Source organism: Leptonychotes weddellii, chromosome 1 (genome assembly GCF_054177405.1).
Source record: "Leptonychotes weddellii isolate Sample4059 chromosome 1, ASM5417740v2, whole genome shotgun sequence".
Taxonomy (NCBI): Eukaryota; Metazoa; Chordata; class Mammalia; order Carnivora; family Phocidae; genus Leptonychotes; species Leptonychotes weddellii.
Window position 1 is genome coordinate 1,708,547 of NC_138369.1, and position 58,294 is coordinate 1,766,840.

Sequence of the window (58,294 nt, forward strand, 5' to 3'; positions counted from 1 at the left end):
GTAAGCTCTCCAAAACCACTCAGAAGCTCCATACGCGCTGTTCAAGGATGAGGGCACAAGAGGTAAAAGTAATGACATGACCTGGAAAAATACACAAGCGTAATAAACACTGCATACCCCTGGGAAGGGAGGAAGGGGTTCCAGAGAGAGCTTCAAACACAAACTTTACATTTCTATGCATCAGAAACGCCCGGGTTACATTTTATTAAATCTGGATGGCAAATATAGGGAATTTATTATATTAGCCTCTGAGCTGCCCTTTGTTTGAACTACTTCACACTAAACAAGAAATAACATGCAGATGGAAGTATTTTAAATGCCCTGAACACACAAGATTCAAGAATTAAACTGGCATTTGCAAATAATTTTGTGATGAAAATTCACCACTGATAATGATGAGGATTTGCCATCTGTCGGGATTTGCTCTGTGCCCTTCTGCACGTGCCAGATGACTATAACGATCCCAGCTGCACAGATACAATGCCTACCACGTGCGGAAACTGCCGGAAGTCCTTATGAATTAGCCCCGGTCAATGCCTCCCCAGGCAAAGCCCACCAGGAACACACCTGTGGCTCAGCACAGCGGTTTATCACTCCTGGTGGCCAGAGAAAACACACAACATTGCAAACCGTGGGATGGCGCAGTAAGAGGGTGCTAGAAAGGACTTACCACAGGGTTTAAACTTAGGTTTGGGAATACTGAGGAAGGCTTGAGAGAGCCAGGCTTTGCTTGGGATTTTGGGTGCTGCCCCGAAGCTGGAGTAATTCTGTGATGGCCTATCTCATCTACAAGAAGGGGAGGCTGTGACTGACAAAGCAGCAGCCCTCACTCCCACCAGCGCGGAGAGGGATGGGATGATCTTTGCTGTGATTCCAGCAGTCTGCCTTCTAATAAGGGGTTACAGAATGTTCTGTGTTTGTCCTGATCCATAAGGATCAAAGGGTGGCTTCACCTGATGTTGACAGCCTGTTAGAGTGTTTATGCTCATAAGGAGAACATTTCTGCCCAGCTGTGCCCAGGTGGGTTCCCCAACGTCAGAGGCTCCCTTTCTGCTTCTTACTCATTTAATCACCACCACGACCTAAGAGGCAGGTATTAGTTACTGTGAAGCCCATGGTACAGTTGAAACACGGTCAGAGAGGTCAAGTCGCTTGCCCAAAGTCACACGGCTAACAGGTGGCAGTGGTGGGGTTTGATTTCCATCACCTGGTTCCAAAATCCAGGTCCTCACCCACCCCGACAACCTGCCCATCACTCAGCGTTTCAAGGTTTGGGCCTGACCAGCTCTTCACCACCGCCTGTCTCAGCCTCTGCTTGGTCTTGACCAAGACTTTATTCAGGCTTTTGTCATTCCCACAGGACCCTGCACTTGTCCCCAGCCCTGCGCAAGCACTAAAAAAGTGGACCCTAGCCCCGCTATCAGCTTCCCCTGGGCATCGGCCGAACACGGCCAGACTTCACTGCCCACCGCCCCAGAAAAGGTTCTGCTCATCTCTGCCTCCCCCGCCTGTTTTAAAGCTCTTTCTGTTTAATTCTGAGACGCCTGCAGCTGTCTGAGATTTCTGCAATAATCTCTCTTCCGCATGAGGTCTCTCCCTACGTCCGGACAGGTACCCAACAGCAACAGGGATTCGCGAGGGCCAGCGCCTGCAGCACGCCGGCCCCGCAACGCCTCCGGGCCTCCCCGAGGGAGGGACAGCGACTCACCCGCCCCGGCGGAGGGCGCCCGGGGCCGGCGCGCCCGCGAAGCCCCGTCTGGAGGGAGCGTTGGGGGTCCCGGGCTCCTGGGACAGACCGCGCGGCGCCCCCAACGCGGGTCCCCGCGGCCCACTGGCCTCCGGAGCCTCCTCCGCGGGCTCGCACCGGGGCTCGCCGCCAAAAAGACCCGTCCTGCTGCCCCGAGAGCCCCGCCCCACCCTTCGATCGGCCTCTGCCCGTACCGCCCTGCCGAGCGCCGGGCCGGTGGACACTGGAGCCACCGGCAGTCCCGGCCGCCTCGCGGGCAGGAACTTCCGCTTCCGGCTCCGGGGCCGGAAGAGGTGAGGCTTTCGGGGATCGGGATAGGCGGAACCTCAGAGCTGGGAGGGGCGGGCCGCGTCCTCCAATCACCGGGCGGAAACACGCTAGTCCCCGCCTACCAGAAGCGCCTTTGGGCTCAGGACCGAATCCGACATCTAGGGCGTGTCTGGGGAAACAAAACGGCCCGTGGGCGTGGCTAGAATATGTTCTAAGGGCGTGGCTTGCGACTGGCTCCTCCTCTGGGCGTGGCTGTGGGCGTGGCCTCCTGGTGTTAGGTGACCGGCCTTTAGAATTTTTTTTTTTTTTTTTAAGATTTTATTTATTTATTTGACAGAGAGAGAGGGAGAGAGAGCACAAGCAGGGGGAGCAGCAGAAGGAGAGGGAGAAGCAGGCTCCCCGCTGAGCAGGGATCCCGTCGTGGGGCTCGATCCCAGGACCCTGGGATCATGACCTGAGCGGAAGGCAGATGCTTAACCAACTGAGCCACCCAGGCGCCCCTTAGAATTTTTCCTATGGCCTTTTAATTTTTTTTAAATGAAAGTGGGATCATTTCATACACACTATTTCTGCAATTAACTTTTCTTAATAAATAGTACAATATGATAATCTGTCCAAACCAACACAGAGGTATCACTTTAAAGTTAATGGATTTTTTGTGGCAATCCATTGTCAATAAAAAGTCCCTCTCAATGCAGATACCTGGTCCCCCAGAACCCTTCCTAAAGACACTGTTACCAGCGCTTTGCGTAACCTTCCAAAGATGTTCTGTGTATGCACGAGCAAAAATGAATATACATATTCCCCTAATAAAAACACTTGACCCTTGAGCAACATGGGGGTTAGGGGCTCTGACGTCCCACATAGTTGAAAATTTGTGTGTCACTTTTGACTCCCCAAAAATTTAACTAATAATCGCCCACTGTTGACCAGAAACCCTACTGATAACACAAAGAGATGATTAACACATATTTAGTATGCTATATGTATTATAGACCATATTCTTACAATAAAGTAAGCTAGAGAAAAAAATATTAATATCATAAGGAAAATACATTTACACTTCGGCACTGTGTTTATTTTAAAAATCTACATATGAGTGGACCTGCACAGTTCAAACTCATGTTGTTCAAGGGTCAGCTGTGCTCATCAAGCATCTTCTATTACCCAGACTGTTCTCTGCACTGGGGGATAGAGTAAATGACCACAAAAATCCCTGCCTTCATCCTTCTTAGATTCCAGTGGGGAGCAACAAAAAAAAACCCCATATTAATAAATAGCATATGTAATAAATATAATAATATATCCCAATGTGAACAGGGAGTGACTGTGAGTGCCCGCCCCTTTTGCTGCCTCCCTCAAGCCCTGAAAAGCTGTTAGAGTCCCATCACTCCCAGGAAAGCCCCTACCCTGTCCCCCTGCCCCCTACACACTCCCTACACTCCCCACTTCCCCGTCTGGGGACCAGCCCCAGCCTCTTCCAGGTTCTAGGCAGGATGCTTCTGGTGCCGGGGGCTGACCCAAGGTGCTGAAGGAGAGGCTGGGGCAGGCCTGGGGTTATGCTTACATATTCAAGAAAGTGAAGACAATCCACAGCCTAGGAGCAAATATTTGCAAATTACATACCTGACAAGGGAATTATACCTAGAATACATAAAGAACTTCCACAACTCAATAAAAGGATAAGTCATCCAATAAAAGGAGGCAAAGGATGTGAATAACATTTCTCCCAGGAAGATATCCAGAGGGCCAATTAGCACATGAAAAGATGCTGAACATCATCAGCCACCAGGAAAATGCAAATCAAAACCACAAGGAGGGGGCACCTGGGTGGCTCAGTTGGTTGGGCCTCTGCCTTTGGCTCAGGTCATGATCTCCGGGTCCTGGGATCGAGCCCCAAGTCAGGTTCCCTGCTCAAAGGGGAGTTGACTTCTCCCTCTCCCTCTGTGATCTCTCTCACTCTCTCTCAAGTAAATAAAATATTTTTTAAAAATCCACAAGGAGATATCACTTTGCACTTGCTAGGATGGTTACAATCAAAAAGACAGACAGTAACAAGTGTCTACAATCATGTGGAAAATCAGAATCTTCACTCACTGCTAGTGGGAATGTTAAATTGCATAGCTACTGTGGGAAAGTCTGGCAGCTCCTCACATGACGGAACATAGTCTCCATATGACCCAGCCATTCTACCCCTAGGATTGTTGGAAAACACAGTTTATGAGTAAGTTTTAAAGATCTTATTGGCTTTATTTAATGACTCATGAATGGGGCAACATGTCACCTTAGCAAACAGAAAGGAGCTCCGGAGAGCTGTACAAAATGGAAGGTTTTCATAGACAGAGGGAGAGAGACACAAGGAGGTATTAGCAGAGTGGACTGGTTTCAGGCGAGGTCACCTTTCAGGGACACAAGGGGTCCATCAGCTGCCTGGCGGAGCTTATGTTCCTGGGAGAGGCTGAACTGCAGTTTGGTCAGCTGTTACTCCTCTGTTTGGTGACATGGGCTTGGCACAAGTGACTCCGTTTTGGTCCTGCTGTCTCTTTAACAGCATCTAACAAAAGAACTGAAACAGTTTCAAAAGGATACTTGTACACAAATGTTCACAGTAGCATTACTCACAATGGCCCAAATGTCCACGGGCAGCTGAATGTATGAACAAAATATGGCCCAACCACGCCCTGGAATATCATCCAGGCTTTTTTTTTTTTTTTTTTTAAGATTTTATTTGAGAGAGAGAGACAGCAAGAGAGAGAGCATGAGCAGGGAGGGGGAGCACAAGAAGGGAGCGGCAGAGGGAAAGGGAGAAGCAGGCTCCCCGCTGAGCAGGGAGCCCAGATGCAGGACTCGATCCCAGGACCCCGGGATCGTGACCTGAGCCGAAGGCAGACGCTTAACCAACTGAGCCACCCAGGTGCCCGTCATTCAGTCTTAGAAAGATATAAAGCACTGATACACGCTACAATGTGGATGAACCTTGAAAACTTTATGAAAGAAGGCCGTCACAAGAGACCACATATTGTATGACTCTATTCATATGAAATATCCCAAAGAGGGAAATCTCTAGACACAAAATAGATGAGTGGTTGCTTAGGGCTGGGGGTGGGGGACAGGGAGACAGTATGGTGGTAGCTAAAGGGTACAGAGCTTCTTTTGGAAGTGATGAAAATATTCTAAAATTGTATTCATGATTGTGCAATTCTGTGGATGCTAAAAGCCACTGGATTTTACACTTTTTATTTCAGTAAAGCCATTTAAAAAAAAAACACATACACTGAACTCTAAAATACAATTTTTTGAAATGGCCTCATGTTGCTACCACGCAGGACAGCACACACTGCTGAAAGAAACACCACAAAAATCACAGCTTGCGGGGAACAGAGAATTGCAAGAATGAATTCTGAGAAATAACTGGAAAAAAATAAATGTGCATAAAAATGACAGAAGAATCAAATCTTCTTGACAAGGGAGTTCTGCAAAACCCGGCCAGGGAATCTTGCCGTAGAAGGCAGCTTCAAAAGAGACCGGGGTTTCGGTGAATAATTTGAACAGCCACACCAGTGACAACTGAGTCAACCCTTGCAGGTGACCATGAACTCCAGAGTGATGGTACTTCCACGTCTTGGCCAACATTGGGTAAAAACAGCTCTTCTCAGGCCCTGCAGGCTGCTCCAAGGACAATCTTATTGCAATGAAATTTAAATTTCATTGCAATTTAAAATACACACTAATTGTCTCCCTGGGCTTAAAGGACATAGGATTGTACGTGCGGAGCTCTGAAAATCCATAAAAGCAACTGGAGGTTTTGGTGGCTTTTTAGGGGCTTGACTAAGTGACTAGGGACTGGTGTGGAAGGAGCCTTGCTTTTCACAAGCACCATCTGGGACCGTACTTTGCCCCATTGTTCTCAGGGAGAATATGCTCACACAGCTGCACAAGTCATATAAGTGTTCCGGAGAAATCGGGATTTGTAAACATTCAGCTCCCAAATACACAGAGCAGCCAAACTGTGCAGTTTCTCCCCTGGACCCCTCCCACAGCTGCCCGCAGGATTCCGGAGCAAGGATGGGCGGTATGTGCAAAAGTAAAACACTGACAAAACAGACTAAAACACCACCACCAAGAAAACGGTTAAATAAGTCACGGTATGCACAGGGCAGCGGTAAGGACCTAATCACACCTCCGTGTATAGCTGGTACTCGACCAAGTCTGAGTTTGCCCTCCAGGGACATTGGCAAGGTCTGGAGACGTTTCTGGTTGTCACCAGTGGGATTGCTCCTAGCATCTGGGCCAGGGAGGCAGTGAGTTTGAGAAACCCTGATGTATAATCAACACTAAATCTGATGGACATTAAGGAGGGAGCCCGACGCAGGGCTTGATCCCAGGACCCTGGGACCAGGACCTGAGCCGAAGGCAGACTTCTAGCGACTGAGCCTCCCAGGCGCCCCTATCAGTACTGTTTTTATTTTTTATGTACTGTTTTGTGTACTGTTTATCTGTACAAACATTTGTAGCAAATATGGGTACATGTTAAAATTATTTATCACCTCTGTACTTTTGCTTGGAAATTGAAAATTCGTGAAAAAGAAACTAATAGTCTAGCTGCCTCGTTGAGATTAAGGAAATAACCTGGATCTGGAAAACCACTTCTCCATGAAAATTCATCAATAATAGAATAATATTAATAACAATGATATATGCCTGGTGAATGTCTGTCTACTCCACGCAAACAGGGCATCTCAGGGTGGGCACATTAAACACTGGGGGCGCCGTCCTGCTCACCGGAGGGTGCTGAGCTGCATCTCCAGCTTCCGACCACCCAACGCGAGCAGCAACACCCCACTAACCCACGCGTCACCACCACTGCATCTTCCAACATTGTCAAATGTCACCTGGGGATAAAAGCGTCCTCAGGGTGGGAATCCCTGGTCCCATTTGACCCTTTATTTGGGTCAAAGCCCACGGTCATAACCACTTGTCATTCTGCTACGTGAAGTCAGGGGTCTACGACTTGAATATGAGGATGCCCATGATGATGAGCTGACATTATTAACAATAACCAACACTTTACACAGCACTCGTTAACCTGCCCAGTGCAGGTACCGTCATGTACTTTCATTTCACAGATGTGGAATCTGAGGCTCTGAAGGGCTCGACAAATTGCGTGGTATCATCGGAGAACCCATTAAGGCTTGGGGCCAGGACTGGAGCCCAAGGCTGGCGCCCAGCGAGCACAACGTCTCAGTGCCCTGGATACGAGCGGTAGGAAAAATCAACCGAGAAAAATAAGTCCCTGCCCCGACATTCAGAGGCCGGAGAGGACAGAGGCAGTAAAGCCAACTGCAAAATTAGCAGGAAACCTTTCTCCGGCTGGAGCCATCCCCCCCTTTCTAACTCGCCGGACACTCTGCCCGTTAAGAAGGAAGCGTCCCTCTCTCGCCTGGACGATCTGATTCCCTTGGACACCCGGGAAGCGGGCTGCATTTCCCACCAGGTGCGGAGGCGCAGATAAGGGGTCTCCGGACACAACCACCCACGTCTCTCCCGTCTTTGTGGTTCCTAAGGAAACGGGACCTGGCTCCACCTCGCAACCCATTCGCGACGCTGCCCCTCCGCACGCGGCCCTGCTCCGCTCCGAGCCCACGGAAGCCAGGCTGCATTCACGCCGCACCCACACCGGCCCTTTCCCCAGCCTGGGCTCCGCCGGGCCCCAGCGTTCCGGGGGTCGGGGGCGCCCCGCCCTGCCCCAGGGGCCTCCACCCAGGCTGGACCCCGCCCTTGGACCCAGCCCCGGCCGTCCAGCAGAGACGGGGCCGGGTCCCGCAGTGGACACAGAAATGTCCACCCCCAGGAAAGGCGAACGTGCGCAGAGAAGTACCACCGCCACCGCCGGCCGAGGCCGGATCGGCGCTTCCGCTTCCGGTGCCGGGGCTGCCGGGAGCGGAAAAGAAGGCAAGCCTCGGTCTCTGGATTGGTGGAGCCTCAACGATGGGAGGGGCGAGCTGCGTCCTCCAATCGTCGAGCAGATAGATGCTAGTTCCCCCCGCCCTCTGGAGCGCGATTGGGTCCAGTCCCCGGATCCACCGCCTTAGGGCCTGTCTGAAGCCAGAATGACACTATGGGCGTGGTTGAGACTGGAGCCGCCCCTAGGGCGTGGCTAGAGGCCGAACGAGACCCAGGGGTGCGGTTGGGGGCGTGGCCACTGAGCAATCCCTGAGCCCCCCGTTACTTTGGCAATAAATGCTTATTTCCCCCACACTTCCCGCCTGCCAACAGAGTCCCGTGAAAACATATTCACATCATCGGAATGTTTCTCCCTGGAATGTCTTTTATTTCTTCCAGAAATGGGGTCTTTGTGCGGTTCTCTCTACATGCTGTTTTTCCTCCTAGTGGGTGTGGTATCCTGTCCTGGCCACTGGATGGCGACCTGGTTCACATTTTCACGTTTGTGCGTCTTCGGTTGCACCGGGTAGATCAGGAAAAATGCCTGTGGGTTCCTCCAATACGTACTCGGGAGGCATCTTCTACCCCAGGCTCGGTTCTCTGCACTGGGGTATATGGCAGTAAACGAACACAGTAATTGCCCTCATCCTTCTTAGATTGCAGTTGAGAGGGCCAAAATCGTTAACCATGTTAATAAATGGCTTATATAATAAATATAATATATCCCAGTGTGGACGGGGGAGTGACTGCTCCCTACCCCAGGCCCTGCACAGCTGTTTGAGTCCCATCACTCCCAGGGAAGCCCCCACCCTAGCCCACACACTCCCCACACCCCCCACTTCCCCGTCTGGGGACCGGCCCCAGCCTTTTCCAGGTTCCAGGCTGGATGCTTCTGCTGGGGGTGGGGGGCTGGCCCAGGGTGCCTGGGGACTCTGTGGGAAGCTCCTGGCTATGAGCTGCCATCTCAGGCACCTGCAGAAGCTCAGATGTGTTACGGATGGTGGCTGGGATGTGCGGGGACAGCTGGTTACAATTACGTTAAATCAACAGGCTCAGTTGAAGGCCAACTGAAAATTCTTACAGATCTTCTTTTTAAGAACATGCCTGTCTATTCACAACCAGCGAGTTCATCACAATATAGTGTACGCAAATCAGTTTTGAGCCAGTCGTAGACCTGAGAGTAGGAGCTGAAACTCTACACATCTCTAAGAAAACCCAGGAGAAATATCTTCGTGAACTTGGGCCAGGCAAATATTTCTTAGTACGCAAAATGTGACAAATACAAAGAAAAGATCAAGTGGGTCATTAAATATTATTTAAATATTTGCTCTTTGAAAGCTACTTTGACGCAAACAAGGAGACAAGCGACAACAAGGAGAAAATATTTGCGAATATTGCGAAACATATCCTGACGAAGTGTTTCTAGAATATGGAAGAATTATTTCAAGGGAGAAAAAGCGTGACCACAAGAGGGCGCCCCTCATTCTCAAAAACCAGTTCGCTGAAGTATTTCAGGATAAAGGGGCACAGAATGCAATTTACTCTGAGTTAAGAGAAGGAATACCCATAATTTGTATATGTGCATACACACACACATGCACACACACATACATGAGGTCTTAGTACTATTCTTGCATAAGTTTGAAATGATATCAAAATAAAAAGCTACCCAAAACTAGTCTCCTTGTTTGTACTATCAAATATGTAGATAGCCAGCGAATGATCAAAGAATAACGGGTGAGCGATTCTAATTGTCTGCAACCATTTCCTTTCATTCTTTTGCCTGTGTCTGGCTTTATTGCTGTTTTTCAAGAACATAGCAGGTAAGATCATTCCTTCCAAGAATTTTAGAATGGCTTCTTTGCAGTTGAAAACAGTGGGTCCCAAACGAAGCCATTTCCCTGAGTCACCTGGACCTGTTCCTTTTTGTTTTTCATCCTGAATTTTATCCTTACCTTTATTTCTGTAAAGCTGATTGGACGATAACAGGGAAAGATCATTCCACAAGGTCACCGCTTGGAAGCTGCAGCCCACAGATTCTTCCGTTTAGCCTCTCGTGGTATTGGCACGTCCACTGTGATGCTATTTTCCTATGTCTCTTTTTTTAATTGAAATTTTTACTGGGAGAATGGCGATTCACCTGCAGTTGTAAGAAATAGTGCAGAGAGATCCCGGCTACATTTTGCTCACTTTTTCTCTAGTGGTAACATTTTGCAAAAGTAGAGTTCAACGTCACAACCACAAGGATCTCCCATAATACCCTTTTATATTCACGCCCACCTCCCTCCTGTCTCTCAGGCCACCCTATCCCACCAGGAAGCTTTCTAAAAAGATGCTCACTCTCTGAAGAATCCCTGATCTCTGCTCCCCCACCTGCTGGGCTGGGGCTCAGAAATCTGCATGTTTACAAAGAAGATCCCAGGGCTGGGACAGGAGAGGAACAGGAGCCTGGACCATCCAGTCCTGCCTGCAAGCCAGGAGGCACTCGGAAGAATGCTGCGGCGTGTCAGAAAAGCAGAGAAGTCAGCTTGAAATCCGGCCAAACCTAGACAATGGGACCATCCAAATAATGGAGAATGATGAATTATAAGCCATTTTAAAAAATGGGACTCTATGGGTCCACACCAATAATAACTAGATTCACAGGAGAAAAAGGAAGGCTCTCACATACAGCCAAATACCAAGGGCCCAGTGGCAAATGTGGGGGCGTGCTCGGGGTACAAAGACTGCTTCAGGCAAGAAGCATCCACCGTAATAGCTTCTGGAATGGTTTCCAACGATTCTTGCCTCCGAGTGTCTAAATTAATATACTGTTGTCCAACAGTGAAATTGGTGTGAAAACAAGATAAGGGGATTAGAAGGTGCCTCCTCAGGCTGAGGTAGGGTGCAGTTTCATGTGGGTGGGGGTCAGGGAAGGCCACTCTGAGGAGGTGACATTGAGCTAAAATAGGAAGTACTTGAGGGAGTGAGTCACAATGCAGTCAAGGAGAAGAGTGTTCCAGATGGGCAGACAGCCCATGCAAAGGTCCTGTGGTAGCCTGTGAGGAAAAGCAGAAGGTCCGTGTAAATGGAGTGAAGGGACTGTAACCCGGGATTAATCAGCAGGGTGGTAAAGACTGCAGGGCTTTCAAAAGCCCTCTGAAGACTTTGGTTCTGAGTCCAAGGGAGAGCCGTGGGAGGAGATTGGGCAGGGGAGGGACAGGATTCCACTCAATGTTTAAAGGATTGTCCAGCTCTTTATTAGAAATATATTGTAAGGAGGGGCGCCTGGGTGGCTCAGTCAGTTGGGCGACTGCCTTCGGCTCAGGTCATGATCCCAGGGTCCTAGATCAAGTCCCATGTCGGGCTCCCTGCTCAGTGGGGAGTCTGCTTCTCCCTCTGTCTGCCGCTCTCCTTGCTTGTGTTCTCTCTCTCTCTCTCTATTTGACAGCCAGATGCGGGACTCGATCCCAGGACCCCAAGATCATGACCTGAGCCGAAGTCAGTTGCCCAATCGACTGAGCCACCCAGGTGCCCAATAAATAAAATCTTAAAAAAAAAAAACAGGGCGCCTGGGTGGCTCAGTTGGTTAAGCAACTGCCTTCGGCTCAGGTCATGATCCTGGAGTCCCGGGATCGAGTCCCGCATTGGGCTCCCTGCTCAGCGAGGGGCCTGCTTCTCCCTCTGACCCTCCCCCCTCTCATGTACTCTCTCTCATTCTTGCTCTCTCAAATAAATAAATAAAATCTTTAAAAAAAAAACATATTGTAAAAATGTGGATTCCTGGGCCCCACTGCTGATCTCTTGTGTCAGAAACTCGGGGGGGGGTTGGGGCTCAGTGATCTGTGTTTCAACAAATCCCCCCACCCCCGAGCTATCCTGGTGCCCACCAGTCTGAGAACCACTGACTTAGAGATGAGTGGCTGAGGCCAAGGAACCCCACTGAGGACCCAGTGGTGACAGCAATTTTCCATTTGAAATCTTTGGGGTCTGTTTTGTGTTTAGAAGCAATGCATCAGTGTAGTTCTTTGGAGGGACGTTTTTAAAAAGTGTCAATAGAGGGGGTGGCTGGGTGGCTCAGTTGTTAAGCCTCTGCCTTCAGCTCTGGTCATGCTCCCAGGGTCCTGGGATCGAGCCCCGCATCAGGCTCCCTGCTCCGCGGGAAGCCTGCTTCTCCCTCTCCCACTCCCCCTGCTTGTGTTCCCTCTCTTACTGTGTCTCTCTCTGGCAAATAAATAAATAAAATATTTTTTTAAGTGTCAATAGAGAGTAATAATGGAAAGATGGATAAACAGAGAGACCCCCTGAAGGGAGAGGTCCTCACCCATCACAAGGACCCACAGGGCTGGGGCATCCCAGACCCATCGGACTCTGAGCCTGGCATCCAATCTGAGGATGGGCAGAAATGAAGCTCAAACTCAGGCTTGGAGCAGGAGAGCCTGGAGCTGGATGAGGGCCAGCTGGCCACCAGAAGACCCTTCTGAGAAGGAAGACGTTCCTGCCACCGGGAATCCCCTCATTTAGAAGTTTTCCCACTGAGAGCATGTGGAGCAACTCTGGGCCTCAGACACAGCTGGTGGGAATGCAAGACAGTGTCCCCACTTTGGGAAAAAGCCTGGAAGCTCCAGAAAAAGGTAGACACATTCTCATATCTACCCAGGAGGAATGAGAGCACATGCCAACACACACACCTGTTCATGGATGTTCACCGCAGCTGTGTTCACGACCACCCAAACTGCAAACAGCCAAACCTCCACCAAGGGCCCAAGAGAAACAAAGTGGGGGCCACTCACCCAAATGAAATACTCAGCTGCAGCAAACAGGAACCGAGCACCGATACACGCAAAAAACACAGGTGAACCTCAAAAGATGACGTTTGGTGAAAGAAGCCAGACACAAAAGACATGTATTTATTATAAGCCCATGTATATGATGTTTCTAGAAAAGGAGATACTCCCAGGGAGAGAAAGCTAGGGATGGGAGGGAGGGGTCGATTCACAACGGACCAGAGGGACACTTCCCGGGTGATGCAAATGTTCCAATATTCGGCTGTGGCGATGGTTGTGCAACTGGACAAATTTACTAAAGATCCTGGAACTGCGTGGGGTTTTGAAAGGGGTGACCTCACGGTAGGGAAAGGACACCGTGACGGCGCTGTAATAAAACATTTCGCCAGCAGAGGGCGCCAGAGACCATAAGTTCAACTCTGAACGGGCCTCGGGGTCGGGTCTAATGGGGACCCACATTCCCCTCTTTCCACCTCCTGGAGGCGATGAACTGGACCCTCAGGGGGACGTCTGTGGCCTCGCCCTGCCTTGGGGGTCTCATTGGGATGACTTCACTGGAAATAAGAATGGGCCACCCGGGAGTGTGCTGGGAAGCCCGCGGCAACCCAATGCACCCAATGAATCAACCGTGGTCACTTTCGGCCCTAAATGTAGATGAGCTGGCTGGTTGGGCAAGTCTCTTAACTCCGCGTCGGGAAGCGTTGATGCTGGGACCTGATCCAGGTCACATCTCCTCCCCAAGTCCTGGAGGAAGGCTCCTTTTGAGGCGAAGTGTAAATTGGGACGAACGTGTACTTTGGGATGGACGTGACAAAGGGCTACTTTGGACCCCACAACTAAAACACAGACACCTGGGGAAAATAAGCACGAAAAAAGGCCCATGGATGGACGCATGTGTTACCCACTCAGCCATCCTGCTATCCACGCCTGCGCGCATACACACACACACACACACACGCACACACACGACAAAGAAGAATTAAGTCAAACAACAACAAAGCACCGGGTGGTGAGTAGGATTAGGGTCACGGGAGACAGAGTGACAAGATGGGGCCTTGCTGAGGTTTTCAAATCGACTTCTGGATGGCACAACGCATTCCCCGGGAAGGGAGACAGAGAAGCTGAAAGGTGGACAGCTGCTCATCAGCTCCCCCAAAAGTGATCCAGCAAAGCTACCTCCAGATTCCTGACCACCAGAGCCTGTGTGAGATGATAAATGCTTATCGTCTAAGCCACTAACTTTGGGAACAACTTGTTACGCAGCAGTAGCTAACTAATACATCTGGGTTTCTTCAGAAGCGAGAGCCAGGTCCAGGAGCTCCAAAAGGCCACTTCTGGAATGGATGCACGTTCCTCCAAGCTCGGGTCCACAGGGGGTCCCACCTAATGCTGCAACGTGGGCAGTTCAATGGCAGGAACCTAATTTAGATCTGGGCATTACGGTGTCAGGGTTACAAGGGTATATCCCACAGCAAGATGACCGGGGTTCAAACATTAGCTTAGCCACTCAGTTGCTCTGTGACCCTGGGGACGAGAGTTAACCTCTCTGGATTCATGGCAGATCGAGTTGAGGTCATACTGGAGTAGGGTGGCCCTAAATCCAATGACTGGGGTCCTATAAGAAGAGGGGAATTTGGACACAGACACACACCAGGAGAAGCCCATGTGAGGACTGACACAAAGATTGGAGGGATGTGTCTAGAGGCCAAGGGACACCAAGGAATGGTGCCCCCCCCCCAACAGGAAGGACAGGAGGGATCCTTCCCTGGAGCCTCCAGAGGGAGCACAGCCCTGCCTACACCTGGGTTTTGGACTTCTGGCCTCCAGAACACGATGGAATAGATTTCTGTTGTTTGAAGCCACGGGGCATGGGGTCATTTGTGACAGCAGCCCCGGAAATGAATACGAGCCTCTCTCCACCAGATGGCAGAAGGCAGACTTCGATCAATTCCGGGTAATTCAATAAATTCACTTTTCCTGAGACTAGGTCTAAGCTCAAGGGCATTCCAGTGCCCTCTGAGGGTGGGGCAGCTGAGGGGCATCCTACCCTTGAGCATCTATCACCCAGCGCAGCCACAGTCTTTGGAGGGTCCCTGTCCTTTCGCCTCTTGGTCATTCATCCACTGACTGGACACCAGGGTCCTTCTACCTACAGGCTTTCTGCAGCCGCTCCTTCCCCTCCGTCACTCCCCCACAGGGCCACTGGCATGTCCTGGGGCGGGGGGAGAGAATGGGAGCAGGGGACTGAAAGTGGTCACCCCCTCCCTGCTGCCACTTCCCCGTGGTCACTCCACAGCCCCTTCTGCACCCCAGGCTTTCCCTTGAGCCTTCTGCCTGGCCTACACCCAAGCCAAGTAACCCTGGGCCTGTGGGGGCCTGGGTCTGAGGTCACCAGGGCCTGCCAGGGAATTCCAAAGCTTTGGAAATGCAAACCCCTTCTTCCAGACCTGGGGCTTCCAAGTCAACCACAACAACTTAAAAGCCAAGAAGGAAATCTTTGCTGCCTCCCCTCCTCTCTGCTGTGCCCTCAGCCCTTCCAGAGGGCTCAGGGACGGCTGCGTCCCTGCGGGCCAGACTGGAGGACATGGGGGACAGCGAAAGGAAGGGCAGGGCCCACCATCCCGGCTCGAACCCCACCCGCCTGCAGGCTTCCAAAGGAGAGAGTAGAATGGTTCCTTGTGAAATGCTTCTGACCTCTGCGTGGACCTAGACCTCAGACCTGTCCTGTCCACTGGAACTTCCCGCCAGGATGGGAATGTTCTTGGTTTGCACTGTCCCGTGGTGATGGTCCTCCCCAGACACGTGTGGCTGCAGAGCGATTGACATGAGGACAGTGAGCCTGAGGAACTGAGTTTTTAATTCTATTTCATTTTCATGTGTTTTAATTTAAATAGCCACAGGTACCCAGTGGGTACCGTGTGAGACAGACAGCCTTGGGTAAACTGGTGTGCCCAGCAACCACGAAAGGAAGAGAGCCAAGCTCACAGAGGGAGGCAAATTAGCAGGCTGGCCCATAAATAAAATACGCTTCAATTAAGGGCCAGTGGAGGGATCGTGGGTGAAAACCTGTTTTGTTTTTTTTTTTGCAGTGCACACGTGGCAGTCCTCACTTTCCCCTCCATACACCAGCCACAAAGCCCAAGTTGTGTGTTTACATTATAACCTCAGGGGACTGTGCATCCCAAGATCTGAACCCCCAAGTGTGCCCCTCCCCATACAAAACACAGCAAGGGCCAGCAGAGTGTCCTCTCCCTTCTGTGGATGCCAAGCCAGCATACCTACCAGGGTAGGCCCTGTGGCCGGTACAAGAATGTCTGAGAACCCCATCAGCAGTACGTGAATTTTGAACACAGCAGGACTTAGAGCCACTGAGCTTACAACAAGATTAGTGCCAATTCAAACCATGTTTGGAGAAAAATTAAATAAGGAAGGGAGAAGGGGGGGGGTGGTGCTGGAAGTTCATTTTTAAAAGGGATGAGGGGAGGCCTGCGGAAGTGGGGAGCTCTGAGCAGACCACGGAAGGAGGGAACAAGCCAGTGGCTGTCAGGGGGAGACTATTCCTGGTAGAGGAGGGAATGGTTAGTGCAAAGGTCCTGGGGTGGGCAGGACCATGGCACACCCCCACCGCACACCTCCAGTAGGCCTTGCAAACTGGGCCAGAGCACAACTCTAGAATCCTACAACTCCTACAACCCCCACCCCTTATCCTTCTATCATCCCAGGCCTGCAATACCCACCACTCCTTCCTACCCTGGCCTTGAACCTGGACAAATTGTACCAGCTTCAAGGCCTCTGCAGTCCCTGCTTTTGGTTCTCAGATCCTGGGCTTAGGGGACAGTTGGGAAAATTCATCGACATAAATACAGAGCCCAGGGCTTGGTGCTGGATGAAAAGGAGCTGTTAAGTTTTCCCCATTAAAGGGGCTTAAAGCTTCGTTTGAACTGCGTTATTAATATTGAGGAAAATGTTATTAGCCCCTATCTAAGGATTGGAATGAGTGCTAAGGAGTCTGCCTTCATTCCCAGCCCCACCCCTAGCCCCATGCCACGCTGGGGCACGGCTTAAAATGATCATGCTTTTCATTAAACAATGCAACTACAGGCCATCCAGCCCCTTCCCAGGTTGCACCCTCTGACCCCAAGCCCTTCTAAATATCCTCGCCCCACTCTGGACCCCAAACTGCCTGCGGCTCTGCACGCTGCCTTTCCCCAGAGCGGTACCGCAAGGGTTAAGCGAAGGCGCCGGGCGCGCTGATTGACAGCCCGGCCGGCGGCTGGGGCGAGCTGGCCAATCAGCGATAGCGGCCGCGGCCCACGTGGGAAAGCGGCCTCGCGATTGGCCAGTGCCTGCAGCGGCCGCCCGCGGAGAACGAGCCCACGTGCAGCTGCTGCTCGTTCATTGATCGTCCTCGTGGTGCAGGTGGCGGCGGGGCGGGGCGGGGCCGGGGCGGGCGGGGGCGTGGTCGGGGCGGGCAGGGGCGGGGCCCGACGGGTCAAAGGGCCCCGGGAGGAGGGGAGATGTGGAGGGGTGTTCGTTCAGGGCCTGAACTTGGTTGACCCTCCGCAGTTTCCTCCTTGCTGTCCTGGGCCTCCATCCTAAGGGAGGTGAGTAGGCAGGCGGGTCTCCTGGAGGACCCCAGCGTCCCCCCGGGCTGGAGAGGAGGCTGGAAGGCCGTTGAGGGGCAGAAGCGAAGCAAAGAAGGGGCTTAGTGCCGCAGGAGGGACTGGGGTGGAGAGAGGTCCCTTTCCTCCGGTCTGAAAAATTCTGCTAATTCACCTGGCCAACTCTTACTCATCCTTCAAAACCCCTTCCCAGTGATCTTCACCCATGCTTTAGGAAATTATCTCAAAACTAAGGCTGAATTTTACCGTCCTTCCCTGGGGTCCCCCAGCGGTGACAGCTCCTGGCAGGGAGTGTAAATATTGGCACCATCTCCCCTCTACCTCGTGGCATGATGTCCCTGGGTGGAGCCCACTATTAGTTGGGGCAGCCGGAGGCACTGGAGTTTGACAAATGAAGAGGGTATAGGGCATGCATTGGGGTGCTGGAAGTCGGGGAGGGGGCTGGGGATCCAGGACTGGGTCCTGGAGGGGAGGCGGGGAGTGGGGTGGGGTTGGCTCTGTCCCTGGCTGCCAGGCCTTCTGCCCTCTCTCCTTATTATTTTAGCATCCCTGGATAAAGTCCTTGGGCCTCCTGCCTGAAGATGACCTCTTGGGGCCATCTCAGCCCCCAGAAGCGCCCTCCAAGGATGAGGAGGGTCCCAGGAACTTTGGTGAGGAGGGCATTAATCCCTGTGGGTAGAGGGAAGAGCCTGGAAGCTGGGATGAAACCTCACTGTGCTGCTCCTGATGGAGGGACACGGGCAGGTGGCCAGGCCTTTTGGCCGGGGGCTCCAACCCATCATACCTACTGACAGGTGCGAAGGCACTTTCTTTTTAAATTAAACTTGCTTCTCATCACCCAGGTGATAAAACACATGACTGCATCATCCCTGGTTAACATTTTACAGGCGGAAGCCCCCCTCCTCCAGAGTCGACCCTTTTCAGTAGTTGAGGCCGGGGTGGGCAAACTTTCTCTCTCAAGGGCTCTCCAGAGAGTCCATATTTGAGACCTTAGGCCAGGAGGCAAATTGGAAGATACTCTGTGGGGACTTAAGTAATCAGAGAGAGCAAATTCCCTTCAGGTTTCAGGAGGTCCCAGCCCACCCCCTGGGGGGCTGATTGGAGATAAGGCCTGAGGGTGGGAGAACGGGAGGCTGGGGTTGTCTACAGTCTCCTGTGACCTTCCCAGGCTCCTTCTGAACTGAACTATCGCGGTGTCCTGGATCAGCTCCGGCAAGAGTTCCCCAGGTGAGGGCGACTCTCAGGGGCTGGAGGTCCCGCTGTGGCCCACAGAGGGAGGGAGAGCGTCCCCTCTGGTCTCTTGGGGGGCCCAGAAACCCCTGGCCCAGAAGACAGAACTAGGAATGAGGGAGCCCGAAGCAAAACGAAAACCACTGGTACCAATCCTGGCCTTCATTTTAAATTTTCGAGTTGTCCTTGTTTTAGTGTGAATTTACTTGCATTGATTATATGTTTAAAAACACTGCACTAAAATGGCATCTCTGACGCCGCCTTGGGGTGGCTCCTTGGGGGGGGGGGGCCCTGGCCAGGCGGGGGCGGGGCTGGTTCCGGGGAGGGGTCTTGAGGGCTCTGTGCGCTTTCCTTCCCCTCAGGTTCCCCCCTCACCTGACGGCGCAGGTGGAGAGCGTGTGCTCGGCGGTGAGCCACACCGGGCAGCCCTGGGCAGCCCCCAGACAGCCTGGAGGGGCTGTTGCCTTTGGCCTCGGGAGCCGGGTTTGGGGACACCTTCTCCTCCACTTGTTTCTGCTTCCTTTGGGCGAGCGAGGTCACCCGTGCAGGCCGGCTGCTTCAAGAGCGTTCTTCCTCATGAGTACTAACCTTGCTGCAAAAGTTAGAAATTCCGTATTTACAGGAAGCGTTTCTGTGGCTGACAGCTCATCGTTGAGGGATGGGTAACAGGAGTCCCTGCTTGTGAGGAGCGTAGGTGCTATGTGGTGCTGTCTTCTAGAACTTTCTGCAGTGATGGGAATGTTCTATAGCAACATTGCCCAATATGGCACCCACCGGCCACATGTGGCTATTGAGAACTTGTGAGGAACTGAATTTTTAACTTAATTAAATTTAAATAGCCACACCTGACTAGCGGCTAGCTCCATGGACAGGGCACCCCTAGGGGGAAGAGCGAGACGAGTAAGTAGAGAAACGGGATTCACAAAATGTAGACACTATAAAGAAGACAGACAATGGTGGGGTGGACATGAGTAAAGATTTTGCACTAAGATAGTCAGGAAAAGCTTCTTGGAAGAAGTGATATTCATGGGGAGATAGGGAAGATACGGAGGTTCTACCTTCCCTGAGAGAGCAAGGAAGGGCATTCCGGGCAGAGGGCACAGCCTGTGCAAAGGCCCTGGGGCAGGACTGGGCTTGGTGTGTTGGAGGAATGAGTGAGGAGGCCCTGTGGTTGTAGCAGAGGGAGGAGAGGAGGGAAGGGATGGGGGCGGGTGTGCAGTGGTTATGGGGAGTCTTTGAACTCCACATCGAGAATGAAATCCAAGGGCCTCCCTAATTAGCTTCCACTCTGTGTGGTAGGTAGTATCACCTTTGATGAGTGTAGTGACCAGAGAGGTCGAGCAGCTTGTCTGGGGCCACACAGTTGGGGAGAAGCATGCACAGCACTCGACTCCTCACTCTTGTCCACCTCTGTCGGCCACCTCCCACCACCTCCCAGTGTGATCCCTGCTGTTCTCTTGCAGCTCCAGAAGATCCGGCAGGGTCTCCAGGAGCATCACAAGCAGGTGAGTGAGTAACCAGGAGCTGGGGTATGGCTGCCCCTCCTTGAAAGGCAGGAAAATATAGGGAGAGAGGCCATGACAGGGCCAGGTGGTGGGGCCCCGTGGGGATGGGTGGGGAGGGCTTTTATCCGAAGGAGGTGGGAGCTCTGGAGGGCTGTGGGCAGAGGGGGGCAGGACCTGACCTGGGATTTCCCAGGGATCAGTGGATCCGGCCCCCCCCAAACACACACACACAAACACACACACCTTCCGGGTGTGTCTCCCACCCTCTTGGAGGCTCGTCCTTCCTGGCCCACTCCCGGTCCCTGCGTGGCTCACAGGAGGCCAGGGGCCTTTCCAGCACGTTGCAGGTCAGTTGCTTCTGCTACGAAGGGCCTGTTATGTGCCAGGCGCACCCGGGTTCCGGCCTTCCATGTGTCTGAGCGTTCTCGGGGGCCTGGATCACACGTGAGCGGGGGGGGGGGGGGCGCGGGGGGGGCAGGTCTGCACAGGGGGCCCAGGCTCCCAACACAGGGCGCCTTGCCCAAGCTGAAGCACGTCTTCCACTCCCGCCTGTCCTCCCGCCACCTGGCCCCTTTCTCCTGGGTGCTGGCAGGATTCTCTGCCTGTACCAGATGTGAGTGGCAGAAGGCCAGGGCCGTGTCTGCAACTCAGCAGGGCCCCGGGGTGGGCAGTGCGGGGAACCGGGAGAGACGGATCCAGAGTGAGGGGGGCCAGGAAGCAGCCAGAACACGGTTATTCATTCAACAGATATTTATCCATCACCTTCTTGCCCATGCTCTTGTAGGCGCCAGGGAAATTGGAGAGAAGGACACAGACAAACCTCTGCCCTCGGGGTGACGGGAGCTTGGTAAACAGAAGTGTCCGATGGTGAGGGCTGGGCAAGGTGCAGGGATGGATTAGAGCAGCCCGAGGGGACACGCGGGAAGGGGTGGGAGTGGCAAGGCTTGCTGAGAAGGTGACATTTGGGCAAACTCTTGAAGGAGATCAGAGAGGGAGTGCAGCTGTCTGGGATGGGAGGAACAGAGGGTACAGCCCATGCAAAGGTCCTGGGGCAAGACAGTGCCTGGTGTGTTGGAGGGACAGAGAGGAGACCCCTGTGGTTGGAGCAGTGAGGTGGGGAGGGCAAGGAGGGGACAGGGTAGGTCCTGTGGCATCTTGGGGGCCCTGGAGAGGACTTGGGCTGAAGTGGGAGCCCTGGAGGGCTGTGGGCAGAGGGAGGGGGAACCTGAGTCGTGCTCATGGGCGCCCTCTGGAGGAGAGGCTCTGGGCGCAGAGCAGGAGAACAGGACCATCTGGGTGAGGTGTGGTGGGGAGGACTGATCAGATTGTGGATTCAGGGGTGATCCCAACATAAGGATGTGAGGGGGTCTTGCCCAAGAGAGTTGCTGTTCAACCCACGAGCCTTGCTGGCCCTGGAGTCCTGCCAAGACTCCCCGCTGTCCTCTCCCCTCCGTCTGGGCTCCCGGTTTTCCCAGCCTCCCTGCTGTGCATTGAAAATCCCCCAGCGGCCGCCGCCTAGCCTGCGCTGCGCTCTCCCCAGGGAGGGCCAGCTAGCAGGCAGGAGGGAGCAGCGCTTTTCATGCTGAGTGCATTCAAGTGCCAGTAAATTGCGCATTAACGAGCCGGGCGAATTGGGGAAGGCTCCCCTGGGTCTGTGCTGCTGGGAGGCCCAGCTGGGAAACCCATCACCGGCTGCCGCAGGAGGTGTGGGCTCAGAGAGGGGGTCCCCGCTGCCCGGCCCCTCCCTCGCCATTCTGCCTGCCTGTCAATGGAAGCAGGTAAACACTGCCTGGCCCCTGTTCCTCCTGACTTGGGGAAATTGGCTTTGCTTCTCTGGGCCTCTGTTTTCCCATCTGCAAAATGGGAATGCCAGGAGCTCCTGGGAGCTAGGACTGGCCGCAGTTGGCACGGACGCTGCATTGCTTTATTCCTTCTTTCTTTGTGAATCAGGATGTTTTCCCAGGACTGGGGAGTTTGCCTTGGGCCAGAGCACTCTGGGGAGCTTCTTGGGGTCCACCACGGAGGGGCGTGCATCGATGAGGCCCAAGGGCGCTGCTTGGGGCGCGCAGACCAAAGACCAGACCTGGGCTGTCTTCTCTGGTGGCCACGGGACACGTGTGCCACCTTACAACAAGTGGCACGAGCCGTGTTTCAAGGGCTCAGCAGCCACGTGAAGCCAGCAGCTACTGCATTAGACAGGCAGGCCTAGAACATTCCTGCTGTCACTAAATATCGCTGCACACATGCATGTTCCCGTGGAGCTCCCCATCAGCCCCAGAAGCTGGGTCTCCCCATTCTGAATTTCTGGGGACACTGGCCAGGAGGCTCCCATCTCGCCGGGTCTGCCCTCAGCCTGGACGCCGGGCCCGCGCTAGGGACCCCTGTTCTTGGCGCCTGTGACATCCACGTTGGTGGCCACTGGCCCGACGTGGCTGTTGAGCACCTGAGTGGGACTGGAGAGATCGCATTTTTCACTGGACTTCGCTTTATATTTAATAGCCGTCTGTGGCTGGCTGTTGGTCTCGAGGACGGAGTATGTCTCCTAAAAGGACAGGCAGATGCCTGTTGGTCAGGTGGAAGAAGGGAACTTAGATCTCTCAGGCCCTTCCAGGCCCGTCGAAACTGTTCACTTCGATTTGGAATTGCTGGTAGTCACGTGCCGTGGTTTTTAAGTATAAAATAAAGGACCGTGACCCTCCCACGGGGGTCCCCTATTGTCCTGCTGCCCGCCCTCCTCCCTAAGAGGTGATCACTGGTTTCTGAGCATCCTCCCAACACTTAAGCAAATTCAGGTGTCCCCACACAGAGGAACGTAGCTACCCACGAATTTGCTTCTTGAGGCCGTTTTAAGCAGAGTGGTGTTGAGGCTTTAGTTTTCTTTCTTCCTTATTTTAATTTTTTTTAAGATTTTATTTATTTATTTGAGAGAGAACACGAGCAGAGGGGAGGGGCAGAAGGAGAGGGAGAAGCAGACTCCCCACTAAGCAGGGAGCCAGATGTGGGGCTCGATCCCAGGACCCTGAGATCATGACCTGAGCCGAAGGCAGATGCTTAACCAACTGAGCCCCCCAGGTGCCTTGTGGCTTTAGTTTTCAAACCTCCTAAGAAAAGCAACTGGGAGGGGAACCCAGATTGGACCCTGCTTTCTACCACTTGATGCTGATGATCAGCCTTCAGGGTTGGGCTGTGGAGTTCTGGGTACGAAGAACTTGCTTTACGCTCTGTGTATTGGGGGGGGGGGGGCTCTGCATTATCACGAATCCACCCCAAAACCTTCAAAGCAGGCTGTGTATCCCCATTTCACACGCTGGGAAGCCGGCTTGCAGGAGGAGGTCTGCACTCAGGCTGTCGGATGACAAAGGCTGAGCTGGGATGTGTCCTCTCCCCACCGCCCGCCCTCCCCGTCTAGGCAGAGAACTTCCTGCGGACCATGGAGACCTGGAGCCGACCGCTGGGCTTCCAGCCTGGGGAGGTGGGTGCCTGGGCCCTGGAGGAGGGAGGGGACCAGCTCAGAGCTGCCCCTCACACCCCTGGGCTTTGCAATACAGGCGAGCCTGGGCACCTCTGGGGAGCAGGCCGACCCGGACTCCTGGGGGCCGACCAGCCCGGAGGCTTCCCCGCACCCAGTGGCCGAGACCCCACAGCCCTCCAGGCTCCAGGGGCCACCCTTCGAAGACGTCCTGGCTGCAAGGTCCTCAGACTGGCTCCGGCAGCCCTCTGGAGCCGACGCCGCCCCCGTCTCCCAGCCGGACACGCAGCCCCCCTGGGACCCTGAGCCCCGGTTTTGGCAGGATGTTCTGACCGAGCAACTCTGGCAGATCTTCGCGGGGACCCACAAGAAGGACCAGCTGCGACGCAGGAGTGAGTCTCCCTGCAGGTGGGGGATGGGGGTGGCCTGGGGCTGTGTCTAGCGACAGCACCGTTGAATCCTGTTGTTCTACTGGCTCCCCGTCTGTTGTATCAGCGACGACGGAGCAGGCGCCAGGCCTGGTGAGTCACTCTGCGGCACCTGGAGGGGTGGGCCCCTCAGGTCGGGTTGTCCGGCTTCCTGTGGGGTCAGTCCACGGCTTCCACCCCGGCTTCCCTTAGAGGACTCAGGCCTGGGGACTTGGGGCTGTTGACGAGTTTGTCTACACTGCCTGGGCCTCCCCAAGGTTTTCTGGGTCTAAGACCGACCCTGGGCAGGTCCTTTGGTCTGACCTGATTGCCCCGATTCCTGTGGGCAGGAGAGCCAGGACCCAGGACCACACGACTTGGGACTGGAACCAAGCGAAAACACTTTGGGTAATCCCGGTGAGGGGGCGGGGGGGCAGGGAGCCTGCTCCCAGGAGCCCACACCTGCCACTCATCTCTCTCTTCTCCAACCAGTGCCCAGCCCACCTGCGCCCTCCCCCAGCTCCCCCGAGGGCTCCCGAGAAGGGAGCGCAGAGCCAGGCCTGGACGCAGAGGGGATGCTCTCCCCCCGTGTGGCCCAGGTGAGGCCCCATCCTCAGTGTCAGCCTCCATGAAGGCTGAGAGGGCTGGGGCAGAGGGAGCTGACATGGCTCTGCGTGATCTTGGTCCTACCGCAGGAACCTGCTGGGAGAGCCTATCCGTTCCTGAAGCCCATGTAAGTCTCTATGTTGTCCCTCTTGTCTGTACTTCTGTCCCTGTCAGAGAAGGGACTGGAGGTGCGGGTGTGTCTTCCCCTCCCCCACCACCCTGCTACTGTGCTCGATACCCAGAGCTGAGGGGACTGGGTAGTTACCATCAGGCTAGCATCACTGTCCCTCCCCACATAACTAGCTCTGGGTTCCAGGGATTTGGGGAAAGAACTCCCATGGAAAGGTGTTAGAGCTAGATACACACAGTCCCAGGCTTGTGGTCGGAGGCTGGGGGAGCCCAGAGGGGGACGAGAAGGCTTTCCTGGAGGGAAGGGGCATAATGGTTAGGATTTTGATGGATGAGTAGGAGTTTGCTAGGATGGGACAAAGCATTCCAGGTGGAGGAGAGTGATGTTTGGTTCTAGGAGAGGGAGAATACTGGAAAGGACGTGGGCAGCCCCTGGGGGGAAGCCCGTGTAGTAGGGAAACCAGGCCTGAGCGAGAACCCCCACATCTGAAGAAGAATGAAGCTCCTCAGGCTTGAGGGGGGCCCCCTGTGGGCAGAGAGGCTCCCAGGTAGGCCGGTGACCCCGAGGCCTCCCCTCCCAAGATGCTGGGACCCTGAGGACTTCGAGGACATGTGCAAGAGACCAGACGCCTTGCCGGGGCAATCCAAGAAGGCGGCCATCCCACACGGAGCAGAGAAGATGCGGACGCTAAAGCATGGGGAGCCAGTGCTGGCCACAGCCGTCAGCAGCTTCACGCGACATGCGTTCACCTGCGGCCGGGGCGGCGTCAAAGTGTGGAGCCTGGTGGGCCAGGGGCTAGAGGACCAGTATCCTGAGAGCCACCTGCGCGTACAGGTCGGGGAGGGGCTGGCCCTGGGGGCGGGGCTCTTGGGAGCAGAGCTCCCGCAGCAGAGGACATTCAGCTGCATCCACGCCCGCCCCAGACCCACCAGGCCTACCTGCGCACCTGCCTGCTGGCCCCGACCAGCACGACCCTGCTGACGGGCGGCCACAACCTGGCCAGCGTGAGCGTGTGGGACCTGACCGCGCCCTCCCTGCGTGTGAGCAACGAGCTGCCCTGTGCAGGCCTCACCTGCCAGGCCCTGGCCTTCGGCCCCGAGGACACCCTGGCCTTCGCTGGCTTCACGGACGGCACAGTCAGGATCTGGGACCTGCGGGACCAGAGCATTGTCAGGTGAGGCCTAGGGCTGGTGGGCTCATCCTGAAAGCCCCTTCCCACCGCAGGCCCTGAGCAGGGATCCAGCAGTCCCAAGGCTAAAAGCCCCTTGACTGCTTAAATTTGCATTTGAGAGTGTTGGGGGCCTGAGTTCAGATTCTGACTGGGTTTCTTCAAAGCCCAGTCATGGTACTTGTTGTCAGCCTCAGTTTCCCCATCTGTCACCTGGGTGTGATTGCGTAGGTGGTATTCCTGGGGCTTGGCTCAGAGTCTCAGCCCTGACCCCTTCCGCACACCCCTTCTGGTCAGGGACCTGCAGGGCCCCCCGAATGGAGCCAAGAGCATTGCTATCAAAGACCAGAACATCTGGACGGGGGGGCTGGACACCTGCCTGCGGTGCTGGGACCTGAGGACCCCCGGGGAGCCCCTGGAATACCAATTCGAGTCTCAGGTGTGTGGCCTGGGATGGGCCTTGGGCTAGAGAAGGAGGTGGATATTGCGGGGCGGGGGGGGAAGGGGGTAGTAGGACCCCACGTCTGATCGGTGCTGGCAGGAATAGGGTCATGAGAAATGTCCTCTCCCCCCACCCCCCCCCACCTGGCCCCGATAACATTGGACACTTACATACTCTGTATCGGGTGCCCATGCCCCATTTAGTCCCTTAAGGTAAAGAGGACCAACCCACTTTACAGATGAGCAGACTGAGGTCCAGAGGTGTGAGGTTGCTTGTCAGGGCCTCGAAGCCAGGAAGCTGGAAGGAGCTCAGCCCCCAGGGTGGGTCCCTGTGCCCCTGACCACCTCTCAGGCCGGGCTGGGACCTGACCGGCCTCTTCCTTGCTGCCCATTCCCCAGATAATGAGCCTGTCCCCCAGTCCCCAGGAGGATTGGGTTCTGGTGGGCACAGCCAATGGGCAACAGTGGCTGCAGCCCACCCGAGGGGGCCAGAAGCACATGGTGGGGTGTAAGGACAGCACCATCCTGGGTCTCAAGTTCTCTCCGCTCGGTGAGTGGCCAGGAGGGGGCGGGGGAGTCCCCTGTGGCCCCCAGCCTCCCACAGGGTCCTGTCCCACCCTTCCTGACCACCCCCCCCCATCGCCCTTCATCAGCAGAAATTCTCAGTGATGCTGTCCATGGGGGTATAAGGGAGGAGGGGGGCTACCTCTGTGCCCCAGGTCCCCAGGGGCCCTGCCCTCAGCTGCCAGATTTCCCACCACCCAGTCTCCTTCTCCCCATCCCAGGCCAGTGGTGGGTGAGCGTTGGGATGGACGACCTGGTCAGCATCTACGGCATGCCCGCGGGGACCATGGTGTTCCAGGTACCACTGCGGGCCAGGCGCAGGGCGGGGCGGGGGGGCAGCGCTCGGCTCCGGGTGCTGAGTGCAGGGGTCCTGAGAGGGACCAGGCTTGAACTGACGGGCAGAGGGAAGGGGTAGGGGTGGGTGAGCCCCCTCAGCTCATACTGGCCTTCCACCTTCCAACAGGTACCTGAGACCTCCTCCATCCTGTGCTGTGATGTGTCCCCCAACAACCGCCTGATCATCACCGGGTCCAAGGACCACGCCTCGGTGTACCAGATCACCTACTGAGGGGCTTGGCATGGTCATCCTGACTCAGGATCATTTTTTGTTTTTGGTTTTTTTTTTGTTCTTTTCCTCAAGGTGGAGGCTTTGTGGTGGAGGGGTGTGGTGGGTGGGCCGGGTTTCCTTCCCATTGCACATGTAGTAAAGCAATTGGAAAAAAGCAGAGTGAATCTGTCCTTTTCTGTCCCCCGCCTGTCTTGTAGAAGTTTGGAAGGACTTTGACCACCTGGGTCTCCCAGCCTCGAGTCCACAAGCACTGAGAATCTCCTCAAAGCCACTGACCCCCTGTTGGGAGTGGGGGTGGATATGGACCCCTTCCTCCTGTTCCCTCATCTCCCAGAGAGGGGGTTTCCCATCCAGGGATGGGTTCCCCCACCCTTCCCAAGACACCCTGGTGCATCTCACCTGAGGATGAACCCAACCCCCAGGGGGGCACATGGCAACATCTGTGGACATTAGTGGACATCATGACTTTGGGGGGGTATGCCTGGCATCAAGCGAGTGGGGGCCAGGGATGCCACTCGGCCCTCCACTGCCCAGGACGCCCCCACAGAGAGTGACGGGTCCCAGTGTCAGCAGTGCCGGGCAGGGAGAGGGTAGTCGACAGCAATCGCCCGTTGGCTGGCTTCTCATCCACCCTCTTCGTGCCTGGGGGCTCTCACGACAGCTTTGCTCACCCTGTCCCTCCAGGATAAGCGTCCCAGAAGGTGCCGACGTGTCTGCTTTCCTTACCCAAAGAATTATCCTCGCCCCAAAAAGTGCCTCCAAAACTCCAGCTGGGTCTGACTTGTTTTCCCCGAGGGGCCCGGCCATCTCCGTCCAGGAGATTCCCAGCAGCACCCCGGCTCCACCCCCAGTCCCTCCACAGCTGCCCACGGGAGCTTCCAGAACGTCGACCTGATTATACGGCCCCGCCCCAGGCTGGCCCCCCCACCCCCAGGCTGACTCCCCTCCCACCCTGCCCCCAGGCTGGCCCCGCCCCTGTCTGGCCCCGCCCCCGGGCTGGCCCACCTCCCGTAGGCTCTCTCTGCTTCAGCCTGGGCTGGAGGCCTTGTTCTCCCTGGAGCTGAGGAGGAGCAGAGGAGGAGTACCCTGCCCGCCTGGTTTCCACCTGGCCTCGCTCCTCACCTCCAAGCCTTTGCACATGCTGTTCCCTCTGTACCCACACAGTCTTGCATCACACACCCACACACACACCCACGAAATGGCTGTTTCTCCTTGTCGGCTCTCAGTTTACCGTCCCCTCCTCTGGGACTGCGGTGTTTGCTCAGCACCTTAGGGTGGGCAATGCGTCCTCGTGCACCAGGCTCTCAGGAATTATCCGTGGGTCAAAGGCAAGCACCCCAAAGAGCTATGTGCGCCACTGTATTCCCCAAGCCATTGTACGTGGGCAGCGTCTTGGGATGATTCTGTCCAAAGGGCTGGCGGTAAAAGCGACCCAGGCAGCTCTGGGGCCAGAGCACTGAAGGCCTGTGTGACTTCCTCACCCCTGCGACGTTGGACCCCGAAGCTACATGTTGTGATGGCAGAAACTCCACCATCCTGGAGCCCCGAGTGTCTGCCGGGAGCCGAGCCCCACCAGCCAGGGGCACACAGGTGAGCGAGCGATCAGTGCCTGTTGTGTTCAGTCACTGAGGTCCGCGGGCGGCTGGTGACGTAGGTCACTTAAGCCGTGCTCCCCGGTCCCACCCCTGCCGCCCGCAGCCGACCCGGCGCTAGTTCATGCAGGACGAACTCCTTCATCGTCCAGAAAAGGCACAGGAGGCTGAGAAAAGGAAAGCCACGTACCCGCGGCTACACAGCCCTCCCGCAGGAACGGTGCCCAAGAAAAGCAACAGTCCTGGTTCTCCAGCCCAGTACAGAAAGGCAGTTGCGATAAATACATTTATTTCCCCGAAGTCCACCTGCCCGTCCAGCCCCACGTCCAGCAAGGGAAGATGGGAGGGAGTCAGCCAGAGGGCAGACGAGACTTAGCACTCACAGGTATGAATGGAGAGGGGGTGGGTCGGGGTCTCTGTCCGGGATGCCCCTCCCCTAGGAGCCGGGCCAAGGGTGCAGGAAGATGGGGGGTCTCAGTAGACCACCTCGTACACGGTGGCCTTCTTGTCCCCTGAGCCTGTCACAATGTACTTATTATTTCCGGAGATGTCACAGCTCAGCACGGAGGATGATTCCTTGGACTATGGACAGGGACGGGGGGAGGGAGAAAAGGGGGAGGTGAGACGGGGCCTTGCACAACGTTCAGAGGGAAGAGGCAGGGCAACTGGGGAGTGCCTGCCCCGAAGGATGAGCCTGTGGTCAAGGCTGGGGCTGAGACAGGACTCGGGATAGGGGAGCCCGCAGTGGGGGGCCAGGACTCTCCCAGTCGGGGGGCAGATGATGGGGGAAGGAGGGTGACACATTTTTCCAGAGGAAGGTCCGCTGGAATCGAGCCTCTGGACAGTGACAGTGCTCCTGGGAAGGGCAGGACCTCTGTGCTCCTGACACCAAGAGGGACGGAACTGAAGCCCTGCCCTTTCGTAGGCAGCTCAGAGAGAGTGTGCGGTAGGCATGAGGCCGCACAGCACGGCGGAGGGCTAGCTAAGCCTACTGCACAACGACCTACAGCAGCAAATCTTTCCTGTAAAGGGCCCAGCGAGTTCTCCGGCTTTGCCAAAGGCCCAGATAAGTCTCTAGCCAATAAGTCCAGAAGCCAAATAAATCTATGTCACATGATTCTCCTTTTGTTTTCCTGCCCTTAAAAAATGTAGACATCCCCCCATACCCATTAGGATGGCTATGACCAAAAAAGACACAGTAAGAAGTGTCGGTGAGGATGGGGAGAATTTTGAACCCGCGTGCGCTGCTGGTGGGGTGGAGAATTGGAAAAACAGTCTGGTAGTTTGTCCCAAGGTTACACAGTTATCAGCAATTCCACTCCAAGACATCTGCCCGAGAGAGATGAACACGTGCCCACAGCAGCAGGATTCACAACGGCCAAAACGTGGAAGCAACCCACGTTTCCATCAACAGGTAGATGGGTAAGCACAATGCAGCCCATCTATACCAGAGGATATGATCCAGCCTTAGGAAGGAAGGGACCCCGACACCTGCCACGATGCGGAGGGACCCCCAGGACACCGGGCTCAGTGAGAGGAGCCAGACCCCAAAGGACACATCCCGCAGGACCCCACTCCCAGGAGGTCCCCAGAGGAGTCCCGTCCACAGAGACAGAGGAGAGGGTGGGAGCCAGGGCTGGGGCAGGGGGTGGGGAGTCCGTGCTTCGTGGGGACAGAGTCTCCATGTGGGGAGATGGAAAGTTCTGGAGACAGAGGGTGGGGGTGGTCTCAGGACAGGGTGAGTGTGCCTCATGCCGCTGAACGGTATACTTAAAAATGGCTAAGATGGTAAGTTTTATATGTCTTTAAAAAATTAAATACACACACACACACACACACACGAAGAACCCAGGCTGCAGGCAGGTACGGCCTTAGGGCCACAGTGTGCAGACCCTGCTTTAGTAGCTTGCTGGCTGAGGTTGGGGGGGGCACTTGGAGGACCCTGGGGAAGTTCCACGGTTTACCCACCAGTGCAGCCACCCTGGGGCCCCTGTTCGCACGGCGTCCTGCCCTGCCCTGCCCTGCCCTGCCCTGCCCTACGGTACCTGGAAAATGCTGGCTCCATACGGTGTCCTCCAGGCGTTGAGCAGGTTGTCTTTCCCAGTGCTCACAAACCAGCGCCCTGGGGAAGGGGGGGTGGGGGAGTTCTAGGAGGGAGGAACTGAAGATGGGGGGGCGCTGGCCTCTCCCTTCCTGGCACCTCTGCTCTCACAAGGGAAACACTGGGCCCGAGGGGGCTCCGTCTGGACTTTGAGAAGGGGGAGTCCCCAGGAGAGGGCTGCCAGATAAAATCTGGGATGTCCGGTTACCTTCGAATCTCAGAAAAACCACAAATCACTTTTAGTACAGATGCACCATGAGTGTTTCATGATTTATTATTAATTTTTAGTATATGGGTGTGTCCCGTGCAATACTTGGGACGTACTTATACTAAAAATCGTTTGGGTCTTTTTTTTTTAAGTGTAAGTATATCTCATGCACTAGTTAGGATATATTTGCATGAACAAACGAGTGGCTTTTAGTGTAAGTATGTCCCAATGCAATACTTGGGAAAAACTTACACTAACAAAGGATCTGCTAAGATTCAAATTCCACCGGGCATCCCGTGTTTTGTCGTGTGGGTTGTTTGTGGTGTGCTGTGTTTTGGCAGCCCCATCCCAGCGCCCTGGAGCCCTGCCCAGCCCGAAGACCCACCGCAGGAGGCGAATTTGAGGGCGAGCACACAGCTCTCGTGAAGGTGCAGCTGGTACTTCTCGGGCTTGCGGACATGTAGAACCTCCACGTTGCTGCTCTCCATGCCGACCGCCAGCCAGTCCTGGTTGGGGCAGTGGCCCAGGGAGAAGATCTGGGGGGTGCAGAGGGAAGATGGGAGATCAGAACCCCCTTCAGATGGTGGAGGATGCCCGGGGGGCGGGAGGAAGAGGAGAGGCCCAGCGCTCTCCCCGTGGCAGCCCCGCACGAAGAGGCAGCTGGCCCAGGGCCTGGAACACAGCAGGCAACTGCATGTCGAATCATTAATATTAATCAGAATTACACGGAACCCTGGGGCCTCACATCCATTATCCGGTCTGAACGCACAACAGCTCTGGGAGGGAGGGAAGAGGGAAGAGCGTGAAGCCGGGTGAGGACAGTCGCCTCCCCCCGCCGTGAGCAGATGGTGGAAGGCAAGCTGAGACCCCGGCTCGCTCAAGGTCACAGATCCGTGAAGGATCGGGCCTTCGGACTCCCAGCTTGGAGCTCTCCCCGCTTGCCAACACCTCCTCTGACTTTGATCTGAAAGGGCTCGGTGGCCTCACCGTGCCATGCCCCAGCCCGAGGGAGGCATAGTTCCACCCGAAACATCTCAAAGTCTTACTGCCAGGACACGTGTGGAAAGAACCATAAATTGAGAGCAGAGAGAAGACTGGGAGGTTTTACATGTTCTCTCCTTGGCCATACAGAAGTGTTCCTGTATACAGACAGGAGGCCCAGCAGGATGGGAGACACTCACCATGGGATCCCCAGAGAACAACCCATCTAAGTTTCAGGGACAAGGGACAGACAACTATATCCACCTGCACCCCTGACTTCCTTATCAAAGAAATTTTAAGCTAAAGAGAAGGTAGAATAGAAAGAGTTTGGGAGTTAGCTACCCACAGGCTTCAAGGAAGGGGGCAAAATGGAGATGGGTTTTGAAGGATGAGCAGGTAGGAGTTCACCAATTTGTCAAAAGGAAGGGAAAAGCATGTCAGCTGGAGGGAACCATCAGTGGAGAGATCTAGAGGTGTGGCAGGGCATGGTGTGTGTGAGAATAGAGCGTGGGGGTCTTAAATGTCAGGCCAAAGAGCTCACACCCTGCCCCCAAAGCAGAGGGAAAGAGGATCTAGGTGACGCTGCTCAGCCCTGAGGAGCCCTCTGGTTCTGTTCAGCCCCTTCACTACATCCTTCAGTCTGGACTCGCACAATGCCCTCAACAGAGACCTCTGTCCAACTCCCAAGTCAACCTCTACCTGTCCCCCCAGATCACTGGCTCCCCCATGGTGAGTCCGAGGGGGTGGTCAGGAACTCTCAGTAGGGTCAAGAGATTGAAGGTCCGGAGGAGAAACGAAGGAATGGGAGAGTGGCTCCGCACAAGCATCTGGAAAGGCGATCTGAGGGTCTTAGTAGGCCCACAGCTTACTATGAATCAGTTCCTTTATGCGTCCCTATATCTGTCCCTGGAGAATTAAGGGGGAAGCCTGCGGATGCGTCCGAAGGACAAAAACGACGGGCAGACAGCAGGTACTTGGTCCCACTCAGCCCATGGAAGGGAGTGCCTTGGGTGGAGAGGAGGGGTCTCCGGATGCCCGAACCTTCTAGGGCCCTCCCAGCAGACGCAGTGCCGCACCTGGGAGCTGAAGTCGTGCTGCTGCAGCTGGCGGCCCTCCCGCAGGTCCCAGCAGCGCACCGTGTTGTCCAGGCCCCCGGTCCAGAGCCGAGTGCCGTAGTCGGAAATGTCGATGCAGCTGGCACCGTCCGTGTGGCCCTGGAACTGCCTGCGGGGAGAAGGGCCCAGGCGACCGTCGTGGGGCGGGACCCCCCCACGCCACTCCTCCGCCCCCCACAGCCTACGGGCCAAGGGGGCGGCGGCCGCCCACCTGACCATGGTCTGGTTCTGCAGGTCCCAGACCACGATGTTGCCGTCGCTGCAGCAGGAAAAGCAGACCTTGGCGTCGGGGCTGACGGCCAGAGCGTAGCAGGCGGGGGCCGAGGAGGTCAGCTCCGCCTTGATGCGCGGGGTGGGCGCCGCCAGGTCCCAGATGGACAAGGTGCTGGCCTCGCCGCCCACGATTAGACTCCGGCCGTCGGGCAGCAGCTTGCAGGAACGAATGTAGTTGTCCCGGTTCTGGGACGGAAGAGAAGCAAGGGTGTAGGGCCGGCCCTCCGGACCCGGCCTCCCAGCGCCCGGCGCCAGGTCCCGGCTCCGAGGCTGCGAGCCCCGCCCCCGCCGTCGGACAAGCCCCGCCCCCGCCGCCGGACAAGCCCCGCCCCCGCCCTCACCAGGCAGTCGAGCTGCGCCACCGGCGTCTTGGCGCCCGGCTGCCCCACGTCCCACACTTTCACGCAGCCCTTGCCGCCCGTGTACACGTGCTGCGTGGAGCCGCTGATGGTGACGGCGCAGACCACCTCGCCGTGCGCCAGCGTGTGCAGCTGCCGCGCGTGCCGCGGGATGCCGGCGCCCACGAGCGCGTCCGAGGGGAAGGGCACCGGCTGCATCTGCCCGTCGGCAGACACGTGGAAGGAGTAGGCCCTGCGCCGGAGGAGCAGGAGGAGGGCCGTGACGCGCGGGGAGGGGACCGCCGCGCCCTCTCCCCCTGCCCCCGGGGCAGGGAGGTGCCTTCCCCGGCCCGGTGCCCCCATGCGTTTGGGGAAGGAACCCCATGATCACAGGTGACCCGGCAGTCAGCGTGGTACAAAAGAGGAGGGGGTCCTAGCCCTAGCCCGGCGCCCCGCCCGGTGCCTGGTAAGCAAGCCCCGAGTAAATGCTGAGTGGGGAGGATCCATCCAGGGAGATGCCATGCCGGGAGAGCTCCAGAGAATGGGACCCAGTAGTAACACCAGCCACATGTGGCCGATTATATTTAAATACATTTACAACTTCAGTTCCTCAGTGGCAAAAGCCACAGGCGGCCGATGGCGATGGCAATCACTGGACAGCTGTAGGTCCAGAACATTCCCCATCGCGGCAGAAAGTTCCTGGGTTCTTGAGGCTGGGTCCATCTCTGGGTCCACGCACTGCAGGGTGTGCAGCAGTATCCCTAGCCCCCACCCACTGGGGGCCAGATGTGGGTGTGACAACTAAAAATATCACCAGACATGCCAAATGTCCTGGGGTGGGGGTGGGGAAGGCAAAATACCCCTCCCCCCTCGTTGAGAAACAGTGGTCTACATTTTGCTTGTTACACACCGCTCTCTCCAGAGAGCTCCTCCAGGAGAACTTCTGGAAATGCAGCAGGGAACCCCAGCCCCCACCCCACAACGTAAGCACCTGACAGGAGGCAGGGAGCCCCGAGCCAATACGCACGGCTTTCCGCCAGGAAGAGTGGGCAGGGAGGAGGAGAGGGATGACCCTCGGAGATGAGGATGACACTCGAATGCCATCTGTCAAAAATGCCAGAGGGGGTGTCACAGGGCAGGTGACTCAAGCCCACCTGTGCCTTCCCCCAGGCTCATCTGCCATATTTCTCTGTTTCTCAGAGGATCCCCCATCTGTCCATCAGCCCCTCCCCAAGAGGCCGGAGATGCCTGGTCCTCCACCCACACTGCAGCTAGGAGAGCAGAGGTTTTCACTTGCGGGACCCCAAAGCCTCTGCCCAGGGAATCCCAGAATCCCAGAGTCGGAAGGACCCTGAAGAGTCTTTCTGACCTGCTCTAGAGCGAGAGTTGGCAAACTATGGCCCCCTGCTCGTTTTTGTAAATAAAGTTTTATTAGTACACAGCCACACCGGTTCATTTATATGTTGTCTATGCTGGCTTGGAGCTATGAAGGCAGAGGTCCAACTGGTCCAAAGCCAAAAGTAGTTACTGCCTGGGCTCCTGCAGAAAATATTTGCTGACCTCTTTTCTACAACGTCCCTCACAAGTGCCCACCCCGCCTGGGGTCTGGCATGTCCCCAGTGACAGCATTTCCTTCCCTCTGGAGGCACCCTGGTCCACTTCAGGGCGGCTCACTCTATCAGCCATCTGTCCCCGCACTGCCCTCTGGGGCCCACACAGCCCCTGTCTGCTCCCTCTGCCCCAGCTCAGGGGTCTCTTGCCCCACTCCTTCAACTCCTTCTCATGAGACCTCACTTCCAGTCCTCTCCCCAGGCTAGTCCTTCGTCTGCAGTCTACTACAATCGTTGCAGTCTCTTAAAACTCAGGGCTACCAACTGGACGCCCTCTGCCAGGAGGCTGAATGGGACTCTCAGCCCCATGGCTGGGGCTCTCTGCTCCTTACAATGCAACATACTCACTGTTGCTTCTTCCAGTTATAGGTGCTTATTTGCATTACGCTTGTGGGCTACTGAGACCCTCAGATCACCTTCCCACAGGCACATGCACTTGCCAAGCCGGGTTCCCAACCCTTTCCCTTGTCTCTCCTTATGTAAGTGGTTTCTCCTCCCGGCCCCCAGCCCCTGTGCCCTGCTGGTGCCCCCACGCCGAGGACTCACCATGGGGGACCGTCCATACACTACAGAGCCGCTGACTTGGGGGGACAGGTGGAGGCTAACGTAGGAGCTGGGCACAGAGAGGTCCCCATTAAGGGCGCTGTGGGAGCTCAGGCTGAAGGATGTGGTGAAGGGACTGGACAGTGTCAGGGGGCTCCTCAGGGCTGAGTGAGAAGAGACAAAGATAGGTCTTCAGACACCTTGGACCCAGATCCAGCCTTCCACGGCCCTGGCTGGTCACTGGGGCTGCTGTGGTCTGGTCCAGCATCCACCACACCCTTTCAAGTTTCCAGATGTTTGAGAATAGTTCCCTCTGGCTGACATGGGTTCCCTTTCCTTCCTCAGCCGCTGAACTCCTACTCACCCTTCAAAACCTAGACCCAATGTCCAGCAATATCTCAGGAACATCCCTGAGCCTCCTCACCACACCCCTAGCCTCTAACCTTGCCCATTTTGGTTCCCTCCCTCTACCCTAGCCACGATCACACAGGGCTAGGAGTTTTGGGGTCTGGGTCTCCTTCCCCACCATCTGGGAGCTCCTCGAGGGCAGGTTCCAGGGCTGATTTCTTTTTGGGACCCCAGGACCAGCACAGGGGCCATAAGACAGAAAAGGAGAACATGTCATCCCCACATTAATGATGGGGAACCTGAAGCTCAGAAAGGTTGAGTCACTTGCCCAAGGTCACACAGCTGATGAGTATCCAAGGCTGGCCTCAACCCCAAGGCTGTCTGACTCCACAGCCTGTCTGCTTTAGTGCCTGTCCGAGTGCACTAGGCTAAAGCTCTTGAGTAAATCATTTCCCCTCTGGGCCTCAGTTTCCCCACCTGTCAAGCCAAGACAGCGAGGAGACCGAAGCCCAGGGTGAGTCAGCACTGGGCTCAGAGTCCTGGAAAGGCCAAGGCCATGCCAGACCTGGATTCAAACCTCCTGCTTTCCCCACTCCCTACCATTTTCTAGAACCCGCCCCTCCAAGAGAGCTGTTCTGACAGGCCCCAGCAGACGCTCACCAACACTGTCCGTGCAAGGTGCTGGCTTGGCAGCAAGCTGGCGGAGGTGACCGGCTGAGCTGGGCCCGGGGGTGGACGCATCCTGGGGCGGGGAGGAGTCGCAGGACTTGGGGGCAGGAGTGCTGGCGGGAAGGTCGTTCTGGGGAGAAAGGTCAGGACTGATCACCCCCTGGCACCTGGCACCTGGCAGCCCACGAACTGGTGAGAAACTAGGTGGGAGAAGGGAGCAGGTACATCCACGCTAGGCCAGGGCTCGGGGGAGGTGCCCGCACGCCAAGCAGCGCCGCTCTGCGGTTTCGGGGGCGTGCCCCCCCGCCCCCCCCACCACTGATCCCCTGAGCATGGGGACAGGCGAGCGTCTGCACACGGGGAGCGCCAGGCGGGTGCCTGAGCATGAGGGAGCACAGCAGGGCAGGAGCCTGCGCGAGTATTGTAAGGCACGCGATGCGATACACGGTCAGGAGTGCGGTGTAGACTGGCCTTGAGCAGGAGCACGCCTGCAGGGAGTGGGCTTGCAAGAGAAGGCCGCAGGAAGTCGGGAGGCTGTCCTGTCCTTTGGGGCCGAGGAATGGGAAACTCGTGGGGAGGGAGAGCACGCGGTGCCCGCCACACGCGCACGCCCACGAGGGGGAGTGGGAGGCGACCACGTGGGACAGGGAGGCCTCGGGGCCGCTTCTCTGGGAGAACAGAGCTGCCCCTCCCCCTCTGGTCTCCTGAAGTGGAGGAGGTCACCGAAGATGCCTTGGGAGCCCCAGCCTCTGCGGTCGCCATGGCAACCTGCTGGGAGGGGAGGCCTGGAAACCGACGCACTCTCTGGGTAAGTGCAGGGGAGGGGTCTGGGGAAGGTTTGGGGAGGGCGGGGCGGGACAAATGGCGCCCAACTGTGAACGTCCAGGGGGGAGAAGCTCTTCGGGGGTTCCTACACCTGGCACTGAGAAAGTTGTTCCCATAGTAATCCTCTTGCCTTTCGGGGACAGGGATGACAGCTCAGGTGGGGCTGGTGCATCCCCAGCGCCTCTCAAAGGCTTTAACACTTGAGGGGCTGGAGTCGGAGTCGGCCTCGGCCTCGGCCTCGAGAGCCTGCATCCTCCAGCTCACTGTGTTCATCTCCAAGGGGCTTCCTATTTCTTGCAAGAGATGCTTGGCTTCTCCACAAGATGGTGAGTGGTCTTTTCTTATGTATTTAGGTTCCCCAGAGCCAGTCCACTTGGGAAAAATGCTTGGGTAGAGTAGAGGCGGTGTTCAGGAAGGTGGCAAAGAATCAGAGCCTGGCTGGTTTCTCCCCACTCCACACCTAATGTGGTTGCACCTGTTTCCAGGTCCCCAGGATGAATAAAGTGAGTTTCAAGGCCTCCCCTACTCCTTACCAGGACAAGCTCCTTGGCTCTGGGGAGTGGGGAGCCGAGGCTGGAGGCCAAGGAGGCCGGGCTGTCCACAAGGTCCCGACGGGCAGGGACGCAGATGGGTGCCTTTCCACACGGGGTGGTAGCTGGGCTGGGGGGCTCCGAGGGTTGGTCCTGGGTTTGAGGAGGTGACGTTAAGTGGAGATGAAGTGGGCAAAGAAGGAGAGCCTCTCTCTATACCCCTCCCAAGCCCCATCCCACACTCCAGACCGGGCACCTACGATCCACCTGGGGAGGATTATGAAGCCCCTGCCGCCATGCCTTACTTTACTCATCTGTACAATGGGACCGACAGTACCCACTCCTTAAGCACACACAGTGACTACTATGTAAGGGCTTTTGTTGTCCCCCACTGAACAGATGGGGAAAAGTGAGACCAGGGAAGGCAGCACAGTCCCCCAGTCACACAGTGAGCCAGGGCTTGAAGCCACTTCTGCTGCCCATCCCGTGTCCTCTGGGCCTCAGTTTCCCCACCTGCGCTACAGAGAGGAGGTTGGCTTGAGGTGTCCCCCTATCCCCTACTCCCATGCCACCCTCATCCCAGCCTTCAACAGAGAGGGGGCCAGGACCCCCCCTTCCCTCTGGGCCCCCCAACACTCTGGAAAACCTACCGCTCGCTGTGCCCAGACCTCTGAGTCCCGGAAGTCAGAGGCTGGACCCCGACTCACCTCGTCCACCACCAGGTTGTAATCGCTCTTGTCTTCGTCACTCTCCTGGGGGGACACGGGGGAGAGAGCTTACCCTGGCCATGCCCCTGCCTCCACGTCCCCTTACTCATCCTCAGGAGGTGGGGCATACACGGGGCCAGCCCCAGTCTGATCAGGATTCTGGGGCTCCAGAGGCCCCTTTGCTTGGTTCAGAAAGAAGGTTGCCATTTGCTCAGGTGCAAAGGGGGATTTGGGAGGGTGGGTGGGTCCCTCATGGAGGAAAATGAGGGGGATGGAGCTGAGTACCCAAGACTTGCAGTGGGGCCCTGAGTGCCTCCCAGCCCTCCCTGGGTCTGTTTCCTGCTCTGTGCAGTGAGGGGACAGCCAGAGACCAGGAGTCATCCAGACCTCCCTCCTGGCTCTTACTCCACAGAGTCAATCAACCTCTCAGGATTGTCCGTCTCATCTACCCATCTGCCCACCCCCATCCCCATGGCCTAGCAGAGACCTCATCCCCGCCTTAGCCTCCTGGACTTCAGCCTTGCCCCCTCCAAGTAGTCCTCCAAGCTTGCCCCAGAGGGATTTTCTTAACACCTGTCCCCACATCTGTTCTACCTCCTTCTGTGGCTCCCCATCACCCTTGGGAGAAACAATGTTGTCTGGGGCCGCCCTCTGGTCTAGCTGAAAAGCAAGGGAAGACCAAAGCCTGCAGCCCGAAGGCCACATCTTCCCAGCAGGGGGGCATTTCTTTGACCCCCCCATCCCCAATTTTCTTCTTTAAAACAAAATGAGTTGCCGACACGTATAGAACAGCTGTTATGATTGTTGAAGACTAAAGGCATCTCTGAGAAACAGAAGGATTGGCCAATACTGGGCCTGCCAGGAGGCTGGGACCAGGTTAAGGCTGTTCCTGTGGATGAGACAGGTGCTTCCCCACCAGCCACAGTCCCAGCCCCCACTTTCAGCCTGGCCCCTGCGGTGCCAGAGGCAGAAACTACAGGTACAGTGCTCCTCCAGTGAGGAAGGGGGTCCCGGCCCTGGAGAAGGGGAAATTCTAGATGGCTGAGCCATAGCCAGGAGGTAGGAAAACAGATGCCTGGTCCAGAAGCTACAGAGACAGAGCAACTAGAGCTGGGCCTGGCCCCATAGGGGCTCTTCTGGTTGCTCAGTGCTCCCTGGGCAATGGGGAGCTACGGAAGGCTGTAGAATGAGAGTCATGGCCAGAGCTGGGCTCTGGAAGGCTCTGAGGAGCACGGCTGGGGGCCCACTCCAGTCTTCTGCTTGCCCCCCACTTACATAAGGTCCTGACAGATCCTTGTCCTCAGCTCGCTGCTTCCCACTGCTCCCCAGGCCACCCGGTCGCTCCTCTTCCACCACACTCTCAGGGGGTGAGGGGGATGCGCTCTGCAGAGAGACAAGGGCCGGGTGGGACAAAGGGTCAGGGTCCTGGGGCCCCAGACTCCATCCTGGCCCAGCCAAGACTGAGGGTCCCCAACACAGTTATTAGGATCTATGCCTCAAGCTTCCCATCTGGGAAATGGGACCTTCCAAGGGCAGACTCGATGCTAAGTCCTTGGCCTCACAGCAAGCTTGTGGGCAAATGATGGTTAATCCCATTGTACAGACAGGGAAACTGAGCCTAAGGGAAGACAGGGCTGTACAGTGAATTAGGGGCCGAGACAGGACTCAAAACCAGCCCACACATGCCAACAATATAACCTCTGAAGGTCAAAGCTTGGGTGAGCAGGCACAAAGAACCCCCCTGCCCCCCAGCATCAACCTGCCTGTGGGCCCTTAAACAGTTTGCTCCTTCCCTGGGACTCAGTCTCCCATCCGTACAGAGAGGCTGCCCCACACAGTGATTTCTCAAGCACTTCTGTTGTGGGATCAATTCTTCAACTGAGATTTTATCTCGAAGCCCAGTGTGATGGGCAGATAAGAAATCCAGCCTGGAGAGCTGCCTGGCTATATGCAAACACACAAAGGAGGAAGCGAAGTCCCGTTGGGACGATGGGGCAGCTGGGAAAGAAAGCATGCTGCAGAAAGCGCAACCACAGAAGCGAAAACCACGCAGCCACTTAAAAAAGAAAGTAGAAATCTTTAAAAAAAAAAAGTGGGAGGTGGGGTGGGACGCCTGGCCGGCTCAGTCAGCAGAGCGTGCGACTCCTGACCTCAGGATGCTAAGTTCGAGCCCCACATTCGGTGTAGAGATTACTTAAAAAAAAAGAAAGATGGGGCGCCTGGGTGGCTCAGATGGTTGAGCGTCTGCCTTCGGCTCAGGTCATGATCCCAGGGTCCTGGGATCGAGCCCCGCGTCGGGCTCCCTGCTCGGCGGAAAGCCTGCTTCTCCCTCTGCCTCTACCGTTCCCCCTGCTTATGCTCTGTCAAATAAATAAATAAAATCTTCAAAAAAAAAAAAAAAAAAAAGGAAAGAAAGTTGAGATGTGACAGCATGGAAAGATGGCCACAATGTATCACCAAAGTAAAAAAGCAAGCAGGGAGAGAGGCAGATGCCTTGCCATTTCTCTGAGACCTTGGGCAAGTCGCCTCACCTGTCTGCATCTGTGTTCTCATCTGTAAAATGGGGATGGGAACAGCACCCACCTCAATGGCTGCTGGGAAGACCCAGTGAGCCGTGGAACGCTTGGCCTAAGCCAGCGCCCGGGCCGCGGTGAGTGCTCACTGTTCTCTCTGGAGTAACCAGCCCATGTGTGTGCAGATACAGAAACCCACGTGATATACCAGGGTCTCTCCCCTCAGCACTGTGGGCCCACCACGGGAATGCTGGGGGGCTGAGCATCATCCCGGGCCCCACCCCCTCGATGCCAGGCGCTCCGCCAGCCACAGATGTCCCCACACATGGCCTGGTGTCCCCCCGGGGGTAGAATCTCTCATATGACCACCACTCTTTCCTCGTATCAAGTGCGTTCCCACCACAGAGCAGCTCCTGTGTAGAATCTGTCTCTGTGGGGGGGGGGGGGGCATGCCAGACACCGGGGAGAAGTTTGGAAGGAGGCGCTTCAAACTGACGACAGGAGTCATTTTAGGAAAGGGGACTTGGATGGGGGGTGGGCAGTGGCTCAGGGCAAGAGCCAGGAGAGCCATGGTCCCTTTACTGGGTCAAACAGGGTCCCTCAAAGTTACGTGTCCAGCCAGAAGCTCAGAATGGGACCTTATCTGAAAATAGGGTCTTTGCAGAAGTAATTTGTTTCGGCGAGTGCATACTGGATCGGGGTGGGACCTAGTGCAATAGGACTTAAAAAGGGTGGGACACACAAGACACACAGGGGAGAAGCCACGTGAGGATGGAAGTAGAGACGGAGTGATGCAGCCACGAGCCAAGGAGCCCCGAGGATGGCCAGACGCCACTAGAAGCTGAAAGAGCCAAGGAAGCATCCTTCCCTAGAAACGCTGGAGGGAGCAGCCCCGCTCACACCTCCATTTCAGATTTCTAGCCTCCAGAACCGGGAGAGAATAAATGTGTGTTGTTATAAGCCATGCAGGGTGCACTAATTTGTTCTAGCAACCCCAGGAAACAAACACGGTCCGTTTTCTACAGGAAAACCATCTACAGGGATCGTTCTCTGTAGGAATTGTCTCGTATTAAACAAGTAAACAAACAGGGCCAGTCGGCAACTGGCAACGTTTATCAAAAATGTAATCTCTGCCTCAAAAGAGGCATTTACAGGAGTGTATGCTATGGACATTCTCTTATCCGACCCAAAGGTGTTCCTGTGAAGATGTCCACCAGGGCGTTGTTTATCGCAGTGAGAAAGGGAGAAATGGTCTCCGACACATACTGTTAAACGAGCAAGACACAGAGCGGGGACATAAACTGCTGCCACTGGTCCACTTGGCCTTGAACGTATGCGAACATACAGACGCGCGCGCGCATGCGCACACCCAGAACAGCGCCGGCCGGTAGAACGCAGGGAAGCTGAGTCCCCTCTGGGGGTTGCACCGTGTGCGGTTTCCTGCATTCGATACTCTATTTTACACAAGCCTTTACCGTTGGGGGAGTCTGGTATAAGGGTGCCCGGGGCTTCCCTGTACTTTTCTTTGCAACCTCCAGTGCATTTATAATTGTCCCAAAACTAAACAATTTTTAAAGAAATTACACACGGGGATTTCTTGGATGGATGATGGATACATTAATGAATGGAGGGCTGGGTGGAATGCCTTTATTTATTCAATCGCAAAAAAAAAGCTCAAGCTGGAAAACTCTCGACAAATCTCTAGCCTGATGGGCATCTCCCACAACCAGGCGACCCAGCTGAAAAACCAGATATGGGTCTTGTTCTGAGGACCCTATCAGCTCAGAACCACCAGCTTCAGCCACATGCGAATAGCAAGCAAATATCACACAAGTTCCTGGATGCCCTTCAACTTACCCTGCTCGGGGCTCTCTCCACTGGAGGTTGGGAGTGAGGCAAAGGGAGAGAGAAGAAAAGATGAGGGTTTCGTAGCCCATGGTGCCAGAGGGCGCACCCCTCCAGAGTTTCTAGAGCCCTGTCCCCAGCTCAGAACCTCTCTTCTCCTTCCAACACCCTTGCAAAGGAATGGGTTGTTCCTCCCCTGAACCATTCAGATAGATGCCCAGAGACGGGCAGTAACTCGCCCAAGGACACACAGCCAGTGGGGGAGTAAAGTTGACCCCCAGGGCCCTGCAGTCCCCATCATTCACTCCCTCACACTTCAGTGAGTTTGGTGCTCTGGACAGGGTGGCCTGCCAGTCCCCCCTCCCCACCGTCCCCCTGGCCAGTGCCACCCTGTGCTGCCCGCTCACCTCTGGGTCCCTCGGCCTCCCCACCTGCCCGGTCTTCCTTGGCGGCCGCAGCCAGCTGAGCCTGGGCGGCCAGTGCTCCGGACAGGGCCAGCAGCCCCGTGGCACCGCTGCCCACCAGGCCAGCAGGGCGAGGGGTGAGGGGCACAGGGGGGGCATGGTGGGACAGCGGCTGGAGCTGCTGCTGCTGGAGAGAGGAGAGGTGGGCCAGGGCCAGGCCGCAGCCCAGCGGTGCCCCTGGCCCACGAGGCCGCCCAGAGCCAGCACAGGCTCTGGGCAGAGGGGGCACCCCAGAGTCTGCGGGGAGGCCAGAGCCCAGGCCAGCTGCCCACCCGGCACCCCCAGCCAGCTTTAGCACCTACTGGGTGCCAGGGCCCCGGGGGTGGGGTCTCCCCAGGGCAGGGGAGCGGCAGGGGGGACTCACCCCGATGAGGCTGTTCAGCTCCCCCACGGTCACCTGCTTGGCCCGCTCCATGGCCTGTAGCACCTGCTGTTGATGCTGGGAGGTGGGGGTACGGGGAAGGGGGTGCTTGGGCTCCCTGTCTGCTGGCCGTCCCCATCTGCCCAGGCAGTGCCCTCTGAGGCCCCAGCTCCCCCTCCCCCCTCATCCTTGTCCCCAGCACTTGCTATTTCTCTTCTCTCTCTCCCTTTCCATTTTAAATGTGAGGCAAACACAAAGACAAAGAAACAAAGCATATACGGGGCAGTGAAAACTAGTAATTATAAATCGGGGTTCGATCGATCAGGATCTCCCTGGGCACTGTGGACATCGGGGCGGGTCATTCTCTGGGGGGCGTCCTGGGTGCTGTGGGGGGCTGAGCGGCATCCCTGGCCCCCACCCACTCCATGCCAGGAGCACCGCCAGGCCTGATGACCACAGACGTCCCAAACATTGCCAAGCGTGCCCTGGGGACACCTTCGCCCCCAGCAAAGAACCACGGTCTAAATCAGCACCCAGCTAAACACCCCCGGGGTCAAAAAGTAGAAATTGGCAGCTTGGAGAAGCCTCAGTGCCTCTGCCCATCTATGGTCCTTCTTCCTGCCTCTCTCTGCCTCAAGCAATGAGAAAACCTCCTCTCCGCACTTCGTTGGATAAGGATGCCACCGGCCACACGTGGCCACTGAGCTCTTGAAATGTGGCCGGTGCAAGTGAAGAACGAAAGGTTTCATTTAATTTAAGACAAATGTCGGTAGAAAGTTAATGTAATATATTTACATCGAAATATAGATGAATGTATATTTAAGGGACCACACGTGGCTAGTGGCTCCCGTGGGAACAGACGATATGCGGCTGTTTATCCACACTCCCGAGCTCGGGAATTTGGGCTGCATTCCCACCGAGGACGTGTCAGATGCTACTGGGAAGCTCTGTGTGTGGCACACGCGTGTGTAAGTGTGTCAAGGCCGAGGGTTGGTAAATGTTCTCTGTAAAGGGTCACACAGTGAATATTTTCAGAGTTGCAGGCCTGAAGTTCCCTGTGGCAGCTTTTCTATCTGCCCTTTGATCAGGAATGCTGCCATAGAGATCCGTACATGAATGGGCATGACGGCATACCAATAAAACTTTATTTACAAAACAGGCAGAGGGTGGGATTTGGCCCTCCGGCTATAGTTTGCTGACTCCTGGCCTAGAATGGAGTCACTGGGGCACAGGTGTGTGTCTTTATTCACTTCCTAGTCTTTTCATCCTCCTTTCTTCCCATGTTGCCCTTCTCACCACGGCCACCTTGTCCTCACCCTCGGCTTCAGACACGATCTCTACAATCTCAGTCCAGCCAGGACATCCCTCCATCCCAAGCTTCCAGAAAATCTCAGATTCAGTGGGGTCCAATGCAAGATGAGCATCTCTCCTGGTTTTGTTCCCCAACACAACTAGGGCCCCCCATTTATCCACCCTGCAATGGAACCTGTCCTCATGTCTCTTACGGACAGAATGCTCCAGACAGAAGCAGGGACAGCTGATGTCAAGGTCCTGAGGCTGGCAGGTACTTGGAGAATTCTTATAAGAGTTAACTTTTTTTTTTTTAAGATTCAGGGAGGTGTTCATATTGCTTTATTATGTCATCTGTCCTGGTTCTACTTTTTTAAAATTATTATTGTGGTTACAGATACGTAAGAGTTGCCATCATAACCATTTCTAAGTGCACAGCTCAGCGGCATGAAGCACACTCACACTGTCATGCAACCACCCCCATCATCCATCTCCAGAACTTTCCATCTCCCCAAACTGAGGCCCTGTCCCCACAAAACACTGACTCCCCATCTCCTCCCTCAGCTCCTGGCTCCCACCCTCTGTTCTCTGTCTGTGTGGATGATGGGTCTCCTCTAGGGACCTCCTGGGAGAGGAACGGACAGTATTTGTCCTTTGGTGACTAGCTTATTTCACTGAGCACACAGAAGAGCTAACTTTTACTGGGTGCTTACTGAGCACCCAGTATCACCCTGGCATGTGTCCGCTTGTCTAAACATCACCACAAAGGCACAGACAAGGCAAGCAGCCAAGGGCACGTGGCCAGGATTCGGACCCAGGCAACCTGGTGGAGCCCCCACTCCTCACCCTCAGCCACCCCCTCCTTCCATCCCTGAAGCCCCTGCTCCAGCCCGGTGCCCCCCAGGCCACCCAGCGGAACCAGTGCCCGCCACACTGAGCCGGCCCCCCTCCCCCCAGCCCTCCAGCTCCCCTCTGCCCCAGCAGGCCCACTCACCTCCTGCGTCAGGAAGGGGATAATCTGAGCACAGATACCACTGAGGCGCTTCACAATCTCGGCCTGGCAGGAAACAAGGGGGAGGAAGCTTGGAGGGGGGACCCTCCGTCCAGACCCTCAACTTCAGACGTAATAAGCCTTGGCAAAGCCCGGGAGGTAGGGGGCTGTCACCAGCAGGTGCAAATGGGGGACGCTGCAGCCAGCGAGGCAGAGGCTCGGGGCAGACCGATGGGCTGCCGAGGAAGCGGTCTGCTGAGCGGATGCCCAGGGCAGCCGTGAGCCGGAAGGCGAGGACGGATCCACCAGCCGCCAGACACAATCAACAGATTCCCAGGAAGCAGCCACACAGACGCCCCACTCAGATGGGCTACTCAGAAGCTTGGGGGTCATCATAAACAAAGGAGTGGCCCTCACAGGCTGTCTCTCCTGGGCACAGGCTCTCTCTGGGTCCCCTCTGCAACCTGGACCACTGCCAGGCAGAGACCCCAGTGCACCACACTCCGGGGAAGGGCTTTGTGGTGGTGGGCTCATAAAAAGAAATATTTTGCTCTTTGTCCCCAGTTCCTGGCACAGAGCCCCTAAAACTCTTGGGATTTCTCAGTGATGGGTAAGGGATGGGAGGGGGTGGCTTTTGCTGCTCTCAGTAAGCCCCTTTCAGCCATACCTGCATTTGTTAGAGGGATGGAGGTCGAGTTAATCACCAATGGCCGATGATTTTGATGATTTAATCAATCAGGCCTATGCAATGAAAGCTCCATAAAAACCCCTTAGAGAGTTGGTGGAGAGCTTTGGGTGGGTCAAAGTATGGAGGTGCTGGGAGGGTGGTGCACCCAGGGAGGCCACGGATGCTCTGCGCCCCCACCCATGCCTTCCCCTCCACCCCTCTTCCGTCTGGCTGTTCCTGAGCTCCATCCTTTCTAATAAGGAGGTAACCTAATAAGTCAACAGTTTTCCTGAGTTTTGGGGACTGTTTGGGCAAATTATCAAACCCGAGGTGGGGATTATGGGAACCCTCAATTTATATATAGTTGGGTGGTCAGAAGTTTGGGCCGGAGACCCAGACTTTTGTTTGGTATCTGAAACAGGGGTAGTCCAGTGGGGCTGAGCCCTGAAGCTGGGGTCTGCACTGACTCCAGGAAGACAGTGTCAGAATCAGGCTGAACTGCAGAACGTTTGCTGGTGTCGGGGTTGGAGAATCGGTCGGTGTTCAGAAACCCACATGTTTGGTGTCAGAAGAATGGGGAGTGGAGTGGAGACAATGTGGTTTTACTTGCAGGTTTCACTGGGGACAGGGTCTGGGCCAGGGGTGCCCCACAGAGGCCGAACAGAGGGAAGCGGGGTGGGGAAGGGGGCAGGTATGGCATATGCAGCTGTGTGTGGGGTCAGCCTATGCTCTGCTTCTACCTGGGTTAGAGGGGTGCTAGACAGGGTTCCCACTGGGAGGGTGGAGGCTGAGCCCTAGCACCTGCCTGCCACCCTGTTAGATGGTCTATTTCATGCACTCACGGGACCACGCCCTACTCCAGGCAGATCAGCCCCCTCCAGCCCACACCAGAGCCAGCAGAGCCCACACATACCCAGAAAGGCAACCCCAGGCGGCCCACACTCTCAGCCCACCCCCCTCCTCTTCCCACCCACCAGGAAGCCCCCCCCGCTTGTTTTAGGCTCCACCCATTGTTTTGATATTCTGAGGGACAGAATCTAAGAGTCCATCAACCTCACAATCTCACAATCTTTCAGGGCCCCTCTTATCTATCAGAGAACCTTGAGGTCAGTGTCAGGTTCTCGGGGTTAATCTTTTCTTTTAAGGAGGTTCTGTGCCCAGCATGGAGCCCAACGTGGGGTTGAACTCATGACCCTGAGATCAAGACCTGAGCTGAGAATCAAGAGTCAGATGCTTAACCGACTGAGCCATTGGGGCGCCCCATCTCGGGGCTGCTCTTGAACAACTGGAGTCAATTTCAGAACCTTCTGGTCTAACTTAGAACCTTGAATCCCACGCAGAAGCTGACAAGAGTCTCAGAACCTCAGAGCATTAGGGCCCATCTCACATCCTTCAAAGCATCAACAGAAGCTTGAGGTCCATCTCAGACCATCAGGATCCATCTCCAAACATCAGACTCTCTGGGCTGAAAGGGACCTCCAGGACTGTCTGGCTGGCCCCCTCCCAGGGACAGGAGTTGCCCCCACGGCCTCCTGTCCTGGCTGCCAGCCTCTGGGACAAGCCCTCCTTGACAGAGACACCTGGCTCCTGCCCACTTCTTGCCTCTCTGCTGGACCATGTCTCTGGAAGTACAGAATTGTTTTCCTGTTGTGAGGCTGCAATCTGGCCCCCTGGTCCCAGAGATTTCGGGATGAGACCCCTGCTCCCTGGGTCTGCTTTGCCCCAGACTGCTTGAGTGCTGGGTCTCTCTCACAGCCTCCAGACCCTCACCCTTCCTAGTGGACACTCTGACCCCCAACACACAGTTACCTGCTTGTGCATTTCAATGTTGAGCCCGTAGGACATCTCATAGTACTGCAAAGGAAAAGCCAATTGGGAACGTCTACTGGGCCAGTGGATGCTGGGTCTTCCAGGAGCCCCCAGGCTGGGGGAATCACAGCAGGGCACAGAGCCTCACAGCCCCAGGGGAGCCCAGAGGGGAAAACCAGAGGAGGAAGCAGGGAGGGGGGCAGGAGGAGGTGCCCAGAGACCACGGCCCCTCAAAGATGCCCATGCGGAGAGGGGACATCCTTGTCTCATTGTTTGCAAGAGTTGGGAGGGCCCTCATAAAGACAGCCTGGAATCCCAACCAGCCCAATTTACAGATAGGGAAAATGAGGCCCAGAGTGGCAGGGTGAGTGGGGTTTCACACCCCTAGCGCTTTTACTCACAGCTGAGTCCTCCTCCCCACTGCCCAGTCCTGGCAATAATGAGCCCCTCACCATGACATAATGTCGTTGCATTTCTGTCTTCTCACTGGCCAGCTTCTCACATTCCAGCTTGAGGCTGGGAAGGAGACGGGGCATGCGGATCCCACTCAGCCCTGCCTCTACCACCACCCCATCCCCACCGCACCCCCCACCCCGAAAGACGAAAGACGCAGGGACACCCCATCTGAGCCACTTTCCAAAGTGATGGGTTTGGCTCTTTCCCCTCTCCCCACTTCCTTATCCTCACCCCACCTCCTGGTCCCAGTCCCTTCCTACCCCTTCTCAGGCTCAAAGTGTCCCAGTACTGGGTGTCCCCATCCACCTCACCTGCCTTCCACCTGGAAGCCCTCCCTCTCCCCTGGAGTGGGGGGCAGGCTCCCTCCTCCCGGCACCCTGGAGGCCCCGCCCCCGCCTGGCTGCGCCCCGCGGCCCCCAGCGGCCAGCCCCTCTCCCCGGGGCTCCCAGGTGAGCTCCCAGGTGAGCTCCCGGGTCCCCCGGGGCTGGGCGCCTCCGCCCCCCCTCACCTGTGGTACTGAGCCTGAAGAAACTGGAATTCCTCTTTGATGCGGTCGCAGATCTCCAAGATCGAGAACTTGAAGGGCTGGCCGGACTGAAGCGGGGTCTGGGGGGGACGGCGGGGTCTGAGCTCCCGGACGCCCGCGCCCCCACCCCGCGCAGCCCGGGCCCCCCACTCACCGGGTGCCTCCCCTGGGGGTACATCCTGCCGATCCGGAAGCCCCCCGCGCCGCCGGAGCCCGACGATCCCGAGGGGGGGCGGTGGGGGGGGTGGCGAGGCGGCGACGGGGCTGGGGGTGGGGGGAGAGCCGGGGGTGGGCGCCACCCGGAGAAAGGAAGAGGGGGCGCGGCGGCGCGGGGCCGGGACCCCGGAGCGCCCGCGCCCCCCCGAGCGCGCGCGGGGGGCGGGGACGCGAGGGGCGCGGGCCGGGCGGGGGGCGCGCGGGGCCGGCGCGGAAGGTCGCGCGAGCCGCGGCCGGGTGTCGGCGGAGGCGCGGGCGGCGGGCCCCGCGCGGAGCCGCCTCCCTCCGGCGGGGCTCGGCCGGGAGCCGCGGGCAGAGCCGCCTTAAGGTGGCGCCGCCGCCCCCGGCCCGCCCACCCGGCCCGCCCGCTGCGCCCCCGCCGCCTCGGGCTGGCGCCCCCGGGAGCCCACCCCGCTCCCCTGGCCGGCGACCGGTGGGGAAACTGAGGCTCGCGCCCGGTTCCCCCCCCCCCGAACGTCGCCCCCTCCCTCCCAGAGGGCCCAAGAGAGAGAAGCAAGGAAGCCGAGAAATACCTAGGGGCCCACTGTGGGGAGCAGCGTGGTGGGGAGGGGGCAGTTCGGGGTCAGAAATGGCCTTTCTGAGGGAGTGGGCTAAGACTTAAGGATCTGGAGGAGGCCGGGAAACCTGCCTCCGACCGGGGAATAGCCCAGTGCGGACACCTGAGGAGGGAGGGACGGAGCCCTAGCCCCCTCTGGGTCTCACTATTCTCATCTGTAAAATGGCAGAGGCAGGGGCTATTTTTAAATGAGATGGCACCTGGACAGCCCTCAGCCTGGCCGGGCACAGAGCAAACTCCCAGAGACCGGACTTGATGCTCCCCTTGCAGACTGGGCTGTCTCCCCTCTCAGACTGAGCTCCTAGAAGGCTGAGTTCCCACTGAGAATGGCCAACTGAATCCCTGCCTTCAGACTGAGGTCTCTGAAGACACGGACTCCACTCCCACCATAGACCACAGACATCCAGGGAGCATTTCTTTTCTTTTCTTTTCTTTTCAAGATTTTATTTATTTGACAGAGAGAGACACAGTGAGAGAGGTTCGGAACACAAGCAAGGGGAGTGGGAGAGGGAGAAGCAGGCTTTCTGCGGAGCAGGGAGCCTGATGCGGGGCTCGATCCCAGGACCCTGAGATCATGACCTGAGCCGAAGGCAGACGCTTAACGGCTGAGCCACCCAGGCGCCCCCCAGGGAGCATTTCTTACACTTACCTGGAAGGTGGGACGTTCTCATTCCAATCTCGCTTATGAAAAACCTCAGGTCCTTTGTTAAGTCAATCAACAAGCATGTACTGAGCACCTCCTGTGGACCAGATACAGCTCTAGGCACTGGGGCACAGCAGAGAACAAAATAGAGAGAGAGACCCTTGCCTTGTATTATTAATGCCTGCGTCTGTGTCAGGAGGTCAGGGAGCAAAGTGTACGAAACCCTACTGAACTGAACTGGAAGGACTCACCTCCCAGCCAACAGATACTTATTGAACATCTATTACGTGCCAGGCATCCTTCCAGGTTCCAGGAATGTAAGGGTGAGTGAAGGAGAACTGATTCCTGCCTTCTCTGCGCTCTGGGGACAAGACAAGATCACAGCTTGGTAATTATGCAACTATTTGTGTGTACAAAGGAGGAGTTTGGGGAGCAGTGACAGAGATCAACGAGAGGAACCTACTTATCTGGGGTGTCTGGGAGAGGCCTCTTTGTAGAGGTTTACCTAGGAGATGAGACCTGAAGGATGGGAGGGCAGGGAGAGAAAGAGAGATCCTGAGGACAAAGATATGAATGTGTGTGTGTACTGGAGTATTCAGTGGCTCCCCGTGGTCATCAGAATAAAATACAAACGCTTCCCTCTTCCCACAAGGCCCTGCACAAACCTCCCTCCCTGCCCTTCCCTCCCTGATCCCAACTGCCTTCATCTTCACCCTCATCCCCTCTGCTTCAGACACCCTGGCCTCTTAACTGTTTTCCCAACAGCCCAGATAGGGGTCTGCCTCAGGGCTTTTGCATTTACCGTTCCCTCTGTCTGGAATACTGTTCCCTTGCTTCGCTTCCTTCAAGTCTCAGCTCAAATGTCACCTCCTAAGAAAGCCCCCTCCTGGCCACCAGTTTAAGCAGTGCTCGCTAGCTTCCTCAAAACACTGTATCCTGTTCTCTCTCCTTCTAGGTCCCACCAGTTTGTTCCCTTTTGTTTTGACATGATCATGTTCCTCTGTGGGTTGTTATATTCGATATATGTCTCACTCACTAGGCTGTGTGGGGACAGATCCTGTCTCTTGCAGAGCCTGGTATACAGTAAATGCTCAATAAATGAATAAGCAGTGAGTGCAGGAGAGGAGAAGAAACAGCTGATCCAGCTGAAGCCAGAAATCACTGGCTACACTCCTGCTGGGAACTTCTAAGAAACCGGAGTTCCACCGGTCTACAATGCCAGGAATTCCAAGTTGGGGGGGGGGGGTGTCTGTGAAGTCCGAATTCCAAAACCTTTCCAGGAAGTGCCATGCCTTCCCTGGATGTCCCCCAGGTCGCTAGATGGAGCACCTTCTCCCAGACCTGTTCCTCACCCTGCCAGGCCCCACAGTCCATCCTTCTCCCCCAAGACAGAGCATCAACCTAGCCTCTTCTCTCCCCTTCACCTGCCAAGCAATCCTGCTCCCTATCCCCTCAGCGCCCCCCCTCCAGACTGTGTCAGCTCTTCATCCTCTCCCCTCTGAGCTCAAGCCACCTACCTCCCCCATCCGGGCAGCTTTTACTCTTGTCACCTTTTGTGAGTCTGGCCCTCCCTCACTTAAAACCTTCCCATGGCTCCCTGTGGCCCTGGGAACAAACCCCCAGATCCTCAGGCTAGCATTAGACCCCCTCACCACCTGGCCTGGCCTGGCTTCACCTCCTTCCACCCCGTTCCCATACTCTCTCTGCTCCAGCTGCACCAGTCACTGTTATCACCTACTCCGTGTCCTCTCCCACTTCTGGGCTTTTGCTTGCGTGGTTACCTCTTCCTGGAATTCCCTCCTGCTCCTTTTCTGCCTGGAGAAAATCCATTTCTTCAAGGCCCAGCCCCAAAGCATCTCCTGCAGGCATCTCCTCCAAAGTGAGCACAGGCTCTTCAGGTAGGTATTTATTCCATAAGCCATCCTCATGCTGGAAGACGCTGGGCTCCTAGATAGGGCCCAGCCCCAGGATGGGGGAGTGGGGGGCAGAATTAAGCACTCGCTCCCAGGCCCAGGGCTCAGGTAGTCAGCAGGACAGAGGGAGCACCTGGAGGGGGACAGAGACTCTGCCTGTGAGTCCAGAGGAGGCTTCCTGGAGGAGGGGACCTTTACCCAACAGGCTTTAGATGTTTCCACCAGGCATATTCCACGGGGGCGGCGGGGGGGCAGATACAGATTTGTGGATTGCCTGAGAAGCCACAAGACCCCCCCCCCACACACACACACATACACACGATGGTGTATGTGAGATATGTCAGGAAGGAGAAGACGGTTTGCTCTGAGCACCGGCTTTGGGAGCAGCTTTGAGAGTTTGGGGAGACTCCGTTGAGAGCAGGCTGTGAGACGAGACCCTCAGGCAGCCTATGACTCCATACCCCGCTGAAATGCCACATGCAGCCAGAGCAGGGGGCGGGGCGGGGGATGAGTTACAGTCTGGGCAGTCTAGCACAACCTTCTCATTACCCCCCCCCCCGAGAAGGCTTCGCCCAGCCAACTCTGCCTGCCAGGGCTTCACGCCCCACGTCTCTAGGCCTCAGTTTCCCCACCTGCAGAATCCGGGAAGAAGCTGCAAAATGGGGGAAGGAGCTTAGCTTCTGAACTCTCTCCTCCCCCTGTACAGAAAGGCTCAGCCCCGGTTCCTGGCTGGGTTTTTATGATGTGGATTTTTTTTTTTTTAAAGGAAAAAGCTGAGAAGCAGCGCTGGGACCCCGGATTGCTCAGACCACCTTAAATCAGCCTCGCCGCTTCAGCTACTGTGGAAATTCCTTTCTCCGCGGTGGTTGGCTGGGTGCGCCAGCCAATCCTCCCGCGGCGCTCCCACATGGGTCCGTGACATCACAGGGGCGCTGGCCAATGGAGAGCCAGAAACCCGCAACCAATGGCAGGAGGCACTAGGATGGGCTAGGCCAATCAGAAGGCTGCCATTGGGGTATGGAGAGTGGGGCTCCCCCTCCCCGAGAGACGCTGAGAGCCTCGTGGACGCCAGAACTCAGTCCTGTTGAGGGGGTGCGGGGGGGGGGATCCAGTTCGATTAGTATCTGGAAACCCGGAGTAGCGAGCCACCCCCTGAGCCTGGCGGGCCTCTCCTTAAAAGCAGGAGTCCCTTGTCCCACATACTACCTTGCAAAAGCTCGGCCAGCTGGCGGGCCGACTAGCCGCCTTTCGCCCTATTTCACAGATAGGTAAACCGAGGTAGACTTTAAATCACGCTGGACGCCTCCCACCCCCGGGAATCCCCGGGAAGAGCTGAGACTCTCACCCGGGCCTGGAGGCCCCTAGCACGCGTCAGTTTTTGTCCCTCAGGTCAGATGGGGGAGGGATAAAACGACGTGTAGGCGGAGGGGAGGGAGGTGCTCTTTCCTGTGCCTCAGTTTCTCCGAACGCAAACGCGAGAGGAGGGGGAGCGGGCTTCTCTGAAAGACTACGATCCCCAGAAGCTCTCGCGCGGCGCCCGGCACGGCTGTCAATCAAAGTAACGTGGGTCCCTCTCCGGGCCAGCGCTCCCCCGCCCGCCGCCTCTCTCCCGCCCGCTCCCGCTCCCTCCCCGCCGGCTCCGGGCCCGGCGCGGTATAATTACAGCCCATTGATCCGACCCGGGCCGGGAAAGCGGCTCCCTCGGGGAGGCCAAGCCTTTGGCTTCCGACTTCGCCAACCTCTGCCTACTGCCCCCCCGCCCCCAGCCGAGCTGCTGGGCCACCAGCCAGGCCTGTCCCCTCCTGCCGGCCAGGGCTCTCGGGTGACCTCTGAGCCTCTGTTCCTGCCAAGGTTGGCGGCGAGCCCCCGTCAGAAGAGTCACACACGTTTTCTTCCACCTGGGAACATGGGGAGCCCTCCCCGGGGTTCTAGCGCCCCCCACCGTGACCTTAAGACTCTTGCGGGCTTCTCTCTGGGCCTCAGTTTACTCACCTGTGTAGTGAGATGGTTGGACAAGACTTGTTCGCGAAACCAATGCTCTCGGCTGTCCCGTCTGTGAGCAGCCAGGCTAGGCCATGCTGGGGATTCAAGGAGGGGTTCCCAAGTTTGGAAAAGCAGGGGAGACCAAGCAGAACCCTCTCAGCCCCCTGTAGTCAGGGCAGGAGGGACCAGGACTGTCGGCAGGGTGGCAGAGACAGAGCAGGAGTGAGGCCGCTGCTTGGAAAGTTGGGAAGGCTTCCTAGATGTCAGATGGGGGTGTTGACGCTGGGGTTGTGCAGAATGCATAGGAGTTGCCTCATCTGAGCAGTGCATTTATACTACCCTAACCCAAAGGAGACTCAGAGCAAAGCTGGGGCAATGTTAAATCTTCCCCTGGGATTGAGGAGTCGTGGGCTCTGACTCCTCACCTTGCTGGGTGGACCTCTGACCACACCCAGGCTGTGAAGTGGGGGGAGGGAGAGTCAGGAGAGAAAAGAAGGGGCCGCAGTGAGTCCACGATGGCCCCTGCTCTGCTCAGCAGGTTTCCTCATCTGGAAGCTGGGGTCGATGACAGAATCTTCCAATAAACGAAGGCTGATCAAGTATTTAAAATAACTCCTAGAAAATGCTCTGGGGGGGTGTAGCCACTGATGGCCCAAAGGCCCTCTCTCCCACCCTGGCTTCACACTTCACAGGGGGACTCTGCATGCACTCTCCCTTCCTCCCCCATCTTTGATCACTCATTGAAATGGCTCAGTCAGTAGAGCCTGTGACTCTTCTTAATCTCGGGGTCCTGAGTTCAGGCCCCATGTTGGGCATAGAGATTTACTTTAAAATAAACTATACATATATATATATAGATGATCAGATCCCATCCTTCCTCTGCTCAAGAATCTTCCAGAGCCCCCCATCACCCTCAGAATAAAATCCAAACTTCTCCCTCTGTCTACGTGATCTGACTACCGTCCCCTCCCTGTCCTCATCTCCTCCCTCTTTCCCCCTCGCCCACTTCCCTCCAGCCTCTCAGGCCTCTTGATTGTTCCGCTAAGAGACCAGGCAAGGTCCTGCCCCAGGACTTTAGTATGGGCTATTTCCTTTGCCTGGCCCATGGCCGACTCTTCTCCCTCTTCCAGTCTTGGCCCGAACATCACATCCTAGTGAGGCCTGGTCTGGCTAGCCTTACAGCAGCCCTCAACCTTCCTACTTGGTCAGCCCCCCTCATTTTATTTCCTTCAGTAAAGCCTCATCCCTCTCTGAACACTTACTGATTATTTCAGTGCCTGCTCCATATATTGGTTGGGAGGATAAAGAGGCAAGCCTAGGGAGGGGCTCCATTTATAACCTAGCTTGCAGGGATCCATGGCCACCTGACGTCACACTTTCCTTGGAGGCCTGGGTTCAAATCCGACCTGGCGGCTGTGTCACACCGTGATTCTGTAAACAAGGGGAATGATAGAAACTTCATCCTGTGGTCATAGGATCAAACAGCTGGACAGGTGAACTGGCCTTGCCTGTTATAACCGTGTGCGCATGCGCAAGGGGAAGCGGGCAGGAGCCAGTACAAAAAGGCAACCTGTATTTTGGGAGCTCCAGGTCATTCCCCCTATCCCAGACCCCACACCCCCCACACCCACTCCATCCCAAGTCCCGGCCTCACCCTCTCCACGGCCCCCACCTCACGCCTTGCTGGCATCCTGGTGAACCCCACCTCCTGGTGAGCGCTGCCTCCATCCCTGCTCTTGGGGGGTCCCTCCCTGGACCCCAGATTCGCCCCAGTCCCCAGTAGGCATCGCACAGATGTGTGTGGAACAGACTGAGTGGGCATTTTGGATCTTCCTTTTCCGGCCTCTGGTTTGCTGTGAGACCTTTCATTCCTGTCTGGGCCTCAGTCTTCTCATCTTGTCAAGGGGCTGACAACCCTACCTCCCGTGGCCATGATTGCTGGGCCGCCTGGATTATTCCCTTGACCTGGTGTCTGATGCTCACAACAGGCCTGCAAAGTAGGGGATGCGAGCCTGGCAGCTGCTTCTGGGCTCTTGCCCTCACCCTTCTCTCTGCCTGAAGCCTCCCACCCTCCCTCCCCCTACCTGTCTTCCCAGCAGGCTCCTGTCATCCAGGTCTCAGCTCAGATGTCACCTCCACGGAGAGAGGCCTCCTGTCATTCTCTGTCTCCTGCCCCTGTTGGATTTTTCTTTGTAGCATTTGACTGTTGTCTGAAATTATCTTATTTGCTGGTTTATTTGTTATCTGTCTTCCCTAGACACTGTGGGTTCCATGAGGGTCAAGAGGAGCTCCATCTTGGGTCCCCGGGCACCCACCACAGAGCCTCGTACACAGCGGGCATCCAGTAAATGCCCGTGGCCAGTCGGTCTGGCTTGGGAGCCGGTGGAGCGGAGGCAGCCCAGCCTAGAGACGCCTAGGAACCTGCCCACGGTCACACAGCACCAGCGCTTGGGATAAGGCTCACAGCCGTGCTGTTCAGGGGCCCCAGGGCCACCCCCCTCCCCGTCGCCCAGGTCGGCCAGACCTAGTGCCCGGCTGCCCGCCGCCGAGGCCGGGAAACCCACCATTAACCACGCGGGCCGGGTCAGCGCGTTACCCAAACAGGCCCGGTCAGGCCCAGCAGGGCACAGGGAGCGCGGGCCCCGCCCCTCCCCGGGGCCGGGATCAGGAGGCGGGGAGGGGAGAGGAGGGGAGGGGAGGAGGAGAGAGTGGGGTGCGGGGAGGAGGCAACACTGGGGACAGGGGGAGGCGGGGGAGGAGGCGG

The 58,294-nt window shown here is 56.4% G+C and overlaps 2 protein-coding genes and 1 long non-coding RNA gene across 9 annotated transcripts; 1 reads left to right on the forward strand and 2 right to left on the reverse strand.

Moving 5' to 3' along the window:
- Window positions 1-4,242: 4,242 nt before the first annotated feature.
- LOC115944716 (uncharacterized) lies at window positions 4,243-7,945 on the reverse strand. The gene is made up of 2 exons (XR_014148668.1): window positions 7,896-7,945; window positions 4,243-4,571 (listed from the first exon to the last, which is right to left on the reverse strand). It is a non-coding gene; the product is annotated as an uncharacterized LOC115944716 (long non-coding RNA).
- A 9,295-nt stretch (window positions 7,946-17,240) lies between these two features.
- On the forward strand, window positions 17,241-27,551 carry TLE6 (TLE family member 6, subcortical maternal complex member). Its single transcript, XM_081831275.1, is given in 17 exon segments — window positions 17,241-17,330; window positions 17,893-17,998; window positions 18,517-18,575; window positions 18,941-18,986; window positions 20,042-20,083; window positions 23,493-23,555; window positions 23,632-23,997; window positions 23,999-24,073; window positions 24,310-24,367; window positions 24,452-24,558; window positions 24,655-24,692; window positions 25,277-25,529; window positions 25,619-25,869; window positions 26,161-26,302; window positions 26,704-26,854; window positions 27,090-27,166; window positions 27,332-27,551. Coding segments are annotated over 16 exon segments (1,857 nt in total). The 5' UTR covers window positions 17,241-17,330; window positions 17,893-17,974; the 3' UTR covers window positions 27,437-27,551.
- Window positions 27,552-29,296: 1,745 nt separating this feature from the next.
- On the reverse strand, window positions 29,297-50,532 carry TLE2 (TLE family member 2, transcriptional corepressor). 7 transcript variants are annotated; one of them, XM_031040747.2, is made up of 20 exons: window positions 50,353-50,526; window positions 50,181-50,278; window positions 49,669-49,732; window positions 49,217-49,261; window positions 46,744-46,806; window positions 44,463-44,537; window positions 44,042-44,225; window positions 43,647-43,666; window positions 40,552-40,659; window positions 39,277-39,321; window positions 38,573-38,722; window positions 37,206-37,344; window positions 36,201-36,361; window positions 35,072-35,148; window positions 34,048-34,297; window positions 33,645-33,892; window positions 33,395-33,542; window positions 31,723-31,873; window positions 31,074-31,150; window positions 29,297-29,610 (listed from the first exon to the last, which is right to left on the reverse strand). In XM_031040747.2, the coding sequence occupies exons 1-20, from the start codon at window positions 50,374-50,376 to the stop codon at window positions 29,503-29,505; spliced, it is 2,235 nt and encodes a 744-aa protein (XP_030896607.2). In that variant the 5' UTR covers window positions 50,377-50,526; the 3' UTR covers window positions 29,297-29,502. The 7 variants fall into 7 exon arrangements, with proteins under 7 accessions (XP_030896607.2, XP_006744858.2, XP_081687661.1 ...); XM_006744795.3 differs by having other exon boundaries at window positions 44,042-44,222; window positions 50,353-50,525; XM_081831535.1 differs by lacking the exon at window positions 36,201-36,361 and having other exon boundaries at window positions 50,353-50,532.
- Window positions 50,533-58,294: the final 7,762 nt, after the last annotated feature.

Excerpts from the sequence above, each read along its gene's own strand:
- TLE2 (XM_031040747.2), bottom strand. The coding sequence starts at position 50,376 with ATGTACCCCCAGGGGAGGCACCCG. Across the intron at positions 34,298-35,071 it reads ACTCTTCCTGGCGGAAAGCC|GGCCTACTCCTTCCACGTGT; the intron begins GTGCGTATTGGC and ends CCTCCGGCGCAG. Across the intron at positions 29,611-31,073 it reads ATGGAGCCAGCATTTTCCAG|TCCAAGGAATCATCCTCCGT; the intron begins GTACCGTAGGGC and ends CCCTGTCCATAG.